Source organism: Neltuma alba, unplaced genomic scaffold (genome assembly GCF_004799145.2).
Source record: "Neltuma alba isolate B1F8T4 unplaced genomic scaffold, ASM479914v2 tig00012154_pilon, whole genome shotgun sequence".
NCBI lineage: Eukaryota > Viridiplantae > Streptophyta > Magnoliopsida > Fabales > Fabaceae > Neltuma > Neltuma alba.
The window spans coordinates 257,954-316,798 of record NW_021636702.1 but is presented as its reverse complement, the minus strand read 5'-3'; the positions used below and the strand labels follow the sequence as shown (position 1 = coordinate 316,798).

The window sequence follows — 58,845 nt, the reverse complement described above, 5'->3', positions numbered from 1 at the left end:
TTACAACTTAAGAATTGAAAATCATTATAAAAATTAATTATTCTTCGAACAAATTAAATAATCTACTAAAAATTATTAATAAGTAATTTTTTAAGAAAAAATTTGAGACTAGACAATTCCATTCGATGTCCTATCACCAAGACTGTTTTGTCCCGTCCCATAGTCGTCCTATCCTAAATTGACTGGGACGAGACAAGTTGGATGCTAATAAACCTTAACATAGTTATCATAAATCCATTAATCCATTATTATTAGAATAAGGGTGAGATTGCTCCATTTTTAATATTAAAAGACAAATTACACCATTAAATAATTTAAAATTGGGGATGCATGTTCAAAATGCTAGATGCATTTTAATACAAAATAAAAACATGTTATTTATCATTTTCTTATTATTAAAAAATAAATCTTCGTTATTTTGTCACGAATATTCTGTTTAAACTTGTTTTAGTCTTTGGGCGTCTTGCAACGAAAGAAAGTATACCGGTACAGAAATTATTTACATGGCAGCTCCATGTATTATAAATTTATAACGAGTAATTAAAACTTAAACTTCCCATTAGGCGATAATTTCATATGAAGTGAGTTTTACGATTTGTTTTTGGGATACAGGTAATAAATGACTAAATGCAGTAAAAAGAAGTGCCATTAAGGGGTCCTAATGGCCATCAGACTTCCACAACTATTACAAAGAACACGATGAACCTGATACCCCCAAAGGATCAAAACCCGCCGATGGTAAAATATTAGAATCAGATAATGCATTGCTTGTGGTTCCATAAGCTATAATGCATATTCATTCACTGGGACCACAAGGAAACTGTTTAGAGGAGTCATTTTACCGACTTCATATAAGAGAAAGAGGGGGAAAACGGGGGGAAAAAAAGGTTTGGCTATTACTGTCATTAAAAAGGAAAAAAAAAACACTTTCTCCTTTGATATTCTGAGCTTCATTCGCACTAACTCTGCAACAATGGACTCAAAATTTTATACTGTACTTGCTCGGTGGTCAGGTTGTTCTCCTCTGCTGAAAACATTGAGCTGAAGGGCAAATGTTAGAAAAACACATCGAGGCAAGATGAGTCTGTCAACAATACATCAGCAATGGAACAACATATTACCAAAAATGTAAATCTGTTCACATGCATGTTACCCCAAAAAGTAAGCACCTACCAGAAATGTTATTGAAACATTTTTTTGCATGCATCCTTTTCCCGATCGTGTCTATCAGCAATCTGCCAAAAAAAGATGAATCAGTTAGATGCACCAATAGGCATTTGTTTGATGCTAGAATGCTTTGCTAAAACATCCAGATACCCTCACCATCCTCCTGGCAGCAGCAAGCTCCTTTTTGATTCCAGCTGAAAATCACCAGATCTCAAGTAAGCAATCAAAAACTATTTCACCTTTCCAGTCTCTTATAACTTAAAGCCTCCAGACCAGATTATGCATGAAGTTGAATACTTGAATACATTTAAATCCATTTTTGTGCATTAAAAAAAATATATCAATTGACATACGGTACAGCTTATTTGAAAAATATGAATAAGACATGTACCATCATTTGGCTCCAAGGTTAGTGCATTTTTGAAGCTTTCAACCGCAGAATCAATGTCACGGAGCGCCATGTATGCCTGGGAAGATGGAAGAAACATGTTCATCAGATTGAAAAGTGGGATATATTATGTTTAGATCAAGAAACATGTTCATCAGATTGCAAAGTGGGATACATTATGTTTAGATCCAAATGCCGCCAAATGGTGACAAAAAAGTTCGTTAATAGAAATACCAACCTGCCCTTGGCGAAACAAAGCTTTGACATTATTGCCTGCTTCGCGCATTGCAAATTCTGTGTCTAATAATGCTCCTTTGAGATCCCCTAACTTCAATTTACAAGCCTGAAAAGCAAATATACCAAGAACAATTACTAGAAGGGAAACAAGAAACATAGGTTAGAATGAAATCAGTTGCTATAGGTAGAGTGCATTTAAAAAATTTTCTCTTCAATGTACAATGTAATGGCTTTGAACTTACAGAGCAGTTTGAAAAAATCTGAGACTTCGTTTTTCTCAAGCTTGAACTCTTGTCTGAAAAGGAATTAACATAAGAGTATCAAATTCAAGTGAGGTGCCAGTGAATTTGTGGCATGTTCACCATATAGTCAAGTAATAACTAAACAAACATTAACATACCAGCATCGACTCCTTTCTCCCAGCAAAGATCAAGGTAGCGTAGAGCCTTCCGATACTTCCTTAAAGCCATTTTAAAATCTTGTTTCTTCCAGAGGGAAAATTGATGAATGCAATTATAATAACAGAACAAATATTAACCAGTAGAACAAGAAAAACACATTCTTACAGTTTCACAACATGAAAAGATATATTAAATGAAGCAGGTGAGACTAGAAAGAAGACTATGATAAAGCTCCAATACCTTGAAGTAGTCGTTACCAAAATTTTTAATGGAATCAACAGCATTCATCCACCAATGGAGATCATTAGGGCTTTCATCGAGGTCTGCCGGCCAATCAGGATAAGCATCACCATCTTTGAAAAAGTTAGATATTCCATCATCTGCTCCCTGAGGAATTTCTCCACAGTCCACAATTTTAACATCAATAATGGGGCGACCTTCATCACCAGTAGTAACAAGCTCCATTGAACGGACTACCCCCATTCCCTTTACTATCTTCCCAAACACCACATGCTTACCATCAAGATGAGCAGCTCGAGTAGTGGTAATAAGAAACTGAGACCCGTTGGTGTTAGGGCCAGAATTTGCCATTGATAACATCCCTTTCCTTTCATGCTTCAACTCAAAATTCTCGTCTTCAAACTTCATCCCGTATATAGATTCTCCACCAGTACCATCTCCAGCAGATATGTCTCCTCCTTGGATCATAAAGCTTCTAACAATCCGATGGAAGCAACACCCCTGAATATTCAGAAAAGTATATTACGAATTCTATGGTTAACTTAAAGCCTAATGACAGAAGAATATTCTCAGAAGAAAACATCTTTTAAAACTAAGCATAATGATTTGGCATTCATATCATGAAATAGCATGTTGTCTCTCTCAATTCCAAATATATATATGTATGTATGTAGGCATGTAAAGGAACTACTGACAAGGGGATCTAATCTTTCCTCACATCATGCTATAAGATACCGAATTATGTACTGACCCACTGATCCCCCAATCAAAAAGACCAGTGAAAAGAATAGAATCACGTGAGGCCACATCCTAGCATATTATGATCACAAAGGATATTATAAGAAGTGCAAATCATCACTAAAAATTAGAATGCTACAATAATTTGAAGATATATGTTACAGTTAAGAATCATCATGGTCTGCCACAACTTGCTAAAGTCTAAATTATTGTATGTTATCAGCATTTCTCTATGTTCCATCAGCACTCTGAATACTCACACCATATGCCCCGATTGTTGATCAGAGTTTTATTCAATGACATCAAATAATTACAAAAATAAAAATCAAAACATCAAACAGTTGCCATAGCTCTGTTAAAAAAGAAAATGCATGGCATTATACCCAAAAAAAGTGACCTCCGAAGAGAGAAAAGAAGAATCATTGATAGAAGTTAAAGGAGTCCCTTTCCCAGATTATGGCAATAAAAGGCATTCCGTCGAATGCCGTCCTCTCAAATTACAAGAGGGTTCGGCAAAACTCAGCATGCTTTGCTTACAACATAGACAAACAGTCAACAAAATCAAGGGCATAACCGTCTTTTCTCTACTCATCGTTCAAAACGTTGCAGAGGACCGTCTTCGACCTTTCGTTTGCTGCAAAGTGCAGAGCCTTAAGTCGCTAAGATTACTCAAAAAAAAGTATAAAAGCACAGATGTGCAATCTTCATGGTGCAAATCCCTCATGACTCATGAGTAAAAGAAAAGGTAGCCCTCTCATTGAAACAGTAACAGGCAATGAAGCCATTCATGTTCATGAAGAACAGCAAAAGACGCGATTTTTCTGAGTCACCTGACAAAGTTAGTGCAATAACAAACCTTGTAATGGAGGGGTAGCCCAGTGTTGGGAGCAATGCCTTTCTCGCCAGTGCAGAGAGCTCTGAAGTTCTCAGCGGTTTTGGGGACGACGTCGCTGTAAAGTTCCACCACGATCCTCCCTTCCAACTCTCCGCCTATGCTTATGTCCAAGAAGCACCTTGGCCTCCCCATCTCTCTTCTTCTATGATGGCTTACGCGAATAATGCCTCCTGGACTCTGGTCTGAGTTGAGGAGACTTGAGAGAAAAGCAAATAAGGTCTCAGAAACATGAGGTCAAATGAAAGAAATTGAAATGGTAAATGGGAAAATCGCAAAACAAACCGTAAAAATAAAAAAATTATAAACAGGAACCATGATGGTATTAGTATATGTTTCGAAAACACTACAGGTTTTGATAACAATTCTTATAATTAGGCTCTTATATATATATTTTTAATTTTAGCAGTCTTTTTTGCGATTTTCTCATGGTAATTTATGTAAATAGAAGTAATACCTGGCATCACTGTCGCGTCACTCGTCCCTTCTAATTCCGAACGCCTCCAATTTTTCAGTAAATTTGAGCCGTCCTGTCCTGTCCCATTATTGTTTTATCGGATGACCCGCCATTTCTATTTTGTCTCGTCCTTTTTGGGTCTCAATTCCATCGACGCCTTCATAATAGAAACATACATGTATAAATAGTTATATGTCTTATTTTTTAAATATTAATATTTAATTATAAATACGCATAAAATTTAAATCAAATTATTTTTATGTTAAGTTTTTTTCTATATAAATTAGATAGATAGCATCAATGGCTGGGAAAAAAAGAGATAGCATCCTGTAAAAATTTATACCATTCCTAATTCCTAATTTATAAATAGAGTCACTTTTTATAAGTTTATTAAGTATATGGATACAATTATTTTGTTTATGTCGAAGCCTCAGTATTTCTTTTCTTAAACCGGCGATGCTTAAGTTTAATTTACTCTTCAAAATATAAAATGTTTCAGACGAGGCTTAGAGTTATATTCTTTTGCTAGAAAGAGCATGATTTTTTTTTCCTAAGCAAAATTTTAAGGAGGGTCCTATCTTGTCACAATTTAATGTTAATTTTAATAATGTTGGTGTTAATTAATGGAGTTTAATGTAGTCTGATAAGGTTTGTTTGGCTGTTTGTATTTAGCGGTGTGCCATACGTTCACATTATATGTAACATGCATGTGGTCGGATGTTGTGCTGGGCCTAAGGGGTGAAATACCGTACTCTGGGCCCAAGAAAATGTGGGCCTCTAGGAGCCCATTACACGGCAATATATAGCCCAATCATGGCCTTTGCCTGTCCTTCTAGTCACTGGCTCACTGCCATTCCAGCCCGTGAGCTCTCTGTTTCCCCCCTTCTCGCTTAATATCCACTAACACGATATATATAATAAAAATTATTATTTATATTATGATATATTGATATAAATAAATTAAATTTATCTGTAAAAATGTAATTTTATGTGTAATTTAATATTAAGTTAGATCTTAATTTTTTTTCTGACATTGCATTGATATGAAATGTACCATGTTGTATCTATTAGTACGTTGTTGTGGCAATCTTCTTTTTTTTTTTCCTGAGCACTGGTAATCTTAATTATATTGAATGTATAATTTTAATAACTTTTGAGACGTTGATAATATAAATTCGATTCCTAAGGAAAAGAGGATGCCAAACGCAAAAACTTGTCTCTTTCACATGCAAATTTCAGAAACTCCCTCCACCATCCAAACTGAATAACCCACGTGATGGAGCCGTCCTATCATATTGCTCCTATTCTTGTATCATTCTATTCATGATTCAACAAGTAATCATAATTATATAAATATATTATCAATCTTTTCAAAATAGTTTAAATTATTTTAGGGTAAATGACAAGCTTGTATATATTTTTTTCCTTGGTCAGTCTCACTCAAATAAGACAACGTATGAGCCTAGTTTAGAATAAAAGTTGATATATAGTTATTTTTTTATTAGAAAGAAGTGACATGAAAATGCAATGGATTAATATAATTTTTTATCTCTTAAGTTTATTCTTATTTTGGTTTTAATTTCTCAAGTTTTCAGCGATAAGTTTTGATTCATCCAGTTTTTTTCATCTAAGACATTAATTCTTATAATTTAATAAAAATTTGAACCATATCAAAACATATTTTTGGAAACTCAAAGGACTGATACTAAAATACTAAAGACTGTATTAATCCAAAAATAGTGACGTGCCCAGAAGAGTTGGGTTGGTATATTTGTGAGAAGTGAGACTGGGAGGTGAATTAACAGCCAAAAGTGGGCATCAAAGTCGTCTTCCAAGTCTCGTCCTTGTTTGCCACTTAATCCACAGCTCATAACACATATTACGGTACCGGAATCCAACAATCTGGCCATCAAACGTCGCCATCAATCCATGAATAATAACAATACTGCATATGATGATTATGCTTGTTCTTCCCATTAACGTGTTTCCACAAAATAGCTAAAACACCCTCAACATCAGCCTCAACAATTAATTTCTGGTTTCCATGGTCTTGATAATTGTTTTGTGTTTTTGTTTCAAAACGGGAGATCCAATACTGAATTTTAACATTTCCATGAACTGAAAAGCCCATCTAAATGACCAATTCCATCAGGAAAACACGCATATTAAAAATTACAGCCCCGCCAACCCAATTGAAACGAAATAACTTACAGCAATAAGGCATCTGCATTTTCCTCCCTCTTAATTAAACTCTGAAACTAAAACTGTCAAAAGTTGTCAAACAACTTTGAGAGAGATACAAGCAAGGTGATGAAGTACAAATATTTCAGGACAAGGTGAAGCATCTCATCGAGCAATCATCTTTAACACAAAGCTTTTCCAGTTCACCAAAATGAACTAAAAAGAAGCTTTGCGAGGCACTCAAATACGAGATAATTTTCTGATTCCTCCGTCAGTAAATGCTGCTATATCAACACTGCTATTTCCTTCGCCAACAAGATTAACTTATTACCATTGATGGCGAGCTCTGCCTTTGGTTCTCTTCTTCTTGTTCTTCGGTCATCTCCGGCGAGCCGCCCGCGCAGCTTTCGACTGACGGAGGAGGAGGGGCGATCCTGCCGTCGACGCAGGAGGAGCATTTGGTCTCGACCCAGCTCTCGAAGTCGTAGTGGGCGTGACCCACCGGACGACCTGAACAGAGCCTTCCGATCATCCCGGCTATGACTCCCAGAACGGTGATGACAGCAAGAACTGCAATAACGGGTCCGACTGACCCATGGCCCGTGTGCGCAGCGTAGGCTGGCTGGGTCACTGGTGCGGACATGTGAGAAGGTCTGTATCTGAAACCGAAAATATTTCAGGATTCACAGATATTTGAAGATGTGGAGCAGGAGGAGGAGGAGGAAAAGGTCAAGGAAACTCAATAAACAAAACTAGTAAGCATGTTGAATCCGTTATGTTTTGGGATTTGTTTTGTTCGAGAGGGCTGAGAGATGGGCGAATGAGGACAAATGTGTAAGATATGATATTATATGGCCATGAATATTAATTGATAAAAGAAGCCATTGGGCAACTGCTGGGTGCAGCTGAAAGAGTGAAAGTGAAATATAAATACTAGACCCAAGAGAGAAAAGCAAAGGCCTTTTCAGATGAAGGGGATTAGTTCCTGGTGAGGCACTGGCAAGCAACAAAAGAAGTGTTGGGAGGTGTGAGAATGTCACGTCATATCAAGACCAACCTTAAAAGAGAGAGATTGATGCTAACAAGGAGGGGTGAGAGAGAGAGAGAGAGAGTTCAGCATCTGCTGGGATTGTTTATTCTCATTCTGAGTCGATGAGGTTTTGGTGATGTATTTCCCAGAGAATCTCCTCGTCTCATCTGGTTGAGGGTGTCCCTTATTTTGACGTCTTTTTGATTCAAACTGTAATGTGTCATTGATGGCTCAAAGATAAGTTGGAAGCTTTTGGGGGCTAGCGTCAAAAAGCTTATCATCATTGTTTCAGAATGTTGCCTTCTTTTCAATTCTATGCAATGATGCCTCCCTGAGGCCAATCCCTGGCATGTGATGGTTCTTATTTTTTCCACAATAATATTACCAGACCATCCAAGGATGATGCCCAAAGAAACCAAAAAGTGGGAATTCCCCCGCCATTTAGCTGCCATCTGTTGCAGCAAAAGTGGTTGTGTTTTAAACGAGTATTCTCACATTTCTTGAACGTCAATTTCAAATCTCTCATTATTATACCAGGTTCTGCTATCATCATGCTAGTTAAGGGGCAAAGGGCAATCTAGTTCGAGTGAAAACAATATAAGTGACAACATATACATGAAGCAGCTCTTTTTTGGGGTTAATTAGCAGCTCTGCAGCTGAATTAGAATGGATTGGGGGAGTGTGCAAGCAAAGTAATCGTTTTGAAATTGAGACATTTGGATTCCCAAATACATCTTTCTTCAAATTCAGTCGACACGATATCTTCATTATTTCTATGATCGATTACTCTTGTCTGAAGTTGACTAAATTTATCAGTCACCCCACTTTCGAAATGCAACTTTCAAACCTGCAGATCAGAGCACAGTAGCGACCGCATCTGCTTCTGATCCTTCTGGGAAAACTTTGTATGGTTTGGATTATTCTGTGAATGTGGGATGATGGCAACATGTTGTATGACCATGATGTTTGAGTGGTTAATTTATGGTATAGCATATACTACTTACTGCCTTGACTCGGAATGGACGTGGTGAAACAGCAGCTCTCTCATCCCAGTTTCAGGCGAAGAAAATAAATGCAAAAAGTATCATTTACTTGGCCCATGCAGGTCTCGAACCTGCGACCTTCGCGTTATTAGCACGACGCTCTAACCAACTGAGCTAATAGGCCCTGATGCTCACGGGTTATCCATATTATATATTTCTCTTCCTGGTAAAACACATTATACTATACGACTCAGAATCAGATAAATCTAACCTCCACCTGATAACTTATGCCTTACTTTCTTGTTTGTTTAGTTCCTATATGTTCTTTTTTTTTTTTGGTGTAAAGTTCCTATATGTTCTTTATATTAAAGCCCCCAAACTCACTGTGGAAAAAGAAAAACTACTAAGACGTCCTTTGAGCCCTGGTTCCGTCAAAAACAAAGAGAAAAATGCATGACTTCTGCAGCTTAGGATGGAGGGGGCTAGGAGCATAAAAAGTTGAGAGGAGTATCTATAAGAGGCAAATAGATAGTATTTCTTGCCTTGTAAATAACTAATCAGCTTCTCTGCACCCATTGAGGGACAAGTTTGGCTTGTAACGGTTCCAGTTATCTATTACACCATGGGTTCAGATGCATTGCCGACAATGTTGCATTTTATGGGTATGCTAATATGTATGCATCAGTCACCAAATCACGTACTGATACCGAGCTCATCGGTTGACAAGGGGAAGGCAAGGCGCCACGTACCCGCCAGTGTATGGGCTCAATCCTGGGAAGTCCCACCTGAGGCGACTCCGGATTTAGTCTGCACCCAAAGGGTGTCGGATACCGGAGGGAGAAATCTAAAAAAAAAAAACCAATCAGCTTCTTTTAACAAGAATTTAAATATTAGAACCCTGAAATGAGTTTTGAAAGAAAAGATCAGAAAGTAAAGTTTGGGCTTGGCCAAGGGCCTTAAGACCAGCCCATCGGTTTTTCCCAATCAGGCCTATACCTGAAGAGCCCATCAAACAAACCTATAGCCCACCCTACTAAATTAGGCTCAAATGATGAACATAGTCCATTAATAAGAATCTTCTTTTCATGAACCCGCCTGAGAAAGTCATAATTTTTAAATATACGAATAATACACGACCAGATTGGAGAAGATCACATAAAAATAAAATCGCCTCTAATGCTAATACTAGCTCAGTTCTTAATATAAAAATTAATTTAATTTTTAATTTAATCTTAAATGTAAGATCCCAATTCATTTTATCGTTCATATCTATCTTTTTTTTTTTAAGTATAAAACCACAATTTACTTTGTCTTTCATATTTATTCATTTTTTTAAAAGTAGTCATTGTAGTTGTTGTATATATTAAATGTTTCATTAAATGACAGTTTTAATTAATACATATGATTAGTAAAGGTATTCTATGAAAAAAAACGCATATTTATTACAAATAACAAACTAACTAATTTCCTTAATCTCCTCAAATTAGTTAATTAGGTTTTATATTAAGGACTAGAAATAATAATAGGGTGTTGTCTTCTTAAAGCTAATTATATGTATTAGTTAGAATTACTATTTAATGGAATCTTTAACAAGTATAACTAATACAAATACTACTTTGAAAAAATAGATAGATATGAGGGGAAAAAGTGAATTGGGTTCTTATATTTATGAACAAATTAAAAGTCAAAATAACTTTTATATTAAGGACCAGAATAATATTAACTAGAATTACTATTTGATAAAATTTTTAACATGTACAATTAACTCTTATATTAAAAGTCAAAATAGCACCAGGGAATATCACATTGACAAGAGGCATTTCAGATTAAAAAAATTAGAAAGCAAGTGGACCCTTCCCTCGGGAGCAAGATTCTCCATCGTTCACGAGTGCTCCGTGAAAAGATTCCCAAACAAGGCAGAGAAAAAATACAAACTGAGAAAACTTCACACAAATTTTGGAAGACAAGCAAAGACAAGGTGAGAGAATCAGGTGAAGACATAAATTTGAATTTGTATAGGTGGCCGGTGGTTGGCCTTTCGGCCTTCTACGCCTCCTTCTCAGCTTTTGGAGGCATCGTAGATTAGAAAGAACCCTTTGGACATGCATGATATTCAAGGATATTTGGGCTCTTTTGCTCTTCATAAAGGATGCTAGTTGCTAAGTAAAATATAATTTTACTGTAGTATAATATTTTCATCATAGGAAGCTTAGGTGAATTGAATTGAATTATAACGATTTATTAAAGTCAGAATGTGGTTGATGACACTTGTTGGTGACTCTTTTTTTTTTTTTTTAAGCTTGAACTTAGGGACACTTTTATAACATGTTAGTTAAAAGCTCGAAGGTGTTCTTTACAATAATTCCATTGAAAATATGACAGCATAAAAGCATCTGAATTTACCTTTTTCTATAAATGAAATCGACTTAAAAATGCATAACACACAAGCATCATTCTGTTTTGTATTTTATATCCGTCCACGATCCTAGTTCTAATTCTAATTCTTGTCGTGCATATGAAGAAGGATAGCTATGGGGTCACCGATGAGAGAAGGAATCTTTGGTAGAAATGATTTTAATTTTTTGTCTTTGTAGGGCCAGGTTGTTTGCTCAAATTCATTTTGAGGAGCCATGTGATTTGTTGATGCATTGATCAATATGATTACCAGTTGAAGCAAGAGAAGATATTGAATCGTGTCAGTTAATGATCAGCGCAGAGAAAAGGCCCGATTTAGAAAATAAGGGTAAAGAGAGAAGGAGGTTCTCTCGTCTATCATTATTCACTCACTCACGCATTTCATCAAACGGACAATGTACACTATAATTGAAAATTGGGATGCCATTGGCCCCCATTTATTATGTCTTGTCTGCAAGATTCGCCACTATTATTTTGCTTCTGAAAGTGACTGTTTTGTCTTGCACCCAGCTAAACACAAGGCTAATCCAAAAGTTTTCTTTAGAATTATCTAGTGCACATATACGGCCATGGCTTCTTTTTCTCTTGCATATAATCTAACGTGTGGTCCCACGAAATTCTCTGTAAAATCACTCTAGACAGTAAAATCTCGATAATTACATTACTTAAGCATGTTTGAGATCTTTTTCAAGTAAATACAGGCCCTTTTTTTGTCTCTTTTTTTCTGGGTGGGATATGAAAAGAGTTTGGGCAAAAGCATAAGATCTAGGAGGGTTTGAACTTTGACTAATCAAAATTTAAGATGTTTGTTTAAAGGCTACATAATTTGGTCAGCAGATTCAAAACCATATGATTGAGTTGATTGCTTGCCGACACAAGACTTTAATGGGATCTCCTTTATATAATCAAATGATTGTCACTTAGTGTGCTGAGAATTCCAAGTTATTTAGCTTTTAGTTCCAAAAAGATGCTGCCAATGGGAGAACTTTGCAGAACACGATGATTTATCTGCCTCGTCACCAAACCCACAACCACACGCATCAGCAAAATTTCGGTAATTTGAAAGAATAATTTTTCAAAGAAGTCTCATCTAATGGACCACAGTATACACAAAGAAGGTACATTTTAGCCTAGGTAGCAGGCAGATTTTAAATCCGCATTCAACAGATAAAGTAATGACAATGGATGGAAAAGATCATAAGATCACCAGCCATACATGAAAAACCGCTGAGCTACTTTCAAATGAAAATCATAATAGGCCAAAAGTTGGTAGCATGACAGTTATACTCCTCATCGTTCTATATTTCATAATTTTCCATGTGTTTGCAAGCACTCGGATAAAAATGGAGAGACCTCATAGAAGCCACTGGAGAAATTTCTTACGGACCATCATATCGTGTTCAGGACCAAAAGCAATGAACGAATTTTATGATATGAGGAAAAACACCTGCTTCTTAATGTGCAGAAATGATCTTAATCTCGGAGTCTCAGATCAAAACTCAAACTCAAACAGAAAGAAAGCTAATCCTGCAAAATTTAAATAGCCTCTCTAGTCTCTCCATGCAGATAGATCCTCCTTTTCAACTTGTTTCACGATGTATTCCCTTATGTGGTCATAAACTCCTCCCATGTATACTTTTATCTGCAAAATTCATGGCGGAGAATATCTATACATCATTTTTTCCAGGTTTATGGATTTCACCATTCCATCTATCGCTCTCTGGATTTTTCATCATCATCATCTTCCATGCTGTCATCTTCAGTTTGGGACATTCCTCCTCCAGATCCTGAGGTTAACTGGAGGGGACCTTGAGGAGAGCCAGACCCTGAAACGATACCCTTGGAGGAGTCATTATATTGATCTTGGGACATCCATAAACTCCCGAGAACTACAACAGACTGGTCACCAGGAGTAGCTGTGGAAGCTGGAAGTCTTCGGGTATGAAGTCGGTATTTCTGCAACAACAATACCATATTAGTCCATAATACAAACTTTGTTATGAATGAAACCTCAATCTCCGTACTCCGTATTATAAGTATACTATATCAGTTGGTTTCTGAAAAGCTCACACGTTCTGGGAACCATAGGGGGGGGGGGAAGTAATAAGAACAACAACGCACTTGTAAATGGCTCTTCACTTCATCGTTGGTCAGGCCATCAACTTGCATGAGTTCTCTAATTTGCTTTGGAGTGGCAGCTGCAAGAAGAACCCAGACATGTCAATTAGATACAAGAAACTAAGAACAAAGGAAGTAACTTAAGCTGCGGGGAGAAATTGTTTCTTAGCAAGTATCAGTGGGGACTAGGGAGTAGAAGACCTTTCAATTGGGAGATAATATGCAATCCAAACATTTCCTATTTTTATCTTGCCTAATCACAACAGTATCCAAGTCACAACTCACAACTGTCCTAAGAATTAGATAAAACAAGCACTACATAATTTCATACCCATCACGATCTAATCCCTGAACCTTTTTAGACTGGTTGGAAGTTTTGGCACTTCATTTGATAGTTCTTAATTTCCCAGTCAGTGAAATGGAAATTGGGCGAGTTGTATAGTCCCAAATTAAGAATCGTAAACAAATTGCATATTGCAGTTTCAAGAAGGTATCCGCCTTGACGCTTTCAGCAACAGAAGATCAGTAGAACAGTGGTAATTGATCAAATTTACATGAGAAGGGATCCAAGTTTCTTTTTCTAACCTTGAGAACCTCCAAGTTGCTGCAGGGCATTGACAAATCGACGGTGCAGCTCTGGTGACCAACACCTTCTTTGTTTCCGAGCAGTCTGATGCTGTCCAGTGCGTAAACTTGGTTGGTCACTGCAAGGAGGCGATGAAACCGCCCTGCCAGACGATATTCTTGATCCGCTAGAAACAGACCCCTCCCTCAGATTTTTAACTCCAGGAGTGACAAGAGAAAGTCCATTAATATCAGACTCTTCCATTTCTTCCTTGGTTGCCACAGTTGTCACATGAACTGGACTGTATGATGCAAAAGGCATAAAAACCCTCCTTCCAATTCTATTTCTACAAGATTTCAAAGGATCCTCTGCCACAGTGGGTTCTTCATTTTTCTGCTAGCACCAGATAGAAAATTAGGTTAGCTCATCTCTGAATGGTAAATTCACAGGATATTTTATTATGCGAGAACCATAAATGCAATTCCGTAGGCTATTATACCTTGTTTTCTAATTTATAACGTTCTTTTTGTTCACAGGTGGGGTAACTATCAGTGTTCCACAGTTGTACAGAACTCATCCAGTTCTTCTTGTCTCGGCATTCCTTTTCTGTTTCATCTTCCTCCTTCTGATCACACTGTTTCCTCAAGGGAATAAATTCTTCCAATACTGGCTGAGAATCAGGTATCCTGAATTTTGCCGATTCCTCCTTCAGAACTAAAATTGCTACAGAGATTCACAGACAAAAACGCAACGCATTGATTAGTCCGTGGATAAAAAATGTCAACAAGTAAAATTCAAGTGTATAAGCTGAGGCTCTTTCACTTCATAAACAAATCCAAAAAAGGACTAAGCAGACAAAGCCATGAGAACAGAATTATAATATCAAAACCCATCACCAAACAGCCAGAAGGTCATAAGCCTAGAACCAGAAACGTCTTCATTCAGACGAAAGATTTCATTACAGGGTAGGAAACCAACCATCATTCAAGAGGAGCATACAGAGAGGAAGCTCACGCCTAAAGGCGTCAATCTTCCTCATTTCCTCTTCCAATCTGTTGACGAAATCATCGAGCCTGGAGAGCTTATCGGAGGCATGGGCGATCGTGGAAACTTCGTAGAGGAAATCAGTGATCGTCTTGGGAACAAAAGTGGGTCTCAAATCCAAGCTCAGCTGTGGTGGAGGAAGCGAGCCCATTATAGATCCTATCCCTAAAATTCAGATCTCCCTGAGCTTCCAGGAGATTCTATCAAACAAGGAGACGAAAATAGTGAAGAGGCGCAAATAGAAATAAGGAATTTATAGGTAGAGAAAGGAATAAAGGAGGAGAGAGAGGGTGGGATTGAATTGTTTGTTTGCGAAGAAAGAAAGAAAGAAAGGGAAAATAAAAGGAATTTTAAATATTAAAAAAAAAGGATTCAACGAATGTGAGGAGTAGAAAGGACGTTTGAATAAAGGCGAAGATTCTGCGGAAGCGAGGAGTGCTGAGAGCAGAGCATCGCCGAGTTTAGACGGGGTTTGGTTTTTTCAAAGTCACCTTCGGGTCGTCGCGTATTTAAAACTTAACTCCTCCCTCTCTCACACTTAACCCGCTCAACCGGTTCGCCCCCCTTTCCTCTTCTGAAATGTCCAAAATCTCCTCTCCCCCAACAAAATCAATATGCTGCTCCCAGTATCTCTTTTTTTTTATTTGCCAAGCAAAATCAGTATATATCAACTATAATATCTCACATAAAGTTCACTCCAAACCCTTGGAGTGTTTATAAATTATGAATAATGCCCAAGTCCCCACCTGACCTAATCTATATTTCTATATCTATTTTATATATAACGTCAGTATAAAATTAGTCATGTTGTGTATTCATAAATTGAGAATAATGTGACTCACTTCAAACTCCATCATTAAATACAAACTTACATTGTACATAATTTTAAATAACATATTTACTTTTTGAATGTACTGTTATAATTCTTCTTTTTTTTTTTGGGCCAACTCATTGATTAGACTTGTGAGTTATGACAAAGTTGTATGAGATATTGACATTTTTTTTAAAAACGCGAAGGCCACGATGCTGTCTTTCATTTATGACCAGATAATTATATATCAAACCCGGATTAGTACATTTTTTCCCATCAAGATTAGTACAATATTAATGGGAAAATAATCAGGTCAAGTAATAAACAATAATAATTAAAAAAAAATACTGTTGTTGTATTATCATTTGTAGTTCATGTCTCAATTAATGCAGTGTAGGGAATTAATTTCAGGGATTCATTAGCACCAATGCATATTTCTTGGTTAAAAACTGTCTATAGGAGTTGGCAAAAAAAAATTTTTTTAAAAAAAGCTGTCTATAGGAATATTTCCACCAATAATATTTTCACTTTAATTAGGAATGGAATTTAAAATAACACTTTTTTAGGTTATATGAGTTACATTCTTGCCAACTGAATCAATTTTCAACAGCTTAAAACTTTCAAGTGACAAAGAAAAGGATTGGAATATGGAATCTTCAAAGTAGTTAGGATCATATTGGACTGTAGTAATATTTGATGTAGGTTAAAAAAAATAATAATGACACTAATAAAATAATCTGAGATGACATCAGAAAAAAATTTAAGTCTTAACAACAGTACTTATCTTGTTTTCTAAGTTCAGAAAATACTTGCATATGATTCAAAATTAAAAGGGAAATTTGTGCATATAAAAATTCAAAATTTGTGTTTTCATGAAACAAAAAATTGGAATCACACAAATAACCCTCGCCAGAAAGGAAGAAAAGAGATGCGATGAGGTGTGAATAGGGAAAAATAGTTGAAGCTATTGGTGATTTATTATTAGAATTTCAATTAAGTTATAATTGCAGTAGTATATGAGAACTTATTTACAAAAATAAGTTATGCATAATTTGTTAAGAAATTAACATTACAGTAAATGTTTTAAAATTTTCGCTTAAATCTTGCTGCGCAGATATTTTCTCCGTTATCAAACCACTGATGATCTAAAAGTTATATTAGATTCTGGCTAATTCACAAATACAATAAATTTCACATAGAGTTATCTAAAAAAATAAAAATATACTCTTTCAGTTCTAAATATAAAAACTTTATATAGAACCGGACAAATAATTTATCTTAAAAGTGAAGTATGAGATGTGACAAAGGAGTGGTTGATATTCAAAGGTACTATAATATTATTTTATGTTATCATGAGTCAGAGGAGGAAAAGTTATTACTCTATTTTTTTTGTTTGGAGCTCAAAGTTATTACTCTAATTAAATATTCTAAACTACATTGTATTCCTGTTTTGATAAGTCAAGAATCATATGCTTTTGGAGCCAACAAGGCCACCAAGGGAGAATATAGGTTCATTGAGATTCCACCACGTGTATTATTATATATTTCCCCCCTGCTTTTCCCGTTACTTTATTGATTTATTTGTATTTTATACATTCAACATGTAACATGTTTTTGAGGGAAAGAATGACATTGCCTCTTTTTTCCCATAATAACTAATAAAATGCCCTTTCTCAAACTTTCCGTCAACAGAGTAAGAGAAAAGTTCACCCTCCACGTTACATGTTGGGCATTATTATGTATAATTAATTAATTGATCATTATTAGTACCATATACTGCTAGCCAGGATATACACAATTTTGTAATCATTTACTTATAATAATATCAATTCAATAAGAAATTGTCCATAACTTTTGAATTTAAGTTCAAGTTTGATAATTTAATTTTTTTATCTTTTAAAATATTTTTGTAGTGTAAATTATGAGAGGAGTATTTTTTAATTGAAAAAATGGTCCCATGAATGTTTAAGCATATTATTCTCAATTTACTATTCGACCGGGTCCAAAGGAAAAGGCGCAGTATTATTCAACTGTAGATAGAATCTTGTTCTGTACAATGTGTACTGATTATCGGATCGGCTTAATTTCTTTTTTCGACAAAAAAAAGGAAAATTGAAAAGCAGGGGAATCTATCACGGGAGAGGGCACACCGGGCAAGACATTATTGGTGGGTGGCGTACACGTACAAGAGTGCGCGTGGTGAAACCACCCTCAAGAAACTTGGTTTGATTTGATGATGCTCAACTCAACTTCGTGTCAGAGCTGTAGAGATAAGGAATCTTAATGTCAAGTGGGACCCAGGTTTGATTTTGCCTCGGATTTACATCTCGAACATTACACCGTCAACAGATGCTTTTTCTATTTTCTTTTTAAAATACTTTTTTGAAAAAATTGGATGAGTTATTCCTGAACGGAAAAGGACAAGCTTTTACAACCGTTAGATTCCATTTCTCCTTCACCGAGTTGAGAATCTCTCGCTCCACCATTTGCCCTCCTTTTTATTTAATATAGCTGCTTATTATTGAGATTCATGAGCTTTTATTATTTAAATCAAATAAATTCAATACTATTCATTATTCAGTTTATTTATTTTTAAATAGGTCGCCCCCGGTTCCCGCATCACCACTGGAATTGTCGGATGCTTCCAATCAAAGAATCCATCCCCACAACTGCCCCCACCATTTCCCAGAATGCCCTCGCACTATTCACTTCATCTATTACATTAAACTATTTTTATTCCCTAAAAAAAAATACTTAAATTGCATATTTCTCACCGCAAAACATTTTTATAATGCTATTGCATTAGACATTAGAGGATAATCTTTTAAGTGTTGGAACCATGAGGCACCACATGGACTTGATGTGCTCAAAAAAAAAAAGGGCAATCCAGTCAAAGTCTTTTTTGTGTGCCGTGAAAATAGGGTTGGGATTATGTGGGGAGTAGATGGGGAGAGGAAAGCAGTCAAAGGGCATAAGATTCTGGGGGAAGCGGCTTGCGATGGAAGTAATGATGGGATGGAAGGGAAGGCAGGTGACGGGGTCCGAGAGAGCATGTTTCAAAGTCACAACAAAGACTTTTTTTTTTAATTGGCTCTTTTTCAAACAAAATCAATTGTGGGCGACATAGAATAATATATAAAAAGTGTTTGGATATCCAAAATGATTTTTAAAAAAAAAAAATTTTACGAATCGAAGCAAATATCTATATATATTTATTTTGTATATTATAAAATCACTTTTAAAATTATAGTTTAGTTTTTGTTTAAACATCCCTGTAATCTTCATCTCTTCAGCCTCACAAGGTCAATAGAATGAGAGACTGGTATATATGTGTGTATATATGAGATTGATAATTAGTTGAAAGTTTATATTTAATGTATAAGATCTTAATTCATCATATTTTTTATATTTATAATTTATTTTATAATTAATTTAACTAAATTTACATAAAATTTTGATTTGGTCTTTTAACTTTTAAAAAATTTATTTTTAGTTCTTTAATATTAAAATTATTGGTCTTAAATGACTTTTTTTTTGTAACAATAATAATTGTTTTGAAAACTAAACTTAATGTATTAGTATTTAAGAATATCTTATTAACATTCAACATCTTATTATCAATAATTTTTTTGTCGATAATTTTAGAATTAAAAGATTAAAAATATACTTTTTATAGTTAACGAACAAAATTAAAACCTTATATAAAATTAAACGACTAAATATATATTTTAACGTATTATACATGAGTGTTTTAGGAAAATCAGGCAGGTCAAGAAGATGACGTACCAACTACAAGAGATGGTACTATGGTTTAAATAACGAATGTGTGTGGAGGCTTGGCTAGTTGGGATAATCTCATGTCAACATACACAAGCCAATCCCTTCCTTCCAAAGCCGAATCCAACACATTCCATGATATCGTATCTCTCTCCCACTCAGGACTCACCCACCCACCCATCCACCCACACCCACCCCTCTCAGACTTATCCCCTTACTTTAATTTCCAATCTACACATGTATTGTCAATTCTGGTCACCACGTTATTATCATCCCATTGTATCTTGTCTCAGAGAGTCTCACATACTGATATAAAGAATTTAGACCTCAGAATCACAAAGGATGCCCATTAACTAAGAGAGCAGTAAATTATATCAACAGGTTCGCATCGCTGATTATATATTATTCTGACTCTCCCAAATAATAAGTATTATTTGTTGCCACGTTGAAAATAAGATTCTAAGATATCGTCGTACTGAAAGTTTGCGCCTGCAGGTTCCATGAACAGGCGTGTTTCCTTTCACTTTCAACAACAAGTTGGTGAAACTCAGAGAGAGAGAGAGAGAGAGAGAGAGAGAGAATCCAGGGATACCTTATGCGATAGCTTTCTTTCAGGAGAAGAAGGAGGAGAAAGGAAGAAGGCAGGGGCCAAATTCTTCGTTGGCATTCAAAAGCAGCAACCATATTGAAGAGAATCTTTCACGTGATCGATGTTCATTTCATTCATTGCTGTTTCTGTCACATCTCTTGCCAAGGCATCTATTATTATTGTCTCCAATCTCCTGTATAACACGCCATATATATATATATATTTGTTCAGTAAAAAAATAAAACCACAATTCTCCAATATTATTTAATTTCCAACATATTATTCAGATCTTCTAACTCTGTTCTCATCTTTTATCTTTTATAATGAAATTTATTTCCTGTGTAAAACAAACTACGGATTCATTTTAACTTAATATCAAGTTATTTTTTATATCATCGTATAAACTAAATAAGAACTTTCACAATATATATGTCAAAGGTAAAAACACGGGATACATGACATACCAACAACAACAAAAAAAAGCGACCTGGAATGTAACATAATTTCTTCTTCTTCTCCTTCTTCTCTGGCCAACGTAACTTAACTTCTCTTTAGAAACTTAAACATCTATTAATAAAAATATGACGCATAAAAATATTCCTCAATCAAACTTCAACTGAACTTTATCGCAGTTTATTCATATATCTTGTTTTGACACACTATATGCCTAAAAGAAATTTATTTATTTATTTTGGCTATCTGGGTGAATATGCATACACACATAGCCTTTAATAATGAACCATAATATAGCTAAATAGTTCATCACTAAATTATGAGGCCATTGGTGGCTTTTTGGGATTGATGTCTCTGTCTGTATTATCTGTTTTTGTTTTGTGGGGTTTATGATTAGAGTTCTTGTAATAAATCCACTTAATCTCCCGTGTCACACTAGCACCAATACATCATCATTTCCCCCCCTTTCTTCTTTTTCTAGCATCTCAACAATTTTCAACTCTTCGACTGTGATGCTTAATCCTACTTTCTTTCCTCCAAGCTTAGATCTTTTTCAAACCTGAAAGTAAAAAACTGAAAGTAATTAAAAGGGTCCTCTCATGCACTAATAAAGATGTCCATCACTTTTATGAAAAACAAAATGTACTGATACAAGTACAAGTGATGACAATGTATAAAAAGAGAAGCAACTAAACTATTGAAAAGGGATTCAAACTGATGTTCAAAGGCTTTCTTTTAATTGTAACATCAAAGTATAAAAAAGACTCTGGATAATTGAGATTATTTAGTTTAAAGGTATTGATTTAAGTGAAGGTTAGAGTTTAATTTGTGGGCAAAAAATAAAGGGAAAATAGTAGTGAGCGAGAAGTTTTGATCTGGATAGGAAAAGAGAACTTAAAGATATTGCATGTAGCTTTTATTTTCATGCGCGAGACCTACAGTATAATGATAAGGTTCCTTATTCATGCAAGAATGAATCACTCACATGTTGGAGCAAAAGAGAGAAAAAGCCCCACTTTCCAGTTCAGGAATTGGCATTATAGCTAGCTTGGGAAGAGTGTTCGAGAATTTTCTTGTCCATTTCAATGGCCTTTAATTTGTAGTATAAATTTAAAGATTGTTTTTTTTTTTGTGAACAGGTTCTTATGTTTTTATTTTAATTACTTAATTGAAATTTGATGAATATATAATTTATGGAAATCACTACAAGAGTAGGTTATTAAAAATTTAGAAATATTTTACTAACATGAAAATATCTAACAATAAAAGGTTTTAACACATTAGATATAATTAGGATAAGAAGAGTGTTCTAGGATTCCTATTTGCATATATGGACAAAATAGGAAGCATTATAGCCTACGCAATCTCCATTTACGCACAAACAGTCGGATCATTTGCAAGGTGCATGCGTTTGTCATAAAAGGCCAACCATTTGAATGCTTGGATCTTTATAGAATTTTATATTTTTTAATTTATTTTTTTCAGTAATAATGTAGCTTATTGAATAAAATTTTTCAAATAATTCAATCGACGGAGTAAAATTTTCATTCCTGTTTTAAATTTTCAAAAATGGGGGAAATCTCAAAGGAGGATCTAGGAAATGAATCTCTCAATTAATTTGGTAACTGTTTCTAAAAAATCGTGAATGAAAGTTGTACTTTAATGCCCAATACATGAGCATTCTTTAAATTTGACGAATCACAGATTGTCACCTTTAATTGAGCCTGCCAATAGCTAGATTAAATGGGTCATCACCATTAAAAATCTAGAGCAAATCAGAAGTTATATAACGGTGCTGAATATACAAATCAAGATAACTGAGCACAATGTTAAATTTAGATTTAGAATAACAATAAAATTAAAAGATAAAATAGAGAGACAACATTGCGAAGAATTTGATAATTGGGAGGTTTAATCAAAAAATAAAACCAAGAAGAGCGTGGTGAAGACAAAGAGAGAGAAATTATTTGGAAGCAATAGGCATGTGGTTTTATCGTGGGAAGACAATAGCTCACATGTTGATTTTTTAAAAGGAAAAATCATTAGTGGGGGAAGGACTCAGGTACACACATTCTCGTGTGCTCCAAATTCCGCCGCGTCTGATATATAATAATAATTATTTTTTGACAAAATGTGTTGCCGTGTCACGAGGGTGCTTTTTTGCGAGGACATAATATAAACTAGCACCCAAGCTCCGATCAGTTTAAGAAAAAATTACAATCGAGTCTTAAAAAAGATATTTAGTTATCTTAAAATCTATTGATAAGTGAAGAATAAATAATGATAATTTCTAAAATAGGAAATGAGACAACAAATTCAGACTGATCACTTATCATTTGCATTTTTTAGTAATTAATTTTTTTTACTTAAAACTTCCTGCTAATTAAAATTCTGGAGCAGGAGACGACAATAGATTCAGATACATAACTTGTCACTTTTTGATAATTAAATTTCTTAAGGGATATTTGGATAAAAACCAAACTATGGTTTTAGAAGTACTTTTACGGATTACGAAATAAATATGTGGAGGAGATTACCTCGTTTTATTTGTGATCTCATGATAATTTTAGTGGGCTCAACGTCTACGGCCATTGTGTCAAGGTTGCTTTTTTGCGAGGACAACCCCCACGACGACAAAAAGCTCCGTACGATGATGCAAAAAACGCTTGTCCCGGGATGACTCACGGATATATAATAAAAAATTAAACTCCTCCAGATATATTGTTGATGCACTGACCCAGCCTGCCTTGTTCTTATAACTTTCAGCCGAAAAGAAAAACGTGAGACCTCAAAAAGCAGGGTTCCAGGCACATGTTAGCTAAGGTTCCTCAGGCCACTGTCGCCCAAAAAGCATTGCCTTTTATCTCCACCTTACAAACTCCACAGCATCAACTTCTCCATGATATTTACTCTGGTGATCAATGACACTGCCTCTTTCTGGAAAAAATGATAAATTGAAAGGTCTGCTCTACGAACTGAACCGTACAAAAGAATGTGATCAATCTATCTGTTTCTTGGTTGATAATCTCCAACGAACCTGCTACAACTATAGGCACAAAACCAAACCGAGCTTTTCCCGATAAGGCTCTCTTTTGTTTTGAACCCGGCCCACAACTTGAACCTGGTGGGGAAAAATATAAGTAAACCCTACACACAAAACAATAAATAAATAAAAAAATAACTCATTTTTACTTTCCTAACTTATGCAGAGTAATTAATTGGAGTTCATTAAAACATTTAGAGAAAATTAATAGATATAAAGATATAAATTTAGGTACGAATGTTGATATACATAGATTTTGTTCAATTTTCAATTTTTGTTTGTACTTAGCCTCACTCCCTTTCTGCACACCTCCAAAATTTTCAGACCAATGCATTGTGACGAGGCCCAAGTCCAGACCCATTAGAACACTTGCGTTCACCCCTTTTTGGTCACCCGTGACACGCTGATCCACGCTTCTTCGTTTGCGTCCGTTTTCGTCACCCTTGTTAGCCTGCGCTGTGCCCTCGTTTGCGCATCCCTTCCTTTTGCTTCAGAGTTTGCTTCTTCCTTCGTTCCTCTTTCATTTGTTCTCTTGTTCTGTTCCGAAGCTCCGGTTAAGCGATGTAGGCTCCGTTCTGTTTCCGCTTCGTCATTCTGTTTCGATGTTGCCTTCTGATATGTGATTCTGAATAGAATATGAAATTGCAAACCTGTAATTGTTTTGGGAAATCTATTTTCTGACCCAAAGGAATCTGTTATGGTTTCAAGGTTCACCCTCGGGGCATCTCATGAAGCCGAAAATCAAATTGAGCTTTCTCTTAGGCAAGCGTTTGAGTATTGTGAACCAAAATTAAGGCCTCCATTCTCCTTAACAATCCCAAGTCTCGATGAGTACCTGGAGCTTAATAGGGCAATCCTTTACGGTGTTTTGTGTGAGCCCCGTTTCGCCAAAACCCATATCAAGCACTTGCATGCTATTGTTACTGATGGATACGCGTTTTTTGTTGACTTGCTTGTGAAAATTGTTCACCAGTTGTACCCAAAGCTTCTTGTGTCAGTGAAAAATCAGTTGATTTGGGTTACCAAAGAAATGGTTGATGTGTTGGCAGTAGGTTTTGATGGTTTGTTGGTGTCCCTTTTGAGGCAAATTGTTGAGGGAGATTTTAGTGATGGCAATTTGTGGTTGTGTTTTGAGTTAGCCAGCTTATTTCAAGATAAGTGGAATTGCATATTAGAAGAAGAACCGATGGTTTTGTCAAGTGCATTGTATGTGTATCTTCGTCTATTAGCTGATCATTGCAGGTCTCCATATAATGAGAAGTTAGGGACTTTAAAGCGATTAGAGATTGATTTATGTGCCAAAATAGTGAGGGAAGAATTCCATTTATGTTTAAAGATTGGGAGGGATCTCGTCTGGTTACTACAAAATTTGTTTCATGTTCATGAGTTCAGAGCCATATGGAAGGATTTGGTGATGAATCCGTCTCGGTTCAGGACGCCAGAATTTACGGATATTTCACAGCTTTACTGCACAAGGACATCGAGTAGGTATTTTCTACTTCGGATTACTCCTGAAATGGAGTCCCATTTACGGTTTTTGCTGACACACGTGAAATTGGGACAACAAAAGCGCCACCAGATGTGGTTTGCGAGGAAGTTTCTTAGTGAGCCTGATAGAGATACTCTGATGGCTGATTTAGTTCGATTTATATGTTGTGCACACCATCCACCAAACGAGATAATTCAGTCAGATATTGTCCCAAGATGGGCTGTTATTGGTTGGCTTCTAAAATCTTGTAGGAAAAACTATGTTGCAGCCAATGTGAAACTAGCCTTGTTCTATGATTGGCTCTTCTTCGATGAAAATGGGGATAACATCATGAACATAGAACCTGCGATGTTGTTGATGGTGCACTCTATTCCCAAATACATTGACATGACTCACAGTCTTCTTGAATTTTTGTTACTCCTTGTAGACAATTATGATGTCGAACATAAAGATATTATAGTTAAAGGAGTCTCATCAGCTTTGCGGGCACTTGTTCGCAAAGGCGTAATTCACTCAATTGATGTTTTGACTTCATGTGCTGCACTTCTCCTGTACTAAGACAAGGCCTAGGAAGATTATTGTTAAGTGCAGAGTAGGAGTTGGTAAAAGATGGCTTCCAGTATAATTTCCAATGCTAACCATACTCACCTTTGTGTTCCTACAGTTGTACCCCATCAGATTCGTGTGGTTAGAATGTCGCAGAATCGTGGGGGTAAATCTATATAATTTCTATAATATATTATCTCCAGTCCTTAGTATAATATCTAATTAGATATTTAAGTTAATCTTAAATATAAAGTCCTAATCTGTTTTGTATTAGTATATATTTATTTTGCCCCCATGGAATTCTTATGATAACTATATAAAGTGTTTTCATTAATAAATAATTCTAATGCACAATGGTATTTAAAAAAAAAATCCTTCTGTTACAAATAATTAATTTGATTAATTTTTTTAATATTTATAAATTAGTTATTTATCTTAGATTGAAGGCCGGAGGTAGAGTGTCGGTGTATTTTCCAGCATGTCTTGGGTCTTCAAGGTTAGAGGTGGCTCGTTAAATTGGTGGTGTAAAATTCCCCTGGGCGACCATAGTAACTTTTGAAATATGAAGACCCAGTCTAATTATTACACGTACCAATCTCAGTAAAATTTAGAAACTGCTGATTTAATTGAGCATTCCATATTCTTCAAGGGAGCCAGGACATTCGCACTCCCTTAGTCCTTACAATCTCTCGATAAGGAATCAAATGACACATCTTTCTATACACTTAGATGCCATTTTATGACGAGAACTTGCAAAAGTATCATCATCACTGCAAAGATGATTGCATTACGATAACTCTTATATACATGATTTTGTCTGCAATGTATATGACTTGACAGGAAATTTGTTAGCTCATATTTCAGATTGTTTGTGTTACTATTGGTGCAAAAACAAAGAAGAAAGAACTTCACGCTTCCCATTAAAGGATAAGTCCTTTACAGAACCATGAACCGTGGAGGCCATACCACAGCAAAGAATAATAACCAGACAGTACTTCTAATTCCTTTACAGAGATTAATCAGATAATGTAGTCCCTCTCAAATTTCTATACAGCAATGTACATGCATAAAAGATAATCTACCATGCGGTAACATAAATTTTCAAGGAACCCTTCACTTAGCTACCATGGCAGTCAATCAAAATAATATCTGAAGATGGAGAAAAATCAACTATGTTTTTGTTGCAAGAGATAAACCATGATCTGAACGGGTCGCTCCTCAAAAATTAACTTCGTCCAAAGCAAAATCATCAGTTTTGCTTCATCCTGTTTCATCAGCGTCCGAGTCACTACTAAAGCTAATGTTCTGAGTTTCTGCAGAATTACTCCCCAACGTCTGATCGCCTGCTTTAAGAAAATCTTTTATGTCCTCTAAAATATAAGGTTCTACCAGTTTCCAAAACCATGTAGCGTTGCTTCCCAGAATACCAATCCAAAATGTCCTGCCTTTTCTCTTTACTTTGCAATCTATGGACATGTCTTTAAGCTTATTGACTATCTTCTCAACACCCTCGCGGCTTCCTCTTATCTTTAGAAGAATATCTCCTGATGACCTTCGATGGCCCCCGTACATGTACCAGTATGCCAGAACACATGGTGACAGCCACCTATGGATTAGTTTTGGAATCGAAGGTTGACCTTGTGACCAAAACTGATCCACATAGAAGCCAAAATAAGAGCTTGGAATTGTAAAAAACCTATCTGGTATATTTTCAGTATCATCACTTGGCTTAGAGGAAGGATGCAACCACTCATGGAACTGGCCATGTATATGACTCTTCAAGAGATGGTGGCAACCAGAAATACCATCGAAATTAAAATGGACAATGTGATTCTTCCTTTGTTCATCTGAATCAATCTCTAAGCCACCTAAAAGTAACCCAATTAATATTTCTCTCTGCTCCTTGCTTAGCCTCAGGCTTGTAGGTTTTTTGACAATTTTCCTGCTCAAGCTCAGAATATGTTCAAGCTTTTCCATCGATGAGGTTTCAATATCATACTTTTTCTGGCACATCAAATCATATATTTTCTCAGCTTTTACATGATTTCCAGAAGACAGGTAACCACTCAAAATGATGTTGCATGATCGAGCATTGACACCAATAGCAATATCACTAATCATTTGGTTAAAGATATCCTCAGCCTTGTCAAGATTACCGACTTTCACCAAAGAATCCAAGTATATACTGTAAATGGCAAGATTAGGACGGCATTTCTCTAGGCACTGATAAAATACCAGCTCCACCTTATCATGTAAGTTCAATTTGAAATACATGTTCAATAAATTGACATATGATGGCGTGAGGGGCTTCAGACCACTCCATAAGAAATCTGCCATTATTGATTCTGCTTGTTCAGTTTCATACGATTTGCATAGTATCTCTATTATCTTATTATATGCTGCCGCACTTGTGTCCCTTAGTTGCTCCTGCATCTTCCTGAATATCTCTAAAGACTTCACAGGTTTCCCAACCTTAGAGTAGACCTCCATCAAGTGCACGAAAGCTAGTGAGGGGGGATCACTTTCAGACTGGATAAGTCTAAGCCAAGCCTTTTCTGCTTCCTCCACCTCCCCCTCCCTTGCACAAGCCCTCAATACAGATAGAAGCACTTCTCTACCCTCATCAATTCCAGCCTGTAGCATCTCTTCCCTCAATGCTGTTATTCTTTCTTTATCTATGGTATCCTGATAGCTATGTAGCCAAATTAGGCCACCATAAATATCTTTATGTATGTCAAGACCAGTTGTAACCAAATTATGATATATAAATTCCGCTTGTTTAAGATAATGCTTTGATGAGACCCCTGATTTGCTAACAAGAGCCTTGAAGAGGGAGTTATGCAAGCTCAGGCGTGGCTGGTAACCTCCTAACTGAATCATTTGATTGTAGATGGTGCATGCCTCCTCCAGACAACCCTGAACAGGTGCGCTAAGATAAGCAACAATCAATATATGAAAAGTTGATTCACTTGGGACACGGCCTTGATTAATTATGTCATCAAATATCTCACGACACTTTGCAAACTTCCGCTCCTTACCCATGTAATCTGCCAGCTTCGTAGCAAGAGCGAAATCAAATCTATACCAATTTTGTTGCATCATCCATTTGTATACCTTTAAAAAAGACAAAAAGAGAGAAAAAGAAAAGCGTGACTGTCTAGCGTAAACAAATTCTAGCTTGCAGTAAAATGCATAGAATTGTCTCCTAAATAACCAAATAGGGGAATAATGGTAGCCAGGGGAAAAAAAGGCCTTGAAAAAAATATAGAATAAGCAGCACACGTCCCGGGAAATTTAGCTCTGATGGTAAAGTTACAGAGAAATGAATTCCAAGATGAACTGCGGTTGTCTATTGTAGCAAAAGGGAAGCTTTATAACATTTAGAACCCAACACTTACTATGACCACACAAAGAAGGAATGGATTAGCATTTTATTACAGTTCCAACAACCATCATTCCCAGATGAAATAGTATGCATTCCATCCGATATTTACTGTAGTGACAAAAATAAGACAATAAAATAGCATCTTGTCATCCTTCCATCAACTATAAAATTTAGGGATATCAAGTATCAATCCTAAAAGACACCGTAAGCATTTTACTAGTCGTTCTGCTGCTTTGTAATCCAATTCTTTTTCTTTTTCTTTTTTCTGGTTTTTTTTTTTTTTTTGGAGGAAATACAATCAAATGCTTAAGCCAAAACGGTGAAGAGGTGGGCTTACCCTAAACCCAGTCTCATTCTCGCGAATCCGCATGCAATGCACCACAACATAAGTAGCATCATCCTGCCTCATCCATTTCTTTTGCCCATTCAGTATTCGAACCAAAGTCCCTGCCTTGTGCGCTGGCAATTCCTTACACAACCACGCCAGCCTGGCTCTCCGCCACTGCTCCGGTAGCTCGCTCAAGTCCTTCACCTCCAGGTCGGGGGTCGATAGGTGTTTCAAGTCTGTTGCTGCAGAACACTTGTCGAAATCGAAAGCTTCAGTTTCTCTCAAAGTAGAAAGATCCCAGGGTTCTTGCTCAGAAGTAGACGGAGTCGATTCGTTCACCAACTGCTCCACGCTGGACGCGGGCAGCGAGGAAGAGCGACGGAATTTGATGAGCGAATGAGGGCAGAGAGTCGAGGAAGGTGTGAGGAGGCGGCGGTGGGGGCGGAGGTGGCCATGGCGGCTGCAGGAGATGGCGCGAAAGAGGGCGAATGCAGAGCCAGGAGAAGCGCGCATGAAGAAGAGATTGAAATTAGGATTAGGTTCAGAGGGAAGATTGGAGACGAAGGAGAAGGAGCGAGTGAAGGGTGAAAGTGGAAGCTGCTGAGCTAGGCTCTGCAAGAGCATGTCTCTTTCTGGGCTTCGGCGCTAGTCTTTGAGGTTTGGGGGTCACGCTCCGGCGCAACAAGCGACAATGATTCTGACCGAGTTATATAAGATTATACGATGACTTCATCAAGTTATCTCCGGTGGGAATCGTTATTGGTCTTGGGCCCAGTTAATTAGGCCACAATGAAAACTCCTGCTGAGCCTAAAGAAGTAGGCCCAGAATAGGGTAATTTGGACCTTTCTTCATTCACTTGCAAACCCAACAAGAAAGAAGTCCATAAATGATCGGTTGGTATGTGGTCCAGATAACTTTTTCTTCCCCAGAGAAAAGCAGTGTCCTTGTCCTTTTGAAGACATTTCCATTTGGTTTTTATTGTGATTTAATTGAGCGAACGTTATCTTTCAATATTTAAAAATTATGTAACTAAAGCGTTTGTGGTCCATGGCAATACATTAATAGATATGCTACCTCCAGTTCTTAATATAAAACTTAGTTGATTAATTTGGAGAGATTAAAATTTTTAGTTAATTTAGTATTTGTAATAAATAATTACTCCTCCGATTCTTAATATAGAACCCAATTGTTGAGCTGGTTTTTGTCCTAAATATAAGACTCATTTCTCATATTTATTAATTTTCTCTAAATTATTCCTATGGATACTCCTTCACTCATAATCAAGTAGAAGAGGGAGATGGAGTATTAAGGAAGATGATTATGGTGTTTGAGGAAAAATATGTCACATTCTTTATAATTAACTAACTTAGCTAACTTCCTTAATCTAATCAAATTAGTTAAATGGGTCTTATATTAAGGACTGGAAGAGTATTATCTTTCTTAGAATACTCGTACTAATAATGTGTATTAGTTAGAATTATCGTTTGATGAAACATTTAACATATGCAACCTATAAGGACTGCTTTTAAAAAAAAAAAGATAAATATGAAAGACAAGATGCATTGGAGTATTATATTTAGGATCAAACTGAAAGTCAAACAAGCTCTTATATTAAGGACACGGTTGTCAAGCTCGCGAGTTGACTCTCTGAGTTTAACGTTTTTATGTTTTCTGCTAACAAAATCATGTCGACTCATTCTTAAACTTGTGATAACTATAAACTCGATTAAACTTACGAGTTCATTTACTGAGTTTATTGTTTTTATGTTTTTAATTTAAAAAATCGTGTCAACTCGTTCTTAAACTCATGCTAAATTTTTTAATTTGATTATATTTAGTGACTTTATATATAATTTTTATAGAAATTTCTTTGTTGAATATGATAAATTATGAACATTGATAGATATAATTTCAATTATTTAAATTTAAAAAATATATTTAAATAAAATTGTTCTCATTTTTTATATATTAACTATTTGATTATATACTTTTAATATTGGTTTGTTAATAAAAGTAAATTCTTACGAGTTTACAATATTATCACGAATTTGTTTAAACTCGTGAGTTTGACAACCTTAATTAAGGACTAGAGGTAGTAAAACAAAACAAGGCTAAATAAGATGGACACTAGAAAAAAACTCTCGGCCATAAATAATAAATTATTTATGGTTAAGTTGATGCAGAGATGTTATTTGGTTGGGAATTATTATTATTATTTATCGTAGATGTTTTCGGCTTTCTTTGGCATCCACTAGGAAACAATTTCTTCAGTCATGAAAATGCAAACACGTAATATTAGCTACAATGTTAAAAAAAAGATGTATTAAAGGTTGGCACAGGCTTAAAACTTCAAAAATATACTGCACCTCTCATTAATCTTGAAACTTATAAATAAAACAGGAGAAAATACTTATCTAATCCTAAATATAAGACCCACATAAGACTTATTTTGTAATATCATTTACACTATAAAATGGATCTTATATTTAGAACTGTAGTAGTATTATTTATTGTAGTTTTTGCTGAGAGATAATCATATCTTAAAAAATGGATATAAATATGACATTGTAAGAGATGAATAGACTAAATTAATGATGTAGCTTTTAAGTGTTTAACCCCAAGCACAGTCACCAAATGACGGTGGTTGAGGTTAGATGTTTAAATTTTGAAGCATCTATTTACAATCCCACTTGATTCTGTATAGATTTCTCAATTTCACAAAAATGAAAAACATACGAAGAGGGCCCAATAGAAACACAACTACCACAGACATTGTCACGCATCAAGGCTTTTGTACGTTGTCCTCTTTATGTCTGCATGGTTGAACCCGTATGATTTTCTTACTTTGCATGGCGAACTTTTCTTGGTTATTTTTTTGTTAGCACTGCGTTAGTTAAGTCCCAGATCTTTGTTGTCAGATATTATTTTATCAAGTTGAAATAAAATGCTGCTTATAAAAAAACAGGCCCTTTAAATAAATTTTTTCCACGTTTATTCAAAAAATATAATAGAATGTCATTTTAACAATCTCAATTAGTACTTCTGGTCTTCATTATAAGAACTAGTTGAGTAATTTGAGGAGATTAAGAAAATAAGTTTAGTTAGTTAGTCGTAATAAATAGTGTTGTTTTTCTTAAAATATCCTTAATAATAAAGTATATTGGTTAAAATTACCATTATTAGAATGACCATATTAAAAAAAATATATAAATATAAAATACAAAATGAATTAAAGTGTTATATTCATGACTAAAATAAAAATGAAACAGTATTTTATATTAATAACTAAAGGTAGTATCAGTGACATTTTTGTGTGTGTCAGTAAAATTATTTGACAACTAACTGCAAACAATTAATGGAAGTATGGCGCAGCATACCTGCGCGCGCGCGCGCACATATATATATTCAGTTTCTTATGGGCTAAGGAGCGCCTTCCGTTGCTCTATTATTGTAGCCGTCCCAACTTGCACATAGTCTCCCAGGCTCTGAGAGTCACGGCACTTTCTTTCTTTTTCTTTTTTGATTTTTCCAGGAAAACATGATTGTTACCCGCCTGTTTGTTCACCACCTTATCAACATACAAAGGTCATTTTGCCTTTTCGCTTTTTCTTCCTTTTTCCCACACAATATCGTTTCTCACTGGTTCAAAACTTGAGTCTTGAGCCATGAAGTTGACCATCCAGACGAAACCACCTGGGAGCTTTCTGTTCTTCCAACCACAAGGGCCAAGGTTATTTCTGTCATCGCAATCAACTTTCACTGATTCTGAGACTGGAAATTAAAAAAAAAAAAAAAAGGATCTCTGCTTCCCCAGATGAAAATATCTGCTAACTCAGGGTTTGGATAAAACAAAAAGGCAAGTTCGACTAGGAAAGGAAGAAAACTGAAGCAAGGGGTTTCCTTCATTCACGAGCAGCATATTATCTGCTTCACCGCCATCTCCAACTTATAAAAAGCTCAGCAAAATCTCAAATACTGACTTGGTGGGTGAAGCTTCACGGGCTGTGACCATCTTTTTTCTCTTTCTTCACCCACCACCACCATCCACCGCCACATCGATTGGTCCCAATCGAGCCACGTCAAAGGCACCCCCTTCTCTCTGAGTTCGATCTGACAGAGGTTTTTCTCTTTATCTCCTGAGATGATGAGCTGAGAGAGTTTGGACGACTGAGGTTTTGAATGGATCGGTCGACGATCACAGTTGGGCCGGGGATGGATATGCCGATTCTGCACGACAGTGACCGCTACGAGCTCGTGCGTGATATTGGGTCTGGAAATTTTGGGGTCGCGAGGCTTATGAGGGACAAGCAAACAGACGAGCTTGTTGCTGTGAAGTACATAGAGAGGGGAGATAAGGTCGGTGTTCCAATTTTTGTCTCATGTTTTAATGCTGTCAGGTGTATTATGCTTTTATGGAAACCAAATGGATAAGAGTTGATAAAACATTGATATTAAAAGATTAATTTTTCCCTAAACTGGAATTAAAGACCGGCTAATGGTTCCGTTTAGAATTACCTGACATGGAATTCTTGTTTCCGTCGGATGTTATAGTTTGTTTGGTTGCGTACAACAGCTGTGCGTTTTTTCTCCCATCCTCGTATGTTCAGTGATTAGTAAATTTTATGCCTTTAGACTTTCCGAGATTTATCTTGTGCCTTTTATGTAAACTAAACTGACTATAGTTAGTAAACGGTGATACGTTATTTCTACTTTTGGTTAGCAATCCAATGGAAAAAGGGACAAATGTCAGGAAACATGCGATGACCTTCTTAATGTGAAATTTTGGACAAAGGTTGTGATAGTGAAATTGTGCACTACGCTTTAGGTACTCCAGAAACAGATTGATCAAATCAACCATAGATTATAATTATAAATAGACATAAAACCGTATCGTCTGTCGTCTGATGTGAGCCCTACTTACAAATGTGATGTTTGCAGGCTTATTCATGACTGGGTTGGTAAATATTCATATGTAGAGAAGGTTTATCCCAGATTTTTTTCCCCTTCTCCTGAAGAAATCAATCTTGGTGATTAACTCGCCGTTTTTTAAAAGGGTTAAGTAATCCATTTTTACGCACTGACCATTTGAAGGTGGTCAATATTTTTTTGTTCCAAACGAGGTGGTCATTTTCGCTGAAGGACTTGAAATACTAGTAGGATTTCAGTAAAATTTGGCATTCAGATTTCTGTGCCTGATTTTATCATGATTAACCATGTTTATTTCTTAACAGATAGATGAAAATGTGCAAAGGGAAATCATAAATCACAGATCACTTAGGCACCCCAATATTGTCAGGTTCAAGGAGGTTTGTACGGCTCCTTTATCTTACCATTTTTCCTTTCCTGCATTTGAAGTATCCCATTGAGTTACTTTATCACCATGTGACTGTCTATAGGTCATATTGACACCAACACATCTGGCTATCGTGATGGAGTATGCTTCTGGAGGAGAGCTATTTGAACGAATATGCAATGCTGGGCGGTTCAGTGAGGATGAGGTTCTTATTTATGGCATTACAACATTAATTCTGTGCCCCAACAGTCATATTTAATCTTTCATTGTCTTCTGCTATAGGCTCGTTTCTTTTTCCAACAACTAATATCGGGGGTTAGCTACTGTCATGCAATGGTACAAATTTTGGTCCCTTTGTCCGATTATAACTTCTTCAGTACTTGAAGAAATAGTGGGATATCTGACTTGAATTTTCTATATGTTTTCGCCCATAAAGCAAGTATGCCATCGGGACTTGAAGTTGGAGAACACTCTATTGGATGGTAGCCCAGCTCCTCGTTTGAAAATATGTGATTTTGGGTACTCCAAGGTATCATATAGCTCGTTTGTTCAATAATATCCACACACACACACACACTGCACCTACTGGAACTCATATAAATGTTGCAGAAGTGGATGAACTGATAACTCGCCCAACATCATCTTCAGTCTTGATTGGGATGAATGTGATGTCTTAGGATTGATCTATACCCATCGTCATTACCCTTATCTTCTCCTCTTAGTGATAGAATTTTTATGCAGCCAAAATAATTAGGTTAATTTATGCATTTTGGGAAATTTATTTTCTTATAGCTTTTGTATAAGATCCAGCAACTTCGTCTGTTTTGATGTCTTTGTGGTTCTATCTTGTGATATACGCATATCTTGATCATGCAGTCCTCTGTGCTACATTCACAACCAAAATCTACAGTTGGTACTCCAGCTTATATCGCTCCAGAAGTTTTGCTTAAGAAGGAGTACGATGGCAAGGTATGTTTTAACTAAAATAACCTCTTATCTTGCGGAATTCATATAATTTCCTGTTTCACATGTTATGACGTTTTTGTTCATGAAGTTGTTACCTTATGCAGAACTGAGGAGAAGAGGTCTTTTTTCTTGTCACTTCGTTGTATGTGTTGTTTGGAGAGGAAATGCGAGGGGAGCCAATGAAATAAATTAGATTTTTTTTTTCCCCATATCTCTGACTGAGGCTAGAATGCCTATTTTTGCCTTTTAATGGCGGGTTGTTTTTTTTTCGTTTTGTTGATATTTTACGCTGACATTATCTCTCAAATTTGACACAGATTGCAGATGTATGGTCCTGTGGGGTGACTTTATATGTCATGTTGGTGGGTGCATATCCTTTTGAGGACCCAGAGGAACCAAAAAATTTCCGCAAGACGATACATGTAACCCATTATCCGTTTTCTTAGTTAATCTGGTAATTTGTTTAAGAGCATAATAATGATATTCCTCAACTGTTGAATCTTGGTTGCAGAGGATTTTGAATGTTCAATACTCAATTCCCGACTATGTTCATATATCTCCTGAATGCCAACATCTCATCTCAAGGATCTTTGTTGCTGACCCTGCAAAGGTCAGTTTCTCTATTTTTAAAATAAAAAATGAGTAAAGAAGATAATGTGCTTCTTGTTTATGTACTCGTCTGATTTAATAACCGGATCGGAGAGCTCGGTCGTTCATGAGATAAAAGCGTTAATCTTCTAATTGGGAACTGATATCATCTTAATGACAGAGGATAAGCATCCCTGAGATCAGAAACCATGAATGGTTTCTGAAAAACCTTCCAGCTGATCTTATGGATGATCCTAGTACAACGAACAACCAGTTTGAGGAGCCTGATCAACCAATGCAGAGCATAGAGGAAATCATGCAAATAATTTCTGAAGCTACAATTCCTGCAGCTGGGACTCAGTCTCTCAACAACTATCTCACTGGAAGCTTAGATATTGATGACGACATGGAGGAGGACCTGGAGTCTGATCCTGATCTTGACGTCGATAGCAGTGGAGAAATAGTGTATGCAATTAATCCTGATTTTTAACTTCTGGTTGAGAATGTTCAGAAAGCTAAGTGTGGAAAATGTTCAGAAAGCTTTCCCTTCTTTAAAGAAGGATCTCCATGGTTGGGTCTCCCCTTGTAAAAGAGAGAATCCATGTACTTGAATTTCCTCATTGTGTGCTGATGTTGGGGGTGGGCATGTTTTCTCCTGTATTATTATTACTTTATGAATTGATGCTCCTCACTTTTTACGTGTTTAACCCTCCTGCTATGGTTACGATTATTTAGTGTCATTACCTAATTTCTACTTAAATATTTTAGGCTCCAAATGGAAAGTAATTTTTGACGTGCAACTATTGGGAATCGCTTCAATTACTATTTGATAATATTGTTGATTCACTTCTACGTATAGCAATCAAATTTATTTTACTTTCGGTACATTCGCGTTTTGATCTAATTGTCTCACAGGCGGATGGAAAAGGCATTTGAAAAAACATTTTTTAACACATTAAGATAAATTTTTTTATATATTTATTTTATATACTGTAAAATTATTTTTAACATTATAATTTTGTTTCCACCCAAATATTTTCAGTCGGTTCTAAGTGATGAAACAAAGGCTTGAACGAAAATGATTACAGTCAAGCATATCTTGAGAAGCACCCTGCGATATGATTCAGTCACTGATTGATTACCAGATTCTTGCTTTACTTACGGCCTCCTGGCGGTTTAATGTTCCTTCAATATGATCATGACTAAATTTTGATCTTTTATTCTAACCTAAATAGGAGGTACATGATGATTATTTTGTCTTCAAAATTATTTAATCCCATTTCATATTGTGTATAACATATAAATCCTTATTGACAGATCTTCATCTTAGGGAACGTAATGCTGGGAAAAAAAATCTTAGTGTACGGAATCCTGACGAATTTGCTCCTCAGGCAAACAAAAACCCATTCAGATCAACTCATACGAAAGTTCAAAATTAAGAAAAATATAGGAGCTAAAAAAAAAAAAAACAAAGAAGCTTGATACAGCTATGCCGTAATTTGAGCTACACAAGGTTTCCTCGCTATTGCCACGTGCAAAATCCTAAGCATTAAAACATCCATAGGATTTAGACCATTATAAGTCGTACCTGGTTACTACGGCAGCCTACTACAACTTTTCTTTCTTGACTAGTGGAAAAGTACCTGATTGATATACGATGATGACTGGAATCATAGCTCAGCACTCAGCAGATCTAGTGACTGCCATCAACAGAATTTGGCGTCTTTGATGTTATTTGAGGTCTCCTATGCCATAAGATTGCAAGCCACAGAGTCCTCAAAAGAACCCCATTGGCCAAGTGTGGAATAAGTATGCGTCCCCAATAGGGATAATATGGGCCTGGCAATTTAATCAGTGTGAACAAAATGGCAATGGCAATCAAATGCCAAGGAACTTCTGCAGCCTGAAAATCAAAATCACAGACAAGCCATGATGAAACCCACACCAAACAATAACAATGATATCAAATATAATAATGTCACCTTAATTCCTAGCGGACTCCAGTAAATGAAACAGTCATCTGGCTGTCCAGTTCTAAGGGAAGTCAGTTACATTAGTTATAACTGACGTGTGTATAAGTGAGGTTAACTACTCCGTGTAAGTGTCAATGATTAACATATAATTTCTGTTTCATATCACCAAATCCAGAAAATTCATCTAGCTGAAACATCAAAGCCACTGATATATAAACTAGATGCTTGATAACGTTTATAACAGTTATCGTGCTATCCATCCGTAGAGGCTTGCACGAAACAAATCCATTAGCTGGAATGAGGCCAACTAAAGTTAAGAAGCATGCTCTGTCTTTAGCAACTCAAAAAGCGGTTTTTCAATGTAAAAAGAAGAAAGGAGAAAAACATGAAGGGCTATAATATTATAAGCCTTTACAGACAAAGAAATTTAATGCATCATCAATTATTTTGCCAGAAATCCAGAATATACATTATGCAAAACGATCGATTGCACCTTTAAACGTGGAGATGAGTCTAAGGCTGTCTCGGCCAAGATCCCAGCAATGGTAAATCCTAAGAGGACTGGAACAGGAACAAAAAATAACTTCTTTTCATGTGCACAGTATGACAACTCACTAAGAGAGGAAACTGCCAACACAGGTACAGATAAGTATTTTACAACAGACAGAGAAAGATCAAGAATAAGTTGCATGAAATTCTCCAAGGCTCTGTTCCATGGAAAATTCTTGACAGGCTGAGGGGACCTGTCCCAAATTTTTTGTGCTTTGGCAATAAGATGGTCCAAATTTATACTCTGATGATCATCGGAATCTTGTGCAGACATATTCATGGCACAGGAGAGCTTGGATCCTGATTTCCCACAAGAATGTTTAGCACTAAAACAGTGATGGCGCTTTTCAACATCCCAATATGTACTCTGCCATGGAAAAGAAAATAGGCTGTTAAGGTAAGACTTGTATTACTCACCCCAAAAAAGAAAAAAGAACAAAAAGAGGAGGAGGAAGAAAGACCTAAATTCAAAATTTATTGCCATAGACTTCAAATGGCTTAAGCATCAAGTGTCTGAAAGTTCAAAAGGACAGAATAAAAACTGCCAAGTCTCAGAATACGAGTGAATACGAACAATGCCGAAAGGTCAGCTTCGGTAGTATTAAAACTACTTTTGGAGTCATATTATCTATAATAGCATGCCAAGTTAGTTATTCTCATGAAATATCCACTAGACTAAGGATCCTGGTCAAAAGCTTCCTGATGTTCCCTTGACTTAGATCAGGGTACAACTAAAGAAAGCAGATTGGCACAATGACACTAACAAAAAAGCAAAGGGCCTTTTTTTTTTTTTTCCGGTGAACAAAAAGCACAGGGCTTTGCACAATAGGTTTTTTTAGTACCGATACTGCATGGTACAGGATAGATCGTCACAGTATTTTCGTCTCATGGAGAACCTTCTATTTGAATCCTAACATGGCAGAGAAAGGATGCAGCATTCTTGGGCATTTCCGTTACCTTCAAGTTTCATGAAAGTCCTCGTCACAAACTCAACTTGACTCAATGAGCAAATTATGCGAACTAATATGGACGTATTATATCAGCTTTGGTATGAAGCAAGACGATAAGTTTTATGTCACACCATAGCAATATACAAAGCTCACATCTTCCTTTTCGTTAAAATTCTACCCACGAACACCAGCGTTATGTCTGTAAAAGCAAATAAAAAAACTAAACCAGAAGCCACACCACCATTTGGAACCAAATATGACAAAAATGCAGTCTTTGAGACCAAAATTCCGAATGCATCAACATTATAATTCTCACTACGTACGGAGATAATCGTTTATAGGTTAAACTAAACAGTGGATAGCTAAATTACCTTAAATCCCAGAAGGAAGGAAGGCTCGATTCTGATATAATTCTTGTCAGTCAGGGGTTGAAAACGAGCAGAAGCGGATACGAGACAAGAGGGATAAGGGATAGCCATTTATGATATTCTAAAAGCTCTTTCCGCACGATGGATATCTAAACATGGGCTTCGCCCCAAGCAGCCACGGTCATGTGTTGAACTTTGAAGGGGGAAAGGAAATGCTTCTCTGGAGGGTTTTGTGGCTCGGTGCAAGAACTCGGCGGAACCATCTGATAAAATAAAATGGATGCCAGCGGCTTTTTTTTTTCCTAATCAAGGAGTTGGGGTACCCGATATAAATGTATAAGAGGCACACAATATAAATATATGAGAAAATTTCATCTGGACTTAAAATATAATTTTAGTTTTTTATTTTTATACAAAGTTTCAATTTGTTTCTTTTAACTTTAAAAAATATATTTTAAATCATTTTAAACATTTTATTTTAAAACCGTTGACCAAAAATAATGATGTTGAGAATTTAAATGTTGATAAAATATTTATAAATTTTATGTTGACAAAATATTTGCAAATATTAAACTGTTAAGTTTAATTTTCAAAATAATTAAAATTATTATAAAAAATCAACTAACGACCTAAAAGACTAAAATATACCTTTTTAAATTGAGAAATTAAATTAAAATATTATATAAAATTAAATAACCAAATATATATATTAGTCTTAATTTTTATTACATTTTCTTCTTGGAATATGGATAAGAAATTAATTGTAGTTATAGTGGGGATTAATCTTCTTTAAAACTACTAAATGATACAATATTCACTTTTTTTTATACACCGGAAAAAAAAATTCACTTTCCTCGATATATATTTATTTGAAAATGTTAGTGGTTGGGCAGCCAAATGCTGCAATGCAACTTAGATTACTTACTGTAGTATTGCATGTGTCTTGCTTGATCATTGATGTATTTTCAATTTTCATATTCAAAATGATATATTTGTTTGAAAATAATCGTAACTCTTCAAAAAAGTACAAAATTAATCAAGGAAATTATATATCAACTTATTGGAAAGATAACTTCCCAAAAAATAGAGCAACTGAACCAAGCAAGGTCGTTAATATATGCAGTTAGTTTGGCTCAAGGCTTTTCTTTGATTGATATGACTAGCTAATTAATTTAACCTGAATTTGGTGTATATCTTGACGGAAATTATTCAAAAGAATAGGTGACTCAAATTTCCATGGCCTGTTGTGATCAGTTTTACTTATTATCTTGACAGAAGATCTTCCATATTTTTATAATTGAGATTTTAAGAGACCGTTTACTGGCCGGGTTTTTAATATTTTGAAAGCTTAATGCTAAATCCGGAGCTTACATATTTAAGATCTAGTTTAGTATATATTTAGCGTCCCTGTTATCCATAGTGTAAATTCATCTCGAGTGTAAACCCCAGTAGCTGAATTCAGTGCAGCGAAAACCAAAAGACCAGATTCAGGGATGTTCACGTAAAAATTTTGAAACTCTCCCCGAGGCTTGATGTAAACCATCATTTCTGTTTTGTGTAGTTCATATATCAATATCTTCTTGAACTGTACAGTCTATAAATTATTTACATCATAATATATATAAACCAAGATAAACAAAAAATTCTAGATTTACAGAAAAGAACCAACGTGAAGCCGCAGCTAGCTGATGGCTAAGTCATCCTAATTATCGATCAAAACTGGAGAGAAATGGAGATTGGGATGCTCTGGGGGGAGTTACACGGTTCTCCTCCGTTCTAGAGTTCAATGATGAAGCTTGTGGCATGAGTTCAGATAATCTGATCCTTTCGTTTATGATTTTGTTCTGTCATAGGAGTTGACATTCTTCGTGTTAATTCTTTTCACGATGTTTCGTATTTTAGATTAGGTATATATGCATATTCTGAGCGTACCTTGTACTTCAAATCTTGCTTTTCCAATTCCAGAGATGCTATCTTATTCTTGAGCTCTTCTAGGGCCTCTTCAGCAACTGAGGGGTTTATATCTGATACAGGGTTTGTTATTCCAGCAGCCTGAAAAACAATGCATGGAGTGAGGGCCAGAATCCTGTCGACTACTCCACAAAAAAATTTTAAGCGAAAGAATAATGATGAATATGTATACAAGAATTTTTTTTGATAGTATCTAAATTTGTTATATAACATCTTCAAATTCATTAGATTCCTTAATTGAAGTATTCAAACTGATGAAATTAGTTTTGACATATAGAGAATAGATTTTTTTAACGTGGTTCAATTAACTGCTTTAATTTTGAACAATCATGATTTTCGTTGTTAGTTGCATTGCATTTCCCTTTTACAAACTTAAAACAATCTATCTATCTCAATTTGTTTAGGAAAACCAATAACCAATACTCACCTTTAGAACATTAGTACACAATCTCAGTAACTGTTGTGCCAACAGCACTTTCTCTTCCTCGACTCCCTAAGGCAATATTCACTCAAATATTAATCACTTCAACTTGTATTTGGTGATGTTGATAAAAAAAAAAAAAAAACTTGCATTTAGTGAAGGTAAATTAAGTTTCCTCTAGATCCCAACCTTAAATTTCATCATCAAGCGTTGCTCCTCCTCAAAATCAATGCATGGTTTAATCCCAGCAGAAACACGAAGGGTTGAAAGTTCCTCTTTAACACGTGAAAGGAATATTTCTGATCTTCGTAGCTTCGTACCGAGTTCTTCATTCTGTATCTTCAACTTGTTGTTTTCCTCCTGTTGCATCATTTGGAGAACGACTCAAATCAATTTCGAAGACATTTGATTTACAGAAACATTAAGACATGCTTGGGAGTTACACTGAAGCAGAAGGAAAGGAACCAAAGAAAATGGAATGAGAATGCTGAGGAACCATGCATGGCAAAATCTTAGAATTATGAAAGGGCAGACACAAAGACTGGTGGTGAGGAACCATGCATGGGAAAATCTTAAAATTATGAAAGGGCAGACACAAAGACTAGTTGAAAAATCCTCCATTTCTCCACCTCTCTTTGGGAAAAACTCCCCAATAAGAAAAGGCTTCAATGAAATCTTCCCTTTACGACAATTTTCTCTCTCTCAACAAAATTTGCAGAATGCAGATAATCACGGCAATTCCCAATAACTACTGCAGTACAGTATATCTTACCAATTGGTTTACAACACACATGCTTCTATTTGAGATGAGTAAAATGATAAAATCTTGCCTTAATCTTAGCATGATGATGAATGCGCTGCTGAAGGTTCTGTTGACCAGACAGCTTCTTGATTTCCTCTTCCAGCTCCAGAACTTTGTTCTTGTTATTCACATTCTCCATCTGCATGAAAAGAAGGACGTTAAGGCCACCAATTTGAAATAAATGAGAGAGAGAGAAAGAAAGGAGGAAAATTTGTCTTCTAATGTTCTACCTTCAAAATTTCATTTTCAGTTCTCAGTGACTGTTCCCGCTGCCGAAGTTTCTCCAATGCAATTTGCGCAGCCACCAATTCGGCTTGTTTCCGATCCACTTCTTGCAGCCACCTATTAAACAAAGGTTTGTGAGTCTTAAAAACGTTATTCATTTGCACGCGGTTAAATGTGCATTAAAAGAAAGGAAACCTAATTTGAAATCTGAGAGTTGATTACCCTTGCCTCTCTTCAATAAATTCATTCAGCTGCTTCTTTAGTTTAATAACCTCCTCATCCTGAAATGAGTAATGCAGTTCATGTTAACAGCTTGTCAGAAGGACAACTATTCAACCTATTTCACGAATCACTAAAACGAAGCTACCTTCTCTTGAGAATGTGAAGCATGAAATTGAGCTTTCTCTGTTATCTTCTGCACTTGCTGATTATCCAATAGCGACTACAAAAAAGCAAGTGACAATAAAAATGAGCCCCATCGGATAAATAAAATTCTAAATTTTCTTTTGGAATACTTCGTATAGCTTTTTTTCTCTTTAGCTTAATGGCTCTATATTTGCAATTTCATATCATGAATTTGCATGAGTAGAGGAGAGATGGGCAACCAGATCCAGTTTCGGTGCACATCTCTCTTTGACACAATCAAATGCCCAAGTAGTAGTAACAACAACAAAAAAGAGAGATTTTTACCACGTAGGTGGTCATATCCAGCTTGACTCCGAGTAAGTCTCGAATTACATCATGGGTCATGCTCTCAGCAGCAGCTAGTCTAGCATTCAGCGAAAATATCTGAAAAGGAGAAGAAAGCGGCACGTTGAAGAACATCGACCAAGGTTCAGCTGCAGAACATGCTGCAAAAAGAAGGAAGTTACCTCTTTCTGTCGACATACTGCCAAGGATTCTAACTCTTCAATACGGAATCTTGCAGCGGCTAGCTCCTCAACCTTCTCAGATTTTATCTGTTGTGCCAGGCCCAACCCAATGCATTTAAAAGGTGAACCTGAACCTCGAGGCTTGGTTGCATTCCTGTCGATCTTGTGTGATGATGTACTTGTATAGGTGGATAAGGCCCCTTCAGGTTTGACGTGCTCAACCATAGCTTCGAGTGCTTTGAACTGCTTTATATTACGTTCAAATTGTAAAAAAAAAAAAAAAAGCAGAAATTTATTTTTTCCACGTGTCACAGAGTATTTTGCTTAGTCAAGGGTGGTTAGTACGCGTCTGTTTTTAGTTCAGTGGGTGTTTCCCTTTGAGTCCGAGGCAGAATGGGGATAGTTGAACTTACCTTCTGCTTGTACTCTTTTGCCTGTGCTTCAGCATGCAAATTCAGCTCTGAAATATGAGCTTTCATTTGGGCAATCTGGTAAAGAGACACGCGGACAGGGGGAAATGAACGAATTTTAGTCAACGTAACTTTGAAATATATTCTGTCATCAGAAGATTAGATGATAGCCCTAATTAGTCAGTGTGAAGTCCCACCTCTGCATCTTTTCCCATCAAATCTCTCTTAAGAACTTGTACGTGATCTAGGGCTTCTTCAACGCTTTTGTTTTTTTCATCCAAAAGCCTGCGGCACAAAAAGAAACAGCAATATCTTGAACATACCGTAAATTGGAACCAAAGTTCTGCTTCTGCATACGCCCTCTAAGGCTTAGAGTCTAGCGAATGACTAATATAAGGAGAATAAAAGAATAGCTGGTCTAAACCTTCTCATGTCCGCATCAGCATTTCTAATGTTTTGCATCTGATGCTTGACAGCATGAAGCTCCAGTTCCAGCTCTTCTCTCTGCAGCCGCTGTCGTTCTGCTTCTCCCTTTAGTATGTCAACCTGGCAGAATGACTTTGAGTTGCGATGCTTATAAAGATAGACAAGCTTCCTGAAGATGTTATAAAAGTAACACTAACTCACTTTGTTTTCTAGTACATTTATAGTACACTCCAACTCTTCAACTGATCGCTCTAAAAGCTTCACCTCCGCTTCCTTGTCCTCAGCATAGACCTTTCTTGATTCTGCCATCTGCGATTATTGAAACAATTCTCAGGTGGGAACAAATTTTCCTTTGAATGCTACAATGTTGACCCTTTTTACCCTATCGCTAGTGTACGCAGCCCAAAAAGAAATTCTCAACTCGTCCAGAATTTAGACGCAGCCAGTTGAAAATTAGGGAAGATAGATGTAAATGCTTGCTATATCAGTTTATATGGAAATTTAGTTATCCACGCGTTAAAACTGCTGAGAATGTAAACTCAACGACTACTTAAGACGTGGTACTACAGATCAAGTTTGTTAATAAAGCATTACCTGCTGAGCTTCTTGAGCCATCGCTTCACTTTCTTCAACTTCTGCTCTAGCCTTTTCAAGCTTTTGTCTAAGGCTAAGCACCTGCAGTTGAAGCCGATCCCTCTCAGTTGCAAGTTCATTCATTTGGGTAAGAGTACTGCTCATTTCCGAGATTTCATTTTCTAAGCTCTCCGCGATCTTTCTTTTCTCTGTCAGCTCATCTTCAGCCAATCTTTTCGCTGCAAATGCACGTTCAATTTGATCTCCAAGTTCCCCTTTTTCACTAACTAGCAATTTCACAGACTCCTGTTCTCTTGAGAGATTTAATTCAAGAGTTGCAATAACATCCGATTTGTCCTGCAACTGAGCTTCCAACGTTTGACAGTTAGCAACTGCAGCAGCAAGCTCACCTGATTTAACGGCAAGACCATCTTCCAATGTTTCTATAGTAGCTCCCATTTCCTCAATTTCATCTTTGTGATCCTTACATTCAGATGCAGATTCCTGCAGCAAGCTCAGGTCATACAGTAACCCTTTAATTACATCATCCTTTCTGGATAACTCAGCCTGGAGAGTTGAACTAGTTGCTGCCAGTTCTTTAGCATTGAACTCCAAGCATTCAAATTGTTTAATGAATTTAGATGCCATCTCCACATTTTCACAATGGCCACGAATAATGTTGTCTGTCATTATAAGACTTCCTTCTCTCAGTGTCTCGGATAATCTGCCAAACTTCATCTCAATAGTTTTCACCAAATCAACTGGTCTGACCGCTTCCCAACTCAACAGTATGTTCTCGTATAGCTGAGTTCTTTTTTGCAAAGAAGCATTTTCTTCCTTCATTTTGTTTACAGTGCCAACATAATTCTGAAATTCCTGGCATTTAAACCTTATTTCTTCAATCGTGACAGATTGAGAACCTACGATATCACTCAGCTTTCTAGTTTCTGTCTCCAGATCAGTCTGTAGACTGTCAATGTGACACTCTAAAGAACTTATAAAATCATGCAGCAAACAATTTTCCTTATCAAAGAGATCCTGGCACCTTGACAGTCGTTTAAAATCAGAAATTCGCTTGTCCAAGGATTGAAGAAGTAAGCCGTTACCAGTCTTTAAAATTTCCACCCCGTTTCTCAGTGATTCATTCTCATTCCCCAAGCTGTGTAGTCTATCTAACTTTTCATTCCTGATGTCCAGCTCATTCTGAAGTCTGCCAGACGAATTTTCCAGCATCTGGTTAACTTTATGCAATTCTTCGTTTTGTTGATCGAGAACAGAAATCTGATGACAAAACAAGGTTAAGGAAACATCCTTTTCGATAAGATTCTGAATTAGCTTATCATATTCAGTTTCAAGATCTAAATTCTTGTCCATCAGTCTTTTCTTGTCTTCCGTTATTTTACCAAGTTCACCCTTCAATGCATTATTTGAACGAGCATCATCTTCTAGAAACTCAATATGTTGTTGGAGGGACTTGTTCACTTCACCCATCTCAGCAAGCTTTAACTCGTTCTGGTTCAGCTCTGACAGCAAGTCTTTCTTCTCCCCTTCTTTCTGTTGAATTTCGCCTTTAAGCACAGAAAGCTCAACTTCCGTGTCCCTCAAAATCTGTGCTGCAAACTCTGCTTCTAGCTGGAAACAAATTACTTCTTCCTTCAAATGCTCACTCAGCTTAGAACACATCATCAAGTCATCCTCTTTATCGTCTATTTGACAGGCTAGATTTTCTAGTTCCAAAGCAAAAATGAGTGACTCAAAGTCTTTGCAGTACCAACTTGCCATGAAAACTTCAGCTTGGGATTCAAGGACCTCTACCTTATGTTCAAGTATTTGCTCTTGATCTAAAAGGGATGTCACAACATCTGTATTACTCAAGTCCGATTCTCTCATCAATTCAGCAAGTTGAGATTCCATTTCCTTAGACCTTTGCAACATCATTTCTTCTTGAAGTTGTAGGTCTGATATCTTCTTCTCAAAATTGTTCAAGTTGATGGTGATTTCACTGGCTTCTTTTTCCTTGCTGGAAATCCGATCAAAACTGTTCTTGATGTCAGCAAGTAGTTTTCTCTTCAGTATGCTGAACATCTCCAGTTCTTTTCTTGTTTTAGAATTGTGCTCTTTCAGGTCACTGATGAGGGAGTTTGATTCGCACAGCCCGTGTGAAAGCAGACCATTCTCTGTATGTAGCCCTGTCACTGTTTCTAGTAGAATTCCAATGTGACAGAGATGTAACACAGAGAGAGTACAATCCTTAACAACAATTTCAGACCAGACCTTTTCAAGCCATGATTGTAGTAGCTTAGTTGAATATGAAAACTGAGACTTAATGCACTGGAAATCACACCCTAAGGAGATGAAGTTTTCCTTCACAGTGGATTGGAATTCTTTGATGACATCATCGAACACCTCAAGGATATTCTTTGTCTCTATCAGATTTGTTTCAACGATGTCTTCTATCTCTTTATTCTTTATATTAATAACAGATAGAAAACTCTCTTTCTCCCTCAGTAAGAGACCCTTCTCGTTGATTAATATGACTTCCGCTTCTTTAAGTCTTTCTATATCATGTTTCATTGACTCATTAGCTATCATCAATTCATTGATCATGATATCCGCTTCTTTCGTTGTTTCTTGGGCTTCTTCAAATTTGGCACGAATACAAGAAGTCTCTGCAGCTTTCTGAGCGGCAATGATCTTTGCCTCACCAACTTCCATTTCAAGCCACTGCAAAAAGACAACAGTAAAGATTGTTTAGAAAGTTGTTCAAAGCTAGCATTGATAATTCAATGTTAAAAGAAAGTGTTAAATATATGTAGGAAAGTACAAGACAATGAGACTAGCAAGTAGATTATTGCAATGGATGATATGAAACAGATACCGGATTTTATAGTTGAATTGAAGAGAATAAAAGATGGAATAGAGGTTTCGCACTGAGAATTAGGTCTTAAACATAAAGCATTACCTCTTTCGATTGATGCCAATGACGGCCATCTTCCTTCAGAGTTTCCTCTAGTTCTTTGACCTTATCACTCAGTGCCTGAACTTTGATCTTGGATTGTTCTTCAAAGTCACTCATAGCCGCTTGAATGGCATGTAGCTCAGTTGTGAGGCACTTGATGCTTTGCTGACTCTGCTTTTCAGACATTGACATCTCTTTTTTCTCTTGATGAAGTCTGGCCATCTCATCTTGCACCTCTTTTAAGCTTCCCAGAGCACGCTCTATTTCCTTTTTCAATAGTGTAATTGTAACATCTCTTGCATAACCATCCTGACAAAATTTTCTGGATTTTTGGTCTTCTGTATCCTTTCCACTTTTCACAGAATTAAAGGAACAATCTGCCAGGTCAATTATCGACTCTTCAACAGAATTTGTATCTAAATTATTGTTTGGATATGCTCCAGTACCTGTCTGCAGAGCATCCAAAATAGCATAAATTAAATAAAACCCGCTGACAAATCACGGCTGCAAGTGACATAAACGTGACTTGACTTCAATCAATCTACCAAAAAGAAAATGTGCTTACCCTTGCTCCACCCTTGCCTTCAAAATGTTGCGAGCCCACTTCCAAGGAATTTTTAGAATCAAGAAATTTAGAATGCTCTGCATATGAGGCCATTGATGACCTGACTGAGGACACACCTTCTTGCAATGCCGCAAGTTGCTCCCTTGTATCTGATATGGCATTTGTTTCAATACCTTTAAGCTTTTGTTCCAGAGCACTAGAATGCTCCTGCTCCTCACAAAGATTCTTCCTCAAATTATCACAGCTTTCCTCCAATTCTGCCATGCGTCTCTCTGCTTGTACAATTGAAATGGACTGATCGTTGAGAAGGACATCCTTCCTCTGGTTGATCTCTGCTAATTCACTGAGCAAAAGATCCTTTTGCTTTAGATCATCAAGGCAACCAAGATTCACTTCTGACAATCTATTCACGATCACAAAAGCAACAGTTGCACAATTTGATGCTTTTCTTATATGCTCTTCTGCCAATTTTAGCTGCTCCTCTAGTTTCGTCATAGTGGATATCTTGCCATTTAGTTGTGATGTCAATAGGTGAATTTCTTTGTCTTTCTCAGTGCACTCTTTCTGGTGGGCTTCAGTAATTACCAGCGCTGCACTTCTTAAAGACTTCAGCATACATTCCATATCACTTCTTTTATTGCTTGCGTCTTCAAGACATTTGCTGAGTTCATCAATTAATAATTCCTTTTCAGAGATTTTTCTTACCATCATGCCGACTTGTTCCGAAATCCAGATCCTTTTCTGTGGAAATGACTTGCATATATGGTCAACTTGATCAGAGGCATCAAGGAGTGCCTCGCATCCATCAGCAAGAATCTCTTCAATCTCGGAGGTTAGCAGTTCGCATTCTTCAGCCAGTGATTGTAGTTCCTGATCTCTGGCCTCAAGCTCTTCGCTTAGTTGTCCCCTGTCATTCATTGTAGTGAACAATGCTTCCTGCACCTCCTTCAGTTCGCTTTCCAAATGCAGTATTCTCTCTTTCATTTCTAGTTCTTTTAAATGACTGTCATGTATCTGATGTTGGAGCGCGGCAAGTTCTTCTTGCATACAGACAATCGCCTCAGCAGTTTCAGCCTCAGCCTGCCGTCTGATTTCATCCATCTCTTCTTCATTAGAAATTTGAAATGAACGATCACTTTGGTATAACATATTCAGTTGCTTGGCTTTTTCGAGCGAATCATGCATCCTTTTCAGTTTTGTCTGCAATGAGGATTTGCTTTCTACCTCCAAATGCTTTGCAGGTATATTATCTCTTAATTCTTTGGAAGCAAGTTGGTTCTTCAAGGCCCTGATTTCAAGCTCCTGTTTCCTCAGAAGCTCCATGTAATCGCTATTCTTGTTCTTTATGTCCTCCATCTCATCAAATGATAAAATTTGCTGTGATTCCAAAGCGTCAATAACAGATTTTGTCTCCTTCAGCTCGTCTTTTGCTTCCTTCAACTGTTTTCTTGTCTGCAAAAGTTCGCCTTTTTCTATTTCAAGATTTGTATTTAAGCATGTTGTTTGCTCCTCCATCAAGCCACGCAAAGACCTCTCCTCTTTCAAAATGATCTTCAGTATATCTAATTCCAGCTGCAAATTCAGGATATCTTCTGTGTGTTTAGCTATCGGGGGTTCATTTCTGCCCTTCATCATCTTAGGCGGGATTGCCTCAGCTTCATGGGATGGCCCCTTTATAGAATCCTGAAAATAATAACAAAAATCAACGTTATTTCTCCCAACACTGAACTCATCACACAGAAGGTGGGCTACAAAACAATTCATGCCATTTCTCTTTACTAAAGATCCAGCAATATGACCGGGCTCTGGAAGTAAGTGGCACGGTGGTCTGATCACTTCAAGCTGGACTGAAGAAAATTAAATGGATTGGCTCGAGTCACTCGATTGAGCCATGCCAATCACACTAACCAACTTAAATCCCCGACTTTATCTTAACATGATAACATATTTGTAAATTTTTTAGGACAAATTTACAGAAGTTAAAAGAACTAATAACTCAAAATGTTTTTCTTTAGTTATCTGACTTATTTCTGAGTCTGTCTTAAAAAGAAATAGCCCAACTCAGCCCAATGCTAAATAGACTAATGAGGCTGTACCAAGACCCCGATCTTAAAAGTAGCATAATACTAAATCCAACTAAACAAGTGGGGCGCCACCCGCAAACTCCTTATGGTGAACGCCATTTACATCCCCCTTCTCGTTACATAATGTTATATATAATCTAGCAAAAGCAAAGGCCAGAGAAGTGCTTTTAAAGAATAATAATAATAATAATAATACCTGTGTGGCATTTATGCTGCTCACCATTGAGTGAAGAGAATCTATTTCCCTGTTATGCCATGCAAAGCAACAATAAACAAGTATTAGGATAGTCAAGCCAAAACGAGAATCTCAATCCGCACAGATGCAACCAAATGACTTGGGGGAACGAAAAGCCATACCTGCTAAGTTTTGCGTTCTCCTCCAAGCAACAATTCAAGTTACGCCTGCATTCCTCTAACTCGTTGAGAGCGTTTCTTAGCTGCAACCATTAAAAAAAAAATGTCACGCTTGTACGGCGAGTTGAACAGTTCTATATATGATAAGGACTGGATGAAAACCTCTAGATTGACAGAATCGTCTTCTTTCTTACTGCATGGGACCTTCTGCAGCAACGGTGACATTTATAAGGACAAAAGAAAAGGAATGAGATGTACAAAGGAATGGAAAATAAGAAATGATACATCAGTTAGTTCTAGTCTAACCTGAGGCTGCGGGCTGAAATTCGGATTACTCTGCATTGAGTTCCCTTCATGAAATTGAAGCAACTGCAGAACAAAAGTTTTCCACTTGTAGAAGCTACCAAACAAGTAAGCTAAAAGGAAAGTTATTTTTGTACAAGATTCTGGAATATACAAACCTGATCCCGCATAGAGGACAATTCTGCCAGTAAAATCTCCCTCTCCCCTTCTTCATAGAACTCTTGAAACCTGTTACAGTTATGATTAGATAATTCCACTTGACAGACCCATCTCAGTATTGATTGTCTTGGGAAGAAAGAGATAATCACCTCCTAAGCTGGTCTAAAAGCCTGATGTTCTCCAATGCAAACCGTGTAACTTCGGGATTTCGGTCAAGTTTGGCCTGAAGAAGCTGAATCTCATCAGACAATGCTTTATTCTCTTCTTGCAAGTAGATATCTATAGGAATAGAACCAGCAAGAAGGGATTCCGTCCTTCGAATTTTGTCTTCCCGAAACTTAAGCATCATTTTGCAACTCCTGGCGTCTTCCTCTCTTTGACGAGCCTAAAAGGAAATAGATTCAGGGAAAAACGAGGTAAGGTCTAATGGAAATATACAAATCTTTATTTACTCTTTTCACTTTATTATATGTAACTTATTAATCCCAATTATATTCTACATGGAACTTTGCACATACACCGACGTTTGGACATCCTAACAATCTCCTCCCCTGTCAACTTAAATCTACTCATGCTTGAACATCCTAACAATCTTCTCCCACGTCAACTCAAGTCCACTCACACTAACATTCTAACGATCTCCTCCCACATCAACACAAATCCACTCAGACATGGACATCTTCACAATCTCCCCTTTAAGTATAAGTCCATTAACTCCTCCATATTAATACGTTATGAACATTAAGGCACTACCCATTGACACTAAATCTGCTCACACCTGGCAATTTTAACAATCTCTACTTCAAGTGTAAACACATTACCTCACTCACACTTGGACATCTTAACAATTTCCTCTACCATCAACTCAAATCCATTTACATTTAGACATCCTAACAATCTCTACTCACACCAAGTCAAGTCCACTCATCTTTGGATGTCCTAACAATCTCCTCTCTCATCAACTCAAGTCCACCCATACTTGGACATCTAATAATATTTTATTCAAGAGAGAATATACTTGCCCGTTAGCTCCTCCATATTTTGGGTACCCTAACTATATCCTCCTCCACCACTTCACGAATGGGGACTTGGTAGTATGGGATACATAGTCCCATATTAAGTAAAATGAGATGCTCAATAGTGGATTGGTTCTCACATGTCAACAGCTAGCTTCCCACTTAGGTACCAATCAATTGGCATTAGAGCCACGGTTTCAGAGAGGGCTGCCTATGAAGGGTTCTAACTTGTCGAATGCCAAGTAAAGTGTTGTAGAGTATAACCACAGGAACGTCGGCTTTCCACAGGAGGCCAAATTGATGGGGACTTTGTGGTATGGGATGCCAAATCCCACAATAAGTAGAATGAGATGTTTAATGAGGTATTAAAGTGGTTTAGTTCTCTCACCTCAATAGCTAACTTTTGGGTTAGGGTTACCCATCCCACTTAGATACCCATCACTCATCCATACTTGTACGTCCTAACTATCTCCCTTAAACATTTTAATAATTTCCTCTAACATTAACTCAGGTGCGATCATACTTGAACATCCTAACAATCTCTTCTTCAGGTGTGAGTTCACCCACCTGTTATGGCCTCCCTATTTTGGACATCTTAACAGTCTCCTCCCACATCAACTCAAACGCACTCATACTTGAGCATCTTAACAATCCCTCCTTCAAACAGTGTGAGTCCATTAGCACATCACAAACACCAAGCCCTTGTGTGGCACGCACACATACAACTCCCTAGGCAAAACTAGGGTTAGTCTCACTTTTAGGCTTCCAATGCGTGTGCAATTAAAGGCTTCCAATGACATTTTTTTCACATCAATTCCAAGTGAAACTAGGCTCTAATACCACTTGTACAGAATGGGAAGCGAAGTCTTTTTCACATCAATTCCGAGAAAAATCAAGGTCTGACACCACTTGTAAGAAACAAAAAGTAAGGCCCAAAAACAAAAGACAGAGCAATAGAAGAGACGCATCTTAACTCAAAACCTTAAAGTTTAAGTTTATGGGTCCTTCCACTTTATTTTATGTTACTTATTAAGCCTAATTATGTCCCCACATCAAATTGAGTCTACTCATACTTGGACAATAATAAAGAAAAGTACCAATCGGTTTAATTGTTCAATTTCTGCTTCTAGTTGCTTGATAGAAGTTTCTGCCATCTGCTCTCTTCTCAAAGCACCAGCAAGAGTTGCCTCCAGTGATTTCAACTAGGCCACGGAAATAGTGAAATGTTAGATGATGGATGATGATGCAAGAGAAACAAAAATGTGCTGTCTTTCTTGGTGATGCTATTAACAATGGTTTAACATTCATGTTGTATACGTCAATAAATGTTACTTATTTCATACGAAGATAGCAACATAGTGGCATGTTTTATTTATATGTAAAATGTAATTCATTGCACATGATGAATAACATATGACTAGCCTTTAAAATATCCAATTTTGAATAAGGCCGAAAAAAATAGAAACAATATTACGACCATCGAGAAGTGAAGCATCCATTCTATTATACAACTAGAATGGAGATCAAACCATCATAAGCCAAGAAGATGCATGCATACCTGTTTGCTGGACATTTTGATTCCCTTGGATTGGCAATCAAGCATATTATCACCATGCTGTTTCTCTACCTCAAATGCATTTTCTGAGCTTCCTTCCAGTGCTTCTTTCATAATTTTGACAGGTGCCCCACCAAATGACAAGGACCTGGAGACATTCAGATGTTTGAGGGTAGAAAGCTCCTCCTGCCCCAAATTTCAACCAATGAGTTAGAAATTATGCTTTTGACACATGTACGTGCACCAGGACTAAAGAAATGATACCACCTTCAAAAGTCGTATTTGTTGCTGCAGAGCAATGACATCTCCCGTAGAATCTTCATTTACCACAGCCTACATGGCACAAGATGCGTAGATCTCAATGAGATAAGATTCTATCCTCTTTAGGGGAAAAAAAGCACAAACTTGGTATAGAATAGCTCACATTATTCTGAATAAGTTTTGCTCTCTGGGCAAATTTAAGTGTATTCAGTGTTTCAGCTGCACAACTGCAAAAATGAACAAGGGTCCATCGCATTTTCATGACAATTTATAAATACTCTATGAAAGAAAAAATTACAAACAAAAGCACAGACCAGATAGAAGGGCTGACATTGGCAACGATCATTGTTTTTGAGTTTCCACCAAGGGAGTCCTGAGTTATATTTAATACCAAAATATTAATGACTATAAACCTTGACAATGAAGACTTTTCAAAGAAACTAATGGTAATGGTATTTAACCTGAAGAAGAAATGTTAGCTTCGAGTCCCTATAAGGAACATGCCTCATTTTTCCTTGTGCCACATCTGCTAGTATCATTATCACATGACTGCAAGCACATTTAGAGAATACTTACTAATTAATAATACTAATTAAAAAGCAGCATAGCTCCAATAAATTTATACACTATAAATTAATGGCAAGTATATATTCATTTAGATAGTAAAAAGTACCCCAAGGTAGATAATGATTTATTGATACTAGCGGCCTCCTTTAAACGCTCACCATCAGCACCAGAAGTTTTCTGTCTATTGTGTTGTAAATGGAAATTTAATTAGTGCAAATTCAAATGAATGTCGAATTAAATTTGACTCAATCAGTCAAAAAGCGTTCTCTTACCTTTCTGAACCAGCTAAATCAACCAGGTTTAACCTTGCAAAACGAAAGTTAGTTGTGGAATCCTTTTCCATCTGCTCTCAATCACACATGTAAAAACACTGTGGGACCTACTGCTCTCTCTATTCATGTTTGTTGCTGCAACTTTTCTATTTGCGGATCCCTACATTAAGAAAACTACAACTTAGTGGATGGCGTGCTAGCCAGCATGCACATACATATCATCCACCATTCAAATAAACAAGGAAGGTGGGGGGAGAGAGAGATGCCACGAACCAAATAATAAGATTTAAGGTCACTACCTGAGTTAGAAGCCTTATGATATCACTCACAGTGTGAACTTCAAACTCAGATACATTCTCAACGTAAACACCTATCTTGACATCCTCCCGCAGCTATAGAGAAAAGGTACAATCAGAAAAAATAATAGAACTTCAACGCTCATTTGATGGGGGAAGAACTAGACTCACAAGCAAATTAGTAGATGAGGGATCGAGGAGATCCGTGATTTGTTCATTATAAATCTCCAAGAAGGAACATTTGCAATTGTATTTTAAGTTCTCATCCCTTCGGCTTTCCTCTTCCTGTTAATTGGTGAGTAGAATGGAAAAGATAAAAAAGTTAGGCATATAAGCGTTATGCACTGATCATGAAAATGGGCTTCTTTATATATCAAAATTGTAAGTAGCTACAAGTTATGAACTTACAGCTTGGATCCTAGCAAATAAAAATTCAAAAATGCGTGGAGTCATTCCGCGTTGTGGACTAGGCTTCACATCTAAATCTTCAATTTCACCAAGCATCGTGTATGTCTTCCCGCTTCCAGTCTACAACAAAAACTATTTGTCACCTTCGAGTTTTTTTCCTTTTTTTTTTTTTTTTTTGCAGGAAGAATGAGGAGGAGAAAAAGAAATAGTTTGTTATTTATTGTAATCAAAGCATTGTTATTGTGCATTCGTAACCAAAAGAGAACAGCAGAGCAAACAACCTCTCAACAAACGACTTATATTTATCATACTTCTTATTAGTGCAACATGACACGAACAAACTGAAGCCCCTATTTTGTCAAACAGAAAAATATTTAACCAATGCTGGAGTACAAGTCAACATCCTATTTGATAGGGCGGTCTTGGAAGTATGAAACAATGACAAGCTGAAGCAACTACTTTCCCCTATTAAAATGCTGAATGATGCAGCTCAACATCACCACTTGATAGAGGGAAATAAGGACTGAACTCACCAGCACTTACTCTCAAAGGCGGCCATTCAACACTACGTTGCTTAGGTGATATAACATTTAAAAGAAAGAAAGAGCAATGCTAAGCACTATAGTGGAATATTGTATGGAAAATTATATCTTACATGCTTAACAATATCTCAAGATGGAATAAAACGTTTGTTTAGGAGTATACCTGTCCATATGCAAACATACAGCTATTATATCCTGAGAGGCAGTTCTCCACCATCGGTAGACCAGCCATTCTGAAAACAGTTTCCTACAAAATCACAAATATGAGCTGGAAATGAATAACTTCATACAAAGCAATTTCTGTACCAAATTGTTTCTGGGATGTTACCAAACCTGGTCTATTGTTTCACACGCAACGTGATCAAAAGTGAAACGAGTTTCAGGTTGCCCGATCCAAGTTATGCTGTGAGCACTTTCTTGTTTCAAACACCTGTTATATCCTTGGCTGGCCCGCTCCATGCTATTGAGAGGACGAACTCTTATAATTACCTATGTGTGTGGTTGACAAGTAAAAGCATCAGAATCCACAGTCCCCAGCACAGTATGAAGTATGAACCACTTTTTGAATATTCGGAAGGTTTTTTCTGTGACTTTGATGCTTGAAAATATTATTTTCGTTCTAGGTTCACCCTTCTAAAAGTAATAAAAGAATGCAATCTTTCAATAATTAAATATTATATGATGTTTCAACAAATTCAAACTTTGGGGGCCAAAGTGACACAAGAAATCCATGGAGTATTAAGTTGATATTCATGCCAAAGTAGGGTTTTCTCTTAAACCATCAACTATCAAATAATGACATAATTTACAAGCGAATGCACTCAACTCAACTGAACTAACCTGTACATTGTGATTTATCCAAAATGATGTATCTTCTTTTAGATCAAAGTGAGGCACTTCGACGGTATTAACAACAGTAGGCGGACCAGATGAACTAGGAATCCCTTTGTACAATGCAGCATAATTCCCTAGGCGAGCATTAAAGTTTCCCTCAGCCTTGCACCGAATACCTGAATTCGGAGGCTTAGTGACACTTTTTGATGGTGTGCTTTGCGTTGAGTTGCTCTCAGAACAACTCATGGTAGCCCTTCCTGCGGTGCGAGTTGCCGACCGAGGAGTTGCATTCACCAAACCCCCATTTCCAAAACCCGCAGTGCCTCTTCTATCATCACGCAGATCACCATATACTGAGGCGGGTTCATTCTTCTGAGCCCAGCCAAACCGGTTCTTTGCCATTAAGCTACTGCCAAGCTTATCCGGCGTCCGCAGAGGTAATGCTGATTCAGAAACCTTGCCCTTAGCCTTAGGAGTCCTGTTAATCTTGTTTTGAGAAGCCACATCTTGCTCGGGTTTGGGGATATGTAAAGGATCTTGGATTGTATTTAACGGAGGTCTAGAACTGTCAGCGACGCTCTGAGCAGTTGTTGAATCCTTGGGATCCACAGGTACATTCTCGATTTCCTCAGTCTTGCCAGAATTTCGACGCATGAATTTGAAATCTTTCAACATTCTAGCATCCAAAGATTCCCAACGAACAAGAAAGGCAGTATGAAGAGACTGATACTTCAAATGATATTGGGGGGGAAAAAAACATATGTAAAAGCTGCCCTTGTAAAAATGAAAATGAGCACCTGAAAGAGGAATTGAAAAACAAAATTCCAAATCGACGAATCTGAGTAATCCTGAACCTGCTTTCGCAGTGATCAATGTGAGTTTAGCTGGTGGTAACTAGGGATTTCGAGATTGAAGGCGAACTTGGACCATGGTCATTGACTACCCTCTCTGCTCTTTCCCACTCCCGGGGTGAGGTTTCCGCTTGAACCAATAATGAAATGAGTT

At 36.7% G+C, this 58,845-nt stretch overlaps 7 protein-coding genes and 1 non-coding gene across 10 annotated transcripts; 2 read left to right on the top strand and 6 right to left on the bottom strand.

Annotated features, from left to right (window-relative positions):
- Positions 1-806: 806 nt before the first annotated feature.
- LOC114723801 (peptidyl-prolyl cis-trans isomerase CYP40) lies at positions 807-4,198 on the bottom strand. 2 transcript variants are annotated; one of them, XM_028910039.1, is made up of 9 exons: positions 4,028-4,198; positions 2,434-2,934; positions 2,193-2,277; positions 2,035-2,087; positions 1,794-1,898; positions 1,559-1,634; positions 1,318-1,361; positions 1,174-1,235; positions 807-1,041 (listed from the first exon to the last, which is right to left on the bottom strand). In XM_028910039.1, the coding sequence occupies exons 1-8, from the start codon at positions 4,196-4,198 to the stop codon at positions 1,182-1,184; spliced, it is 1,089 nt and encodes a 362-aa protein (XP_028765872.1). In that variant the 3' UTR covers positions 807-1,041; positions 1,174-1,181. The 2 variants fall into 2 exon arrangements, with proteins under 2 accessions (XP_028765872.1, XP_028765873.1); XM_028910040.1 differs by having other exon boundaries at positions 1,324-1,361.
- Positions 4,199-8,824: 4,626 nt separating this feature from the next.
- Positions 8,825-8,898, bottom strand: TRNAI-AAU (transfer RNA isoleucine (anticodon AAU)). Its single transcript has one exon. It is a non-coding gene; the product is annotated as a tRNA-Ile (tRNA).
- Positions 8,899-12,197: 3,299 nt separating this feature from the next.
- Positions 12,198-15,227, bottom strand: LOC114723746 (transcription factor HHO6-like). Its single transcript, XM_028909979.1, is given in 6 exon segments — positions 12,198-12,850; positions 12,852-13,085; positions 13,251-13,327; positions 13,833-14,205; positions 14,312-14,535; positions 14,791-15,227. Coding segments are annotated over 6 exon segments (1,179 nt in total). The 5' UTR covers positions 15,008-15,227; the 3' UTR covers positions 12,198-12,796.
- An 8,770-nt stretch (positions 15,228-23,997) lies between these two features.
- On the top strand, positions 23,998-25,760 carry LOC114723808 (integrator complex subunit 3). The gene is given in 2 exon segments (XM_028910048.1): positions 23,998-25,559; positions 25,562-25,760. Coding segments are annotated over 2 exon segments (1,386 nt in total). The 5' UTR covers positions 23,998-24,226; the 3' UTR covers positions 25,615-25,760.
- A 696-nt stretch (positions 25,761-26,456) lies between these two features.
- LOC114723762 (pentatricopeptide repeat-containing protein At2g15820, chloroplastic) lies at positions 26,457-29,951 on the bottom strand. The gene is made up of 2 exons (XM_028909996.1): positions 29,287-29,951; positions 26,457-28,678 (listed from the first exon to the last, which is right to left on the bottom strand). The coding sequence occupies exons 1-2, from the start codon at positions 29,899-29,901 to the stop codon at positions 26,825-26,827; spliced, it is 2,469 nt and encodes an 822-aa protein (XP_028765829.1). The 5' UTR covers positions 29,902-29,951; the 3' UTR covers positions 26,457-26,824.
- LOC114723764 (uncharacterized) lies at positions 28,183-40,254 on the bottom strand. Of its 2 annotated transcripts, XR_003738264.1 has the most exons (4): positions 39,969-40,254; positions 38,592-39,014; positions 37,636-38,028; positions 28,183-28,198 (listed from the first exon to the last, which is right to left on the bottom strand). XR_003738264.1 is itself a non-coding variant. In XM_028909998.1 (3 exons), the coding sequence occupies exons 1-3, from the start codon at positions 40,074-40,076 to the stop codon at positions 37,819-37,821; spliced, it is 741 nt and encodes a 246-aa protein (XP_028765831.1). In that variant the 5' UTR covers positions 40,077-40,254; the 3' UTR covers positions 37,515-37,818. The 2 variants fall into 2 exon arrangements, 1 of the variants encoding a protein (XP_028765831.1); XM_028909998.1 differs by lacking the exon at positions 28,183-28,198 and having other exon boundaries at positions 37,515-38,028.
- Positions 32,852-36,868, top strand: LOC114723763 (serine/threonine-protein kinase SRK2E). The gene is made up of 9 exons (XM_028909997.1): positions 32,852-33,634; positions 34,510-34,584; positions 34,675-34,776; positions 34,854-34,907; positions 35,008-35,100; positions 35,448-35,540; positions 35,855-35,959; positions 36,049-36,147; positions 36,307-36,868. The coding sequence occupies exons 1-9, from the start codon at positions 33,458-33,460 to the stop codon at positions 36,613-36,615; spliced, it is 1,107 nt and encodes a 368-aa protein (XP_028765830.1). The 5' UTR covers positions 32,852-33,457; the 3' UTR covers positions 36,616-36,868.
- A 1,211-nt stretch (positions 40,255-41,465) lies between the features above and the next one.
- Positions 41,466-58,523, bottom strand: LOC114723800 (kinesin-like protein KIN-12D). The gene is given in 38 exon segments (XM_028910038.1): positions 41,466-41,809; positions 41,898-42,017; positions 42,364-42,429; positions 42,547-42,717; positions 43,188-43,298; positions 43,390-43,501; positions 43,607-43,665; positions 43,752-43,826; positions 44,075-44,173; positions 44,257-44,499; positions 44,670-44,744; positions 44,864-44,951; positions 45,091-45,212; positions 45,294-45,401; positions 45,687-48,389; positions 48,628-49,074; positions 49,190-50,872; positions 51,470-51,518; positions 51,631-51,710; positions 51,790-51,834; positions 51,934-51,996; positions 52,089-52,158; positions 52,239-52,474; positions 54,203-54,307; positions 54,664-54,846; positions 54,928-54,993; positions 55,085-55,148; positions 55,236-55,294; positions 55,383-55,470; positions 55,595-55,669; positions 55,761-55,827; positions 55,830-55,920; positions 56,060-56,152; positions 56,228-56,341; positions 56,465-56,584; positions 57,170-57,253; positions 57,340-57,495; positions 57,847-58,523. Coding segments are annotated over 38 exon segments (8,997 nt in total). The 5' UTR covers positions 58,516-58,523; the 3' UTR covers positions 41,466-41,671.
- Between the last annotated feature and the right edge of the window lie 322 nt (positions 58,524-58,845).

Bases quoted from the DNA above. Each gene is read 5' to 3' on its own strand.
- LOC114723801 (XM_028910039.1), bottom strand. From the start codon at position 4,198: ATGGGGAGGCCAAGGTGCTTCTTGGACATAAGCATAGGCGGAGAGTTG. The intron at 2,278-2,433 runs GTATTGGAGCTT...TCCCTCTGGAAG, and splicing joins TTGGTAACGACTACTTCAAG to AAACAAGATTTTAAAATGGC. The intron at 1,236-1,317 runs GTATCTGGATGT...TTTTTTTGGCAG, and splicing joins CTGCCAGGAGGATGGTGAGG to ATTGCTGATAGACACGATCG.
- LOC114723762 (XM_028909996.1), bottom strand. From the start codon at position 29,901: ATGCTCTTGCAGAGCCTAGCTCAGCAGCTTCCACTTTCACCCTTCACT. The intron at 28,679-29,286 runs GTAAGCCCACCT...TCTTTTTTAAAG, and splicing joins AGAATGAGACTGGGTTTAGG to GTATACAAATGGATGATGCA.
- LOC114723763 (XM_028909997.1), top strand. From the start codon at position 33,458: ATGGATCGGTCGACGATCACAGTTGGGCCGGGGATGGATATGCCGATT. The intron at 33,635-34,509 runs GTCGGTGTTCCA...ATTTCTTAACAG, and splicing joins ACATAGAGAGGGGAGATAAG to ATAGATGAAAATGTGCAAAG. The intron at 34,777-34,853 runs GTTCTTATTTAT...CTTCTGCTATAG, and splicing joins GGCGGTTCAGTGAGGATGAG to GCTCGTTTCTTTTTCCAACA.
- LOC114723764 (XM_028909998.1), bottom strand. From the start codon at position 40,076: ATGGCTATCCCTTATCCCTCTTGTCTCGTATCCGCTTCTGCTCGTTTT. The intron at 39,015-39,968 runs GTAATTTAGCTA...TTTCCATGGCAG, and splicing joins CCTTCCTTCTGGGATTTAAG to AGTACATATTGGGATGTTGA. The intron at 38,029-38,591 runs GTGCAATCGATC...TTTGATTTTCAG, and splicing joins ACTCATCTCCACGTTTAAAG to GCTGCAGAAGTTCCTTGGCA.